The sequence below is a fragment of the Rhinichthys klamathensis genome, unplaced genomic scaffold, assembly GCF_029890125.1.
Source record: "Rhinichthys klamathensis goyatoka isolate OS25496 unplaced genomic scaffold, OSU_Roscu_1.1 h1tg000369l_1, whole genome shotgun sequence".
Classification (NCBI taxonomy): domain Eukaryota; kingdom Metazoa; phylum Chordata; class Actinopteri; order Cypriniformes; family Leuciscidae; genus Rhinichthys; species Rhinichthys klamathensis.
Genome location: NW_026606877.1, coordinates 16,450 through 88,538, shown reverse-complemented (window position 1 = coordinate 88,538; position 72,089 = coordinate 16,450). Strand labels below are relative to the sequence as shown.

General features: G+C 40.4%; 3 protein-coding genes across 3 annotated transcripts; 1 reads left to right on the top strand and 2 right to left on the bottom strand.

Annotated features, from left to right (window-relative positions):
- Positions 1-30,700: 30,700 nt before the first annotated feature.
- Positions 30,701-33,517, bottom strand: mblac2 (metallo-beta-lactamase domain containing 2). Its single transcript, XM_056233393.1, has 2 exons — positions 32,946-33,517; positions 30,701-31,161 (listed from the first exon to the last, which is right to left on the bottom strand). Exons 1-2 carry the CDS (start codon positions 33,385-33,387, stop codon positions 30,776-30,778), a joined length of 828 nt encoding a protein of 275 aa, XP_056089368.1. The 5' UTR covers positions 33,388-33,517; the 3' UTR covers positions 30,701-30,775.
- A 612-nt stretch (positions 33,518-34,129) lies between these two features.
- Positions 34,130-36,401, top strand: polr3g (polymerase (RNA) III (DNA directed) polypeptide G). The gene is made up of 7 exons (XM_056233389.1): positions 34,130-34,255; positions 34,432-34,561; positions 34,895-34,963; positions 35,036-35,095; positions 35,175-35,233; positions 35,358-35,486; positions 36,086-36,401. The coding sequence occupies exons 1-7, from the start codon at positions 34,145-34,147 to the stop codon at positions 36,170-36,172; spliced, it is 645 nt and encodes a 214-aa protein (XP_056089364.1). The 5' UTR covers positions 34,130-34,144; the 3' UTR covers positions 36,173-36,401.
- Positions 36,402-36,622: 221 nt separating this feature from the next.
- On the bottom strand, positions 36,623-45,482 carry lysmd3 (LysM, putative peptidoglycan-binding, domain containing 3). The gene is made up of 3 exons (XM_056233388.1): positions 45,334-45,482; positions 44,218-44,490; positions 36,623-37,664 (listed from the first exon to the last, which is right to left on the bottom strand). The coding sequence occupies exons 2-3, from the start codon at positions 44,482-44,484 to the stop codon at positions 37,011-37,013; spliced, it is 921 nt and encodes a 306-aa protein (XP_056089363.1). The 5' UTR covers positions 44,485-44,490; positions 45,334-45,482; the 3' UTR covers positions 36,623-37,010.
- Between the last annotated feature and the right edge of the window lie 26,607 nt (positions 45,483-72,089).

Genomic DNA, 72,089 nt, shown 5'->3' with positions numbered 1-72,089 from the left:
GCATTTATCCATCTTGACAAGCACATAATGTGGGCATGGCTCGTTCATATGACGAATAAGCGAGAAGACAGAGAAAAGCAGAACTTCTGGAAGTTAAGACAACACTTTCAGCTGTTTTTCTTCTCTCTCTCTCTCTCTCTCTCTCTCTCTCACTGACAATGTACCCACCCCCCAAAGACACTGAAAGATTGTGGTAATCCTTTCAAAATTACATTAGCAACAGCCTTCATCTCTCCCCCTCTCTTTGAGTAGGTGGCATGAATATGAGCCAAATAACTGAAGACAGTGCGGTGCTGAGAACACATCGGTGGAGACACAGCATTCTGGATGTAATTTAAATATGCTTCTACATGAAAGGTACAGATATGGATGGGACTCAAAGGCTGGTTGAGAATGAGGTCCGGCTGTGGCCTCAGTCCATTTCAAAAATTCAAATAAAAATAACTTTATATTAGGTGTCTTTGACTACTATGTAATAACAATTCAATTAATCAATTGATACAATGAATTTATTGTGTACATGTTTTTACATTGTACTTATATTTTAAAAAATACCTGCATGTAATTACAGCTGTAAATAATTTGTGTTATTACATCTATAATTACATTGTGGATCTCTTATCCCGTAACCCTTTAACCTAACCATACCACCAAACCTGTGCTTAACCTTACCTTTATTCCACCTTTACAGCAGCAAAAGTGTTTTGCAACAACATGAACACAATAAGTGCATTGTACATTTTATTTTATGTATGTACATAGTATTTAAAGACACCTAATATAAAATGTGACCAAAAATTTAATTGGGACAGTCTCTGCTTGGTCCATATTGATGCGCTATGCTATACGGATCTTTAAAACATAATTCAAAAGAAAAGTATTGCAATATTACATATTTAAGAATATCTCAACAGACAAGCATGAGTCAAGATTAAAACTAACTAAAACTAAATTCTAAAATTTTAGAATAGATAAATTGTGATAGTGGCATTATTTATTATAATATTATACAGATGTAGGCTATAATGCTGAAGAGAAATGTTCTTTTCAAAGCTAAAAAAAAATAAATAAAATTGTTTATCTTTCTAAAATACATTTTATTCCAAAACAGTTAACAGTTAACTTTGACAATCCCATTTGTTTTAACTCAATTTCCCCAGACACCCTTGAACCCTCTTGTGCCCCCCTGGAGGTCTCCGGACCTAATATTAATTTAGTTAATATTAGTTTAATTAATATGTTAATGTCATATTTAGTGTATTTATATTGCATTGCAGTTCATTTGTTTTAAGGGCATACAGCACAATATGCCAACGCGAAAAGGTCTGTAAAGCATACCATCCATCTCAAACTTGTATACATCATTGTCTCATTTTCCACCAAAAAGGCTCAAAAAAACGATACAAGCAGTTTCTGAGTCCGCACAACAATCTGCTGATGGCAAAATTATTCATCCATCCCTTTTCTCGGTTTTTCCTAACAATTAAAAAGCTATGAGGAGCAAAGCGAAGGGCTCCCTGTGAGGCACAGTGGGAGGTGTGCTTAGTGTTGTGGCACGCGTGTATGGAAAGTTGGATACAGGTCTCAGTCGCCAACTGCGGCAGTTTGGGAGCGTTAACGAGATCTGACTGTCCTCTCAGTGGGCCTGCTCTGTAACAAAGCTTTACACAAAATATTTCTTCTTATTATCAATGTGTAAAGCAGTTGTGCTGCTTAAAGGGATAGTTCACTTTGAAATACATTTTTGGTATGTTTTAGCTTACCTCAAGGGCATCCAAGATGTAGGTGTCTTTGTTTCCGCAGTAGTTTCAATTTTGAGATTTTTAGGTCAAACCGTTCTTGTCTGTCAGTCATATAATGCAGGACTACGGTCACTTCCTCGCACAGAGAAGTCCAAATTAAACATGACTTAATGACTCGTAAATGTAAGTACACATTGATGGCCTAAGACACGAAACGAGCGGTTTGTGTGAGAAAACAAACAGTATTTATATCGTTTTTACCTCTTGTAAACACAACCACGTCCAAGTGATCTGAGGGCGCGGGCGCTTCGGTCTTTTCCGGCAAGTGCCGGAAAGCGCCGGAAGTGATCTCTCGCGCGTGTACGTCACTCATACAATTGTTTTATTTTTTTTATTTTTTTTATTTTTTTATTTTACTACGGTTTAAACATCCCGGATAAGCGCAAATTAGTACCATTTTAATTAGCCGTCTTACCTACAATCTCTGTTCTGTGTAAACAATGAGTGACGTACACACGCGAGAGATCACTTCCGGCGCTTGCCGGAAAAGACCGAAGTGCCCGTGTTTATTTAAAATGTTTATTTTTTTTGTGGAAACTGTGAAGCATTTTAGTTAGAGCTCAACCAGTGTCTTTAAGAGTACACACTGTTGACACAGAAGTTACACATTTTAGTTTAAAAACTATAGGTCGTGTAGATTATGTTACATGATAAACATTAGGTTAGGTAACATTCGTTTGAATTTCGAAATCTTTCACAATTCTCAAAAGTATTCTGTGACCTCAGAGAACATCCTCTTGAATTTCACATCCTCATCTCCTCTCAGAACTTGGAGATGTTGGTGCTAGACAGCTTACCAGGGAAGACACTCACTGGAAAAAATGAAAAATGCAGTGAATCGCTGCTGTTGCCAATTGGACTGTCTAAAAATACTCAGTCTAAGCCATCTGACTCCCACTTGAAGCAAAAGTTCATGTCAAAATAAGCAACACACAAAGTATTACGTGGGATAGATCGCCTCTCCCCAGCAATGAGTCTGAAAATTACAGAGACCGAGAAGCAGGAAAGTGCTTATGTCTGGCCCTCTAAATGGAAGGACTGAGAGAGTGCACTGCTCAGCTGCGCAAAAAACGCTGCCAAGATGTACCGTGGACTTTTAGCAAGCCTTTTTACTTGCGCCGGAGAGAGAAAAAGAAAGAGAGTCAAAGAAAATGTGTGGCACTGTAAGTGTAGCGACTTCATCTTCAAAATGCTCTTTCCTCTCATCTCTATTTATAAACCGCCAGCTATAACATGCTGGACCCAAAACGAAAAAAAAAAAAAAAGAAGTTCATTCATGTGTTCAAGAAAAGACATCTGTGGTATTGAATTCTGCAATTTCACGCCTTTTTGTCCATTGTTATCCAAACTGCTTTTCCAAGAGTCGACAAGTGGCCGACGTAAAATAAATGACGGCAGTCAATCACTTGGTCTGCCAAGTGCTGTTTAAATCATTTCACAGAAACAGAAAATCTGTAAATCTATCACTTAGATGTTGAAATAATAACTTGTAGGATATAGTTAAAACATATCACGAGCCAAGCCTAACAAAACATATTTTCCTCCAAGTTGACAAAGATGATCTGTGCAGTGAGTTAAATGCACACAAGAGAAGTTTTATCCTAAACAATAATTTAGCCTCAAGTTCGTTTGAGAGACCTTTACCCTGCGAGACCCCTTTACTTTACCCTGGCCTGAGAGACCCCAGTGATGAACATAACCACAGCAGTTTCAAAATTAACCTCTTATTATCCCATAAAAATATAGTAAGTTTTAAATTCAAGAAGCATATTACTGAAGCTTTATATGCATTTCACCAAAAAGTAGAAATGCACTTTTCTGAACAGTGACTGGTATCTATTTTAGCTAATTTGACCCTAACAAAAATCCATTGTAGCAAAAGACAATTAAAGAAAATCAGACAAAGATGCAGGACTGTATCTGTACTATATTTGCACCAGTTAGAGAATCATAAAATGGGAGTATAAAATATACTACATACACACAACCTTTCACACGTTTTTTTAAGGAAATTAAATTGATCAAAAGTGACAGCAAACTACATTTATGTTACAAAGGATTTCTATCTCAAATAAATGCTGATCATATGAAATAAAAATGTATCAGTTTCCACAAAGATATTAAGCAGCACAACTGTTTTCAACATTGATAAGAATACATTTTCTCAAAATCAGCATATTAGAATGATTTCTGAAGGATCATGTGACACTGAAGACTGAAGTAATGATCTTGAAAATTCAGCTTTGCCATCACAGGAATAAATGAATAGAAAAAAATTGAAAATGGTTTGTGGCAAACGGGGGCGGGGCAGAGAGCCGTGAGAGAACGGCGCGAGGCCGGTGGCAACTGACAATGAGCGTCACCTGCGCGCCGCACCAGTCTCGTATCTCTCACGGAGGAGCTTTGGAAGCATAAAAGGAAGAGTGACAGTGAAGGATGAGAGAGGACCAGGCCTGGACTATTTATGTCATGTTTTGGTTATGTGTGTGCGGCAGACGTCTGTGAGGGGCTGCCGCTTTTACTTTCGCTTTGTGTTTGTTTATATATTAAAGTGTTAAACGGTCGCCGGTTTCCACCTCCTTCTTACCTGAATTACTAACCTTGTTACATGGTTATTTTAAATTGTAGTAATATTTCAAAATATTACTGTTTTAGTGAATTTTGGATCAAATAAATGCAGCCTTGATGAGCTCGAGACTTCCTCAAAAAACATTAAAAAGTAGACTCCAAACTTTTAAATGGTAGTGTAATATAATTTCAATTTAAATATTATTACACATACAGCACCTATACATATGTTTAATGAAATGTCAATTGGTCCTTAATGGAATTAAAATTAGTAATTAGATTGCATAAAACATGCAATAATATACAATAAGCTTATTGTGTTGTAAATATGCATATTGTTTTGTGGCAACATCCACAAAACTGTATCAGCATTCAACTACTGTGCATTTAAGGCCTGGTTTCACAGACAGGGCTTAGATTAAGCCAGGATTAGGCCTTAGTTCAATTAGGACATTTAAAGGACAGCTTTTATAAACATGCCTTAGAAAAAAAAAACGTTGCTTGTGTCCATCTTGAGACAAAACAAGGGCACTGACATATTTTAAGATATCAAATTGCTTTCAGTTAAAACAGCTCAAACATGCATTTTAGTCTGGGACTAGGCTTAAGCCTTGTCTGTGAATCCGGGAGTAAGTGTTGCTGTTTAAGATTTTATGCTGGATGATCAAGTTGGCTAAACTGCAATGCTACTTTAGGTGGATGGTCAGTCTGAATCGTCATGCCAGATGTAAGGTCTGTGTTAAGTGAGGTGATATACAGGGTTTGATTTCAGTGTGACCAGAAGACAGTGAGAGGGTGTGTGGCCTCGAAATCCACTTCCGAGATAATTAGCTACCTTATCAGCATAGGACACCAGAAGCCCCCCACTGGAGTGACAGGTCAGGGAGTCCAAGCAGCTGGGGATTGGGGGACGATAAGATGAGAAAATGAGCGAGGAAGGGAGAGAGAGAGACATGTAGAGAGAAGCAGGGAAGAAGCCTTGTAAGCCCTGTAAGACTAAGGCAGCTTCTCCGGCCTATCAGGTCCACCAGGACCCCTCAGCCCTCATTAGCATAAATTCAAATGACAAATGTGTCCGGCGCTGGCAGAGACTAATTAATTCACAAAGGGGGGAAATCGTTGGCATTAGACATCAAATCCTCCACTGCCAGAGGACCGAACAAGTGTTAAAGCGCTAGAGCAAGACTTTGCTTCTCCTTTTTTTGTTCCTTTTTTTTCCCCTCCCATAATACATTTCAGCGTGGTTTTCCGAGAAGGAGAGAGAGAGAAAAAAAAAATGACAGAGAAAGAGAGACGGTTAAAGCCAAAGTCTATAAATCTGCGTAGGGATCTCGAGAGTTGACATGGCTGTTGGTATGTACATTGTGTGCTGTCATATAGCTGATCAATGTAGTGTTATGACTGAACTGTGCTCAAAAGGCACATGACATCTGCACACAATCCTCGCTTTCTTACCCCCATCTGTCTGTGCGTTTATCTACAGCACACACAAACCCCGCTGCCCTCAGTGAAAGGATAAGGGCACCCCCTTGTGTTTGCCATGCTGAGAACATACATACAGCACAAAAGTGAGCACATTCATATCTATATTTTCTGTGATAGTTGAAAGACAACAGCTCATAATATTTAAGTATTATGAAACGATGCCTGACATGCTTGGCAAGGTCAAATGTGTCAAAATGCTTAAATAAAGTGATTTCTACAATGGGGGTAGGAAAGATTTGGATTTGGTCTATATTTTTTAGTAATGTCTAAATAACAACAACAAAATAGTTTTTTTTTTTTAAGGAAATTTTGTATAACAGTGAAGGAACACATTTCAAGTTTAAATACCAAGTCCATACTGATAAGGCTGTATCAGTGCCTATATGCAACAAAAAAAGGGGCTGAGAAACAGTGACTACAATTACAATGTAAATTCACAATAAAACTCTGGTACCAGTAGTCTGTTAGTTATTCCAAATTACTTTACAAAAATTGTAGTTACATTACACAATTAAAGTAATATAATCTGACTACTTGTTGATTACTTTTAGATTACTGCTGACATAACTAATTTACCATATTGATTTGAATAGGATAATCTTGTACCATATTGATGTAAAAATACAAAGAGAAAAAAATATATATTCCATTCTTTGTTATCAACAACATGAAGTGCATTAAATATTAGGCCTACATTATGTCAGGGTTTCCCAGCCTGGGGTCTATAAAGGAACTGCAGGAGGTTCATGAGTTTAACGAAAAGCTATTCATTTGACCATAACAATTTAATATTAAAATAAATAACCTTAAAATCAAAACAAATCAAAATAGAACACTTACTAAAAAAAGATGAATTATTTTGTTTACCTGCATGTCATGTGACCATTAACATGGACAACCGTGAACTTAATTTTATTACTATTTATTATTATTGTTGTTGACTTCACTTTATTATTGACCTAACTGATTTACATAAAATATCAAGGGGTACTTCAAGTAAATAGGTCAAAGAGGTTCAGCTGACAAAAAGTTGTGGAATGTCTGATTTGCGTGTAAATATGAAATGACTTGAGAATGAATTTGCATATTTGAATGTGTTCAACAGACAAAAGCCTTCCGAAGACAGAAAGACAAGGTTAAATGACTCACTGAGAAATAATTAAAATAACGAAATATTGTGTATATCAGGAGCTGATTAGATATAGAAAGTTGCAATGTTGGGGAAAAAACACTTGATTTGAGTAAATCCAGTGATCATATGCTGTGCATGGGTCTCAGTTTCCACAGGCTTATGGTGGCTGGTCTGTGTGTGCAATTCCACAAACCTGAAGACCTTCTGAATGTATATAAGCAGTAGGTTTATTTATTTTATTAATTTTTTTTAGAAAAGGAAGTATAAAAGATTAAGTAGTAGGGATAATCATTGAATTATGAATAATTTACTGGCATTGTGAGAATAATGTAATCAATAAAAAGGTAACTAGTCTGATTACGAGTATTTTAAAAAAAATTTTTAAATAAAATGAGTATTTAAATATAATCTAATTAAGTACTCCATTTTTAGAATCTGATTACATAATCCAGAATACATATAATCATTTACCCAGTACTAAGAGTGCATATGGAATTTAAAAAAACAACAAACTGGGTGTTCTGGAAAGTAAATATCCAGAAATATATTAGTGGATGTTGCCTTATAAAATACCTCCACATCTAACACACATTTATTTTAGTATTAAAAGCCTTTATAGGCTTTACTTGGGGATATATACAAAATATATGTATTGCACTATTTTAAAAAAAACAGTCGGTTGACCAAAGTTCTGTACACTTTAAGAACCACAATGAGACTCAGAATCATAAAAATAACATAATGATTAAACAATACAGACATACAAATCCCAACATTTCCCAACAAAAGTGAGCACATTCATATCTATATTTTCTGTGATAGTTGAAAGACAACAGCTCATAATATTTAAGTATTATGAAACGATGCCTGACATGCTTGGCAAGGTCAAATGTGTCAAAATGCTTAAATAAAGTGATTTCTACAATGGGGGTAGGAAAGATTTGGATTTGGTCTATATTTTTTAGTAATGTCTAAATAACAACAACAAAATAGTTTTTTTTTTTTTAAGGAAATGTTGTATAACAGTGAAGGAACACATTTCAAGTTTAAATACCAAGTCCATATTGATAAGGCTGTATCAGTGCCTATATGCAACAAAAAAAGGGGCTGAGAAACAGTGACTACAATTACAATGTAAATTCACAATAAAACTCTGGTACCAGTAGTCTGTTAGTTATTCCAAATTACTTTACAAAAATTGTAGTTACATTACACAATTAAAGTAATATAATCTGACTACTTGTTGATTACTTTTAGATTACTGCTGACATAACTAATTTACCATATTGATTTGAATAGGATAATCTTGTACCATATTGATGTAAAAATACAAAGAGAAAAAAATATATATTCCATTCTTTGTTATCAACAACATGAAGTGCAATAAATATTAGGCCTACATTACGTCAGGGTTTCCCAGCCTGGGGTCCATAAAGGAACTGCAGGAGGTTCATGAGTTTAACGAAAAGCTATTCATTTGACCATAACAATTTAATATTAAAATAAATAACCTTAAAATCAAAACAAATCAAAATAGAACACTTACTAAAAAAAGATGAATTATTTTGTTTACCTGCATGTCATGTGACCATTAACATGGACAACCGTGAACTTAATTTTATTACTATTTATTATTATTGTTGTTGACTTCACTTTATTATTGACCTAACTGATTTACATAAAATATCAAGGGGTACTTCAAGTAAATAGGTCAAAGAGGTTCAGCTGACAAAAAGTTGTGGAATGTCTGCATTGCGTGTAAATATGAAATGACTTGAGAATGAATTTGCATATTTGAATGTGTTCAACAGACAAAAGCCTTCCGAAGACAGAAAGACAAGGTTAAATGACTCACTGAGAAATAATTAAAATAACGAAATATTGTGTATATCAGGAGCTGATTAGATATAGAAAGTTGCAATGTTGGGGAAAAAACACTTGATTTGAGTAAATCCAGTGATCATATGCTGTGCATGGGTCTCAGTTTCCACAGGCTTATGGTGGCTGGTCTGTGTGTGCAATTCCACAAACCTGAAGACCTTCTGAATGTATATAAGCAGTAGGTTTATTTATTTTATTAATTTTTTTTAGAAAAGGAAGTATAAAAGATTAAGTAGTAGGGATAATCATTGAATTATGAATAATTTACTGGCATTGTGAGAATAATGTAATCAATAAAAAGGTAACTAGTCTGATTACGAGTATTTTAAAATAATTTTAAAATAAAATGAGTATTTAAATATAATCTAATTAAGTACTCCATTTTTAGAATCTGATTACATAATCCAGAATACATATAATCATTTACCCAGTACTAAGAGTGCATATGGAATTTAAAAAAAACAACAAACTGGGTGTTCTGGAAAGTAAATATCCAGAAATATATTAGTGGATGTTGCCTTATAAAATACCTCCACATCTAACACACATTTATTTTAGTATTAAAAGCCTTTATAGGCTTTACTTGGGGATATATACAAAATATATGTATTGCACTATTTTAAAAAAAACAGTCGGTTGACCAAAGTTCTGTACACTTTAAGAACCACAATGAGACTCAGAATCATAAAAATAACATAATGATTAAACAATACAGACATACAAATCCCAACATTATACTGGAATTTCATTTCAGCAAAACGATTTTGCCACAATTTATGTTTTGTCTTGGGGCTTAAAGTTTATTCATAAATATAATTTCAAAATCAAAGAATTAGTTTTGTTTTTTTTCTACAAAATACTGTGGAATACATTGTCAAGTATATTCATCTACAAAGGTTTTATTTTATCCTCTTTTTTTTTTTAGTGCTTATAATGAGCTTAACGGACAGCAACATCTGGAACTGATCAAATCCAGGTGTTCATGAGAAGACAGTGAGCTTGTGCTCCCTCACTTTGTGCATTAGAGCGAGAGAGCAAGCAAGTGAGATGTACAGAAACTAAACCAGGTGCACTACTTATTCTAAATCTCTCATAAAATTCCCCATATTTTCCTAAATGCTGCACAAGTGCTCTGAGTACTTTGAAGTCATTCCATGAAAAGAATTATAACGTACCCTTTTCGTGCCATTATAGGTTTACCACAATAACATATCGTAATTCGGTAATAAATACTGCAGTGCGTATGACACGAACACTGAATGACAAACCTGGGTGCTAAAGAATGGCAGTGACTAATACTGTAATGTCCCGAACAACACCTGCAAAATATATTGTCCTGAGCGAGGAAGGACCACTGTGTAGGACAGTTAAGAGAATTTACAAGCCTTTGCCATAAATGACTTCTAAAGGAAGCTTTGAAACGGCACCACAACTATTACGGTCCAAAACCTTTTTATTTTCATATGGAGCCATTACAGTTTCCACATCCAGTATATGTTACACCCGGTATTTAACGGTCATAGAATAAGCTTTTGTCAAGCCCATCTTTTATTTTTATGATATTCCATAGTCTAATGGGCACATATATAGATCTTGCCTTGAATTTTGTCTATATGTTTGCTTCCATGGCAATGATGTGCTTAGTAGTCTGGCCGACGAGCTGTTGTACGGTGTATTTTCAGTTGTTAAGGTCCATGTGCAAAAGACTCTTCACACTGGAACATAAATCACAATAGAACATTTGAATAAATCAATGCAACAAATCCACTTAAAAACTTCTAAAAACTATAAACCTTAAGATTTGTGTTTTGATCTATTCAAGCCAGATTAAACACGGTCTTTGGTAAAAGAATAAAACCGTTGTCTCTGAGGGAGGCTGTTAATTTAAAGGTTGAGAACAGGACGTAGTAGTCAACATACATGCACTCATCCTGGTCTTTTTATAATATTCTCAATGTTACTTCTCTTTGACGTGATATAACTACTTTTTGATATCAAAACAAATCATTTTGCAGAGACTGCAGATCATCTGTAGTTTGACCTGACAGCAAGATATGACAAAAACTAATATGTGTGTTGTTATTGATTCATCATCATCATCATCATCATCATCAGAGGTTTGTTTTGACAGGAGGCATCACAGGAGAAAAGGGGGGATGAAAAGAAGAAAATCACAATCTAACCTAATATTAATTAGACAGCAAAATAAACAGGCTTACTAACTCTTCAAAAGAGAGAAAATGCTTCTCATATAGGTTATGCACAAATTCAGTACCATATAAGGTCGCCACTTGATGCTTACTGTAAAAAAAAAAAGGTCCTGAAGCACAACCTGTAGACAACTGAGCTGTATCTATTGTTATGGCCCAAAATCTGCAGAAACCATGTTTTCCTAATGCAATCAATCATAACGAGTAATACATATTCATTATTGATGATGCAAACAAGAGTGTAAATACGAAATCCAAACATTAAAAAAAGAACTTTAAAAAGTAAATCCTCTTTCAAAACTGTCCTCAATACAGAGAGTAACCCCATGTGCCTCCTCACCCCGATCCCTCGAGGCTTCTATTGTGGCGCGTTCCCCCGCCCTTTGTGTTGAAGATAAGCCCTTGGCTGTCTGAGTGGCAGGGCAGCGAAAGAGAACAGGAAGAAATGGTTTCATGGCTGAACTGACGGCTTGAATTAGCGTGTCTGAAATGTGCATCATCTGCTAACACTTGGACATGGTGTTGCTGTGGCTCTGGGTAAAGCCTTAACCGCCGCCTGCTCTTCCTTTACCCATGATCCTGTAGCTGGAAGCGCCAAGGCCTGTCACTTTGATGGACATCTGCCTGGACCTTCCAGGTCTCCATGAGCCAAAGACATGAGCCATTCTGACAGAATGCAGGGTGTCATGCGCCCATCTGGCAAAAATCTGAAACAAAGCGCCAGTCTTACTGTAACGTCTACCAGTGTAATTAATGGAGGTAGTTGCACTGATATTCTATTTTCTTTATTTCATTTTTTTAAATGATATTTCTAACAAGGGAATAAACTCTTTTTGTGTTCCACTTGTAATATCCATCCATTCCATTCTTCCTTCCCACTTATCCTATTTAGGGTCACCTATTCCCGCATATTGGGCCAGATGCAGGGAAACACCATTGGAATGTCCAAATTTAGACATTAATTAGGGATGCACTTATATTACAACTTAATAGTTTAAATAAATATAGTGTATGGAAAATGAATATTCATTTTGAGAACTGAAAGAACAACAACTTTCCTTGTATGCAGTTCCCTTTCGAAGGGAACTCAACAATACGTCATCGACGTTATGGGGAACGCCTCAGGCGTGACAGGTGTCTGAAATCACTATCAAATCACGTCAATCACATTGACCGGCGACAGCCCGTGAATCATTAGCGTGAATGATTAACGTGCGACCTGGAAGTATATAAGGGCGCCTTGCAAACATGACAAATCATCTCATCGTCTTCAGGGACTGTTTTGTATGAAACGCTACTCAAATTACGAAAAACAAAAAGGTAAGATGAAACGCACAGCAAAAACAGATTGTTTTCGTAAGTGTGCCGACCCGTGTCTGAGGTTTCTGACACCGGCTGACACACACGAGCTGTGCGTTTTTTGTTTGGGAGAAGAGCACGCACGGGAGGTTCTCGAGGGAACCTTCTGTGCGAACTGCGAGCATTTTTCTCTTAAAATGCTCCGCTCTCGTCTGGCCCTCTTCTCGAGTGAAGGGGGCTCAGCATCTGTTCCTCGTGGTGCAGGTCCCGCTCGTGCTGAGGCAGAGCGGCGACTTTCATCATGGGGTTCTCAGATGGAGCTCGTCGATCGCCTTGAGAGGGCTGTAAACCTCTCAGATGATTCGACGGCTGACGAGAGCGAACTGCAGGTCGATGATGGGGAAGATTACTCACCGACTGTACCTGCAGTTGCGGCTCTTCCGGACGCGCAGGAGATGGTTGGGGAGGTTTATGATCAGGAAGATCTTGAACCTCCTCAGCCACCCTGTCCCATGTATGCTGAGCTGGTGGATGTTATGGAGCGCGCTGCTGACAGGCTGCAGTTGCCTTGGCAGCGCGCTAGAGGAGGGGCCGCTCGCGGAAGGCTCGATGATCGGTTTCTCCCCGGCCATACACCACCAGCTCGGGTGAGCCTTCCATTCCTTCCTGATCTACACATGGAGATCGAGAAGGCATGGAAGAACCCATACTCTGCACGTATTCACCAACATCAGCGGGCCAGTTTCGCTGATGTTGAGGGGATCGGAGAGCATGGGTATGTGTCAATGCCGCCCATTGACGAGACGTTCGCGAACTATCTCGTGTCTGGGCGGGCAGCGACACTAAAAGCTCCAACCCTGCCATCCAAACCGCTGAAAACAACGGCTCGTTTGAATGGCAGAGCATACACGGCAGCAGGTCAGGCCGGTGCTGCACTTCATACCATGGCGGTGTTACAGGCGTACCAGGCCGACCTGCTGAGGGATCTCGACCAAGGGGCAGGGTTGTCCCCTGAGGCGGTGGCTGAGCTGCGCCGCACCACAGATCTGGCTCTCCGGGCTACCAAGCAAACCGCTGCCGCGATCGGTCGGTCGATGGCGGCGATGGTGGCCACGGAGAGGCATCTGTGGCTAAATCTAGCTGGCATCGGGGAGAAAGAAAAAACCTTTCTCCTCGATTCACCAGTTTCGCCTTCCGAACTCTTTGGCACCTCTGTAGAAGCGGTGGTGGGGAAGTTCAGGGAGGCGAAGGTGCGCTCAGCAGCATTTAAAACATGTATACCGCTGAGATCCGCGTCCGCACCCAGGCAGGCGGGAGAGCCTGGCCCTTCACAGTCTGAGGACCGTAGGCAGGGCCAGCGAGCCAGTGTCGCCTCTCGTGCGCCCCCTCCCTCAAGGAGCAGGTCGCAGAGGAGGCGTGACTCCCGCCACAGAAGAGATTTGAGGGAGGTTATCCAGAACAAACGCTCACGGCGTCGGTAATGGATAACCTCCCCGGAGGGTCACGACATTCTGCCCTCTCTCTTCTGACCCCCAGGCGTTCATTACATCAGGCCTGGGGATGGGCCTATGATGAGAACTATGTTCTGATGGCCCACCCGGGCCTGGTTGGTGGAAACGCCCCTTTCAGGCATGTAAAGTGGCGGTTCCCAGGTTCGTATAGAACTTCTGGCGAGTCTTCACTTTGCACGCCGCAGGTGAGCTGCTGGTCTTTTCAAGGAGTATATTTTTTGTGATAAAAAATAACATATTTCTCTTTACAGACCTCGTTCCCTGTATAAAGAGTTATGGGGTCATGTCAAGGTAATAAAGGTAAGGTAACTTTATTGGATTATTAGGGCCCTGAAGTTCCCCGTTAGGTGGCCTGAACGATAACTATGTTAGCCTTTGGGCTGTTAGCCACCTCAGGGTAGAGTAGTTGGTCTCTCTCTGATAGTATGTTTTACTTAGAGTGTTGACTGACGCTAGAGCTTCAGATAGATCTTATGTCCGGCCCATGGGACCGTTTTGACTTTTCTGAGTATTTCGCCCCTTGAGCTCTGTTGAGTTTTCATTAGGTTGAGCGTTCTGCAGCCCTTTGTATGGAATAATAGCAGACTATATTCTTTAGTAGGCTGTGGCTCCTCTGAGCCCTCAGATAGATCTATGCTTACAGGTTGGCCCTCACCAGGGCCGCCTCTGTAGCTGGCCTAGGCTGTGCCAGGGATATTAGAGGTGTTTTGCTAAAATTAGCATTTCTTCCTCTGACCCTTCACTTTGTGAATGTAGGTTTTTGGCATCCCTGTATAATCAGCCTCCTCCCATGGGAGTCGTTAGGCCAAGGCCCACCCCGTTCTCTGCATTCTGGGGTGACTAGAGTAATGCAGCGTGGTGCAGAGGATGGTTTATAAGGATATGGTAGGCCTCAGTTAGGCCTTCGTGGTATATAAGTCCTTTTGAGCAGGGTTAGGCCGTCTTTCGCTTCACGAAGAAGACTGAGTCTCCTGCCCGACCCTGCCGTGCAGAACTGGCCTACGGATTTAGGCCGCCAGTGTAGGCTTCACTAATACCTTGCTGAGCTACTGCTCAGGCTGTGGGTTGTAGGTGGTTGGCTTTCATTCAAGCCCCACTCCCCTAGGTTGGGCACAGATGTTTTTCTGTTACCCCTAGAGCCGCTGGCAGGCCCGCACCCTGGTAAACTCAGGGTGAGGTGTGAGTATTCCCCTGTGATTCAGGGTAGGTCTGAGCACTTCACTCCCAGTTCTGTTTTTATCCTACCTCGCACTACTATGGCTCGGGTCGAGTATGAAGTAAGCCTTCACTTCTTCTTTGGTCGAAGTTCGCTCCCCTGAAGCCAGAGCATTGCCCTGTGCTGACGCCCATGCATAGATGGTAGGCCCCTGACTAACTGGGGCCTCCACTGAGGCAGAGTGGCGTATGTTGTACTCCCCTTGTTCTAAGGGTATTAGCTCTCTATGCTGAGTACACTGCCATGGGCAATGTGATTAGGCACCAGGATGCTGTAGGCGCTGTGTAAACAGCTTATCTGCCAACGAAGGCTGCGCCATCAGGTAGTAGGCCTCAGCAGGCCTCCTTGTATGAGCAGCCCCCAAGAGGGCGCTATAGGCTACTTCTCGAGAGGATTGGTTGGCCTTGGTGGTTCGGGCAGTTGACTCACCGGTGGGTAGTAGGCCTTAAACAGGCCTCCCCGGAGGTGAGTCCCAACATTGTGGGACATGCTTTAATGCCGCTACAGGTAGCTAGCCGTACTAGGCCTCCTGTGGGTGGGCCCAATAGTTACATTGGTGTAGTATGGTTCCCAACAGTGTTCCTTTGTTGCAGATTTGACTTGCTATCAGCTAGTAGGCCCAACCGGGCCTCCCTGATAGGCGAGTCCCCAGCTGGCTGGCCTTAGCAGGCCGCCTTGGAACTGTCACCCGGACTCAGCTACCAGTTGCTATCAGGTAGTAGGCCCCTCAGGCCTCCCTGAAGGTGAATTCCCACTTACGATGGTTATCAGGTAGTAGGCCTCACCCGGCCTCCCTGAAGGCGAATCCCCACCTACATTGGCTATCAGGTAGTAGGCCTCACCAGGCCTCCCTGGAGACAAGCCCAAGGACAGACAACTGGACAGCTAGCCTGACTTTCTATCGGGTAGCAGAAGAAGCTCCCAGATATTATGGCTGTCAGGTAGTAGGCCCCACCAGGCCTCCCTGAGGGTGAGTTCCCCACGTACTATCGTTATCGGGTAGTAGGCCTCTCCTGTAGGTGACCACATACTGTTGCTATCAGGTAGTAGGCCTCACCAGGCCTCCTTGTGAGTGGTTCCCTAGCGGTGCTGGGTTCAGGAAGCTAGTGGCCTCTTGCTATCATTTCAGCTGGCCTTATCAGGCAGCTGCTGAAGGCGAGCTTGCGCCCTGGCTCGACTAAAGTGTTCATTCTCTGCTACTGGTTCCCTCTCGGAACCTCTTTCCTGCCTACAGCCTGGTTTTGCCTACCAGGGGGACCATATGCTCCCCTCATTGAGGGTCGCTGTGAGCACGCGGACTCCTGAGTCTGGTCAGACGGTCGTAGGCCTCTCGTGAGGCCTCCCAGTTAGATCAGCCCTTAGGCCTTCACAGGCCTCCTCAGTGTTTGTAACACAAGCACTGGGTAGATCCATGGATCGAGTAGAGAAACTCCCCTCGCTGGTAAGGGTTGGAAAGCACTTGCTGAGTCATACTCTCCGGGATATCCCATATAATTTGATAGTGATTTCAGACACCTGTCACGCCTGAGGCGTTCCCCATAACGTCGATGACGTATTGTCTCGTTCCCTGTTCTCAGGGAACAAAGGTTACATTTGTAACCTGAGACGTTTCCAAGGTTTCAGAGTAAACTATTCTACTGAAACAGCTACTTTACATTTAATAGAGCAAATACAAAGTTGACAAAGGATGATTAGTTGGTGCAATATTTTTAGATTTGTGTAAAGCCTTTGATACATTTAATCACGCAGTTCTCCTTTCTAAACGGTCTAAATTTCAAGCTTTAGCGAACAATGTGTAAAAATTAAAAGGGTTAAGTCCTGTAATTTACATTATACAATGGGTGTACCCCAAGGATCAGTGTTAGGTCCCTTATTATTTAGACTGTATATTAATAAACTCCCGCAACAGTGTGAAGGAATACAAGTACAAATGTATGCTGATGATACTGTTATTTTTACACATTGCGAGAACAGCAGAGTTAGCAGCTGAGAAGTTAAAACTGCTGGCTGGAGCAATCGTGTCTTAGCCTGAACATTGGTAAAACAAAAGGAATTTTCTTCTCAATGTTCAGTCTCCTAATGTTGATATTTTTATTAATGGTGAAAAGATAGAAATAGTTAATGAGTTAAATTATCTTGTCTCTCTATTGATGTAGCTAATACTTTTATGTAAGCTACAATCCTTTCTCATGTCTTACTGTCTGACATGTTGGGGTCAAGCTGGTGAAGCTGTGATTAAACACTTAAAATCCCTATGTAAACAGACTCTAAACATTTTAGATTAAAAAAAAAGATTTCATCATTGTATGATCTTTTTTAAAATGACAATTTTACACTTTTTTCAAATTTGTGTATGGTTTATAAAATTGTAAATGGCTTGGCTCCTACTGTATTGATTATGACCAGATTATCGTCCATAAAGTAATTGTGTTGTTCCTTTTCGTCATTCTGCTTTTGGACTATTGTCTTTCGCAGTGAAATCTACTACTCATTGGAATGCCTTCCCAGAGGATATAAAAGGGTGTAAATCTATTGATCTTTTTAAACTGAAGTTAAAATCTTTTTTTTTTTTTTAAATCAAACCAACTCTGTAAATATTGACATTGTTTGTAAACATTGAAATTTTTTTTTTTTTTGCCGTGATAGTTAGGGGAATGGGGCAGGAACAAATATATCAGTCAATGTATATACACACATCCATAATTGAGTGATACCAATAAATGAGTCGTTAAAAAAAAAAAGACATGGCACAATTAAGAGTGTTTTAGGCATATGCATATACACATAACATCACATTATTATTATTATTTAATTTTTTTCCTGGAAGAAATACACTGATAGCTCAAAAATCTGTGGTGGCATCATGCCTAAGGGGAAACATTTTATAAATCACTTAGACTTATTTTCAAAAACATTTTGAATGGTAGTGTTTTCTCTCTTATGCTCACCAAGGCTGCTTTATGATGAAAAATAAAGTAAACATTATTATGTGAAGTATTATTACAATTTAAAAAAACTTTTTTTTATCATCACTTTGATTGCAAAGCTAAATTACTCCAATCTTCAGTCACATGATCCTTCAGAAATCATTCTAATATGCTGATTTGGTGACCATTTGAACGATTGTTACCATTTATGCTTCATATTGTACTATCAATGTTCTCGAAAGTTCCTCATCTTTTGAGGACAAAGTGTAATGGCAGGGACGCACTCATCAGCCAGTGGACCACACATCTACACACACTGGCCCCTCTTTACTGCTTCTTCCATTTGAGTAATGGAAACTGCAGCCCACTGACAGAGGAAGTGAATCTGGGCCTGTGATCCACAAAAACTACCATCAGCTCCTTCCAAATACATATAAGAGCAGCAGTGAAAACACTCCAGCCTGCAACCCTTTGATAAATGGGAGGAAATCCTGGACATGTCGAGCGTATTAGAGGAGTGCTTGAGGTTTCTGTTAAATTTGGATCGCTCCGAGCAGGAGAAATGCGATGCTATTTATTAGAGATGACCAAAGCCATATGGAAGCGATCATCGGCCTCATGCACAGTGGCAATTTAAAAGAAAAACAGCAGTGCTAATGAGGGTCGTCCTGATTGTTTTATGATCTCAATTCCATTGTGCTTGATCGGTTACTGTATAAATGCAGACTATAATTACAATTGCTTGTAAACAGCACAGTGCGTAAAAGCACCCAAGAGCATGTGTCTCTGTTCGTTGCTACTCGAATTTTAGACAAAACAAATAAAGGGTGTACGCTTATGTGAAAGCGCATTGTTCCTGTGCGGTTGGCCAGCTGCTAATACTTACCACTTACAAGCTTTTTACCATTCAGCGTGAGCATAATGGCAGTCTAATCGCTCAAATATTAGTATTTAGCATGAAGACAAATCATTTCTTCACCTCTGCCTGCTTTGTCTTGTAGGCACTTTTTAAACAAAGTTTCACCAAGTTAGTATTGCAGTGATGATGTAACGACATTATACAACCTGTAATCCAACGGGTCTCGTCTTTAGACCTGTCAAATATTGCCGAAAATACCTGTGGCTGTGCTGTTAGCTGGAGATACGCCGTTATATTTACCATAGCCAATCAGAGCGAAGCAATAAAGCATCGTTATTTATTGGCATTACGTCTCCTGTTCCACGCGTCTTACGGAAAGTGGATTTGAGGGGGTTTGTTTCCTGTTTATCTGCCTGCACCCTGCTGCTATCGGTCAGGTTCAGGAGACGCCTCCATGGTGAACTTGCCATCTTTTTTTTCCTGCCCATTATATCATGGTATTAATCATTAGCTGTTTGCCCCCTATCAGCTGGCTGCACAGGAATGGATGACACGTTGAATTACTCCAAAGACATGGTCCGTGTTATGTAGCCGAGATGCTGTTAAGGAGAGTATATGACACGCTTCAAATGAGGCTAGTCTATCCATTAAGAGCATATTTTTAGGGAAATTCTCAAAAATCTGAAATGTCATTTGAACGCTTGCTCTCACTTCCTGTGCGTTTCCTGTTGGAGTTCACAGATCTGTTTTAATGAGCAGAATGGGAAGAACAAGGAGGGGGGAAAAAAACAGAAGAAAACTTTAAGGCATGTTTGTGACCAAGCCCAGGAAGATCTTGCATTTGGATGCATGGTTTCTCTCCTGGGTTCTCTGTTGGGCTTAATGTGGACAGGTCTTCCCTCTCATGCCCTGTCTCACCCCTGCTTCTCAGAGAGATGCCAGAGTAGCAACTCATTATTTCTACTTGTGAAATTTGTCCGCTCAGGAGAAGGCAGAGCGTCTGGCAGCAGAGGTTGAGCCACAGCCCATGTGATTATGTCTAGAGAACATTTGGACCCTTGAACACCCTGACATCTTATGAACCCACCTAGTGTCTGACATATGGGCTACTTATATCATTTTCCTCTTTCCCAAAGTTCTTATGTTTTATGCAAACTATCAATATTTTTTAAAACAATCACAAAGTTCTGCTCTTAATCCTGGGTGGTTGCAGATGTCCAAAACATTCTCTATAAGAAGCTACTGACATTTCACTGAATTTTACAAAAGTAAAATGTAGGCAGTAAAGAGAGACCAGGCAGGGTCAATTTTAACAGAACATTTCTTTAGTGATATGCATAAATGGTAACTGCTTTTGTTACTGACAGGTTCCTTGATATAGTTTCTCTCATATTGAGGTGCATGGTGGCAATTGTAACACTAATTGAAACTCTAATTACTGATATAGAAGGACTGAACCCTTATAATACATGTGAACACCATATTACTAAAGTGCATAAAGATTGGTCTTGACTTAGCAGCTGATTAATATATTATAGCAAAAAAGGATTTTAGTAAAAATCCATTTCAAATAATAAAAGCAAAAGTGTTAGTGGGACCGGCATGGAATTAAAATGCGCACTATTTTCTAAATACATGTAATTGATATGAACAACCTATGCCGGGTACACTTAAGTAGCTGAAACATTCTACTGAACTGAACACACTTACAGATACAGACTGTTTCCAACAACTGGAGCAGATTTTAAACACCAATAGTTTTACGTATTTTTTTAAATCACAATTGGATCTTCCTGTGAAATGACACTCTCTTGTAACGTACTCCGACTCCGCCAATCATTTAGTCCCCTTAAACCTAACCAACAATCAATTGCAAACTTGCATTCAGATCTGCCTCTATCCCATTACCAACCGATGGATTGAACCAAGTCCCATACCTACATATTTCACTTGGATGTATGTCCCAATATGGCGGGACATTTCAACCATGTACAGGAGAAAACTACTAAAACAATAGCCGCGTTTCCACTGCCGGGCTAGGGCCGGGCCAGGGCTAACAGCGAGCCGAGCCGAGCCAGTGGCCTCGGGCCTTAAGCACCGGGCTTGCGTTTCCACTGCCGGGCCAGTAGCCCCGCAGCGCTGCCCTAAACCCCGCCCCTAACACGCCTTTCTGGATCAAACGTCATACATACAACTCAACCCATTTCAGTGGATATTATGAATTCATTTATTTAAGTTAGGAAGATAGCATGTATATTAACTCACCGGGCCGTGGCTGCAATAGTATTCCCGATTGTCTCGCGAGTTGTCACTAACAGAGGGACGGTGACCCAGCACACCGTCCATCAAGTCGAACCATGGAAAGTTCCTTTTCTGAGCTCCGCTTTGTCCATTTTGTGTTTTAATCGCCTTGAACAATATACTGCGCCCGCAACTTTTTTATTTTTTCCTGAACTTGAAGCGTTGCTCGCTGCATGCTTAGCGTAGAACGTTCAGCATCGATGTATTTTATAACGTCCTCGATTCTTCACACGCCGTCAAATTGACGTTGTACCCTTTTTTCTGCCCAAATGCTCAGAAGAGCTTTGCAGCGATTATTTTGCACGATATAAAAAAGTGAAATGTGCATCTTGCTTCAGATCATAACGTTCCATAACACCAATAAACTCCGCCTTTTACCTTGACCACGCTTCTAGCTCGAGCTGGCCCGCTTTGGCCCAAGGTATTCGACGGGCCAGAAATCCTGGCCGTTGGCCCCGAGTAGGCCCCGAGTAAGCCCCGATCAAGCCCCGGAAGTGACAGTGGAAACGCGACTGGCCCTGGCACGCACTAGCACGGCTCGGCCCTGGCCCGGCAGTGGAAACGCGGCTAATGATACCTTATATCCGTGTTTTAGTACTTCCTAATGTTCTACACAAATTTCCATGTTCCCATATTTGAGATACACTGGGTTATGATTCGAGTATTATGGTCATGGCAGTACATTTTCAGTTGTTTATGAAAGAAAATGTAAACACAGTTCCTGGTCTCCCCTTCCCACAGCCTGAAACTGAGTGTCACGGTTCTAGGCTTTACAAAATAAAAACATCTCGAAAACTCTTTAATGTGATGTCTCATTTTCAGAAAGACACATTTCCTCATCCTGAGGGGGGAGGGGAGGGGGGCATTCGGGTTGCTATAGCTAGACTCTACCAGACTCAAAGCAAATATTTCACTCTTTTTTCTTTTCTTTTCTAAAATCTTCTAAAAAGAAAAAAGGCAAACACGTACTTAATTTAGCAACATCTTACATTCCCCTGTGTTTTTCAAATGTGAAGATTCATCCACAATAAAGCAGAGATTTAATCAGACACCAGAAAAAAAAAAAAAAAAAAGAAGAAAAAAAAAGAGGTTTTGTGCTCCAGAAACAAGATGACGTGATGTCTGATGGCGACAGTAGAAATGGTATCTTGAAAGAAAAATCCCCCCTTATGGAAATCATGTCAGAAAAATCCACAAAATGAAATTGTGGGCAGCTTAAACAAACCATATTTCCTTTTTTCCCTTTGTTCTTCACTCCAAGAGAGAATGACTGTTTAATCCCCGAGTCTCATTGTTCAGCTGTGTCTGGGTGGTTGAGGGAAATTACTTTTTCACTGTGATGTTATAGAGTGTGATTTGCCAGAGAATTTTCCAGAATTTACTGCCTCTGAATTTTAGGTTCATAATTAGGCTCATCTCTTTTGTCGTGCCATTTCACTTTGTTAAGATCGTCTCCATCAACAAATACACTATAAATTGTAAGCCAACACTGATAAATCCGTTCATAAAAATTATTTAGAGGGAACAGTTTTATCCGTTAAGCAGCCAAAACTTGGAAGGGCCTTGAGTCTCAGTTCACTGGGTGGTTAAATGATATTAGTGCATGGTTCAATGGCATTAATGCCCCTTGCCAATAAATCAGATCACTAATGTATTAAATGTGGTCAAAAAAAGCATAGAGACAAAAGACATTAAGACACAATTACCTTTAAATCTGCTTAAATGGATATCTCATCCAAAATTATGTCATCATTTACTCACCCTCAATTCATCTAAACCTGAATGACTTTTATTCTTCCGTGGAACATAAAAGATATTTAGAGAAATCTCTTTTTTTCCCTCTATATAATGGAAGCCAATGGTCACTAGAGCTGCATGATTCTGGATAAATTGAGAATCACATTTTTTTTTTTTTCAAACAGATAACGATTCTCCCATGATTCTGAACAGACACCTAATCAAAATAACATTTACTAGAGGTTCTGACCAAATGTTAATTGCTGCAGTCAATTAATTAATGTTTAATTAATTTGAATGAATTACTTGGTTTTGAATTGAAACTAAAAAACTTTGGTTTCAATTAATGATTCAATGACTCACTCATAAATACTTCACTTGTTTCATAAATCAGTGGTTGAGCAAAACTCTTGAATTAATGATGCAATGACAAATGACACATACATTTTATAACGGTCACTTGTCGCCACCTGTAACCATAGCGTTTTGCTCTACTTTGATTTTAGTATTCTATCATCAGTGTTTATATCAAAACTTTAAACTTTTATCCCAGCATCAGTGTTTATATTTGAACTATATAAACTTTTATACCAGTATTTCTATATTAATTTGAATTATTGTAACACCGAAATAACAATACTGTGTGGTCGAAAAGACTGTTTGTGAAGCCGTTTCATACCCATGTATGATAACTACGAACGCATATTTGAATGTTCATGTGTGATTTTGATAAAGGTTTAATAGACACAGGTGAATCGTTGTCATTTAGGAATGAGATCGCGTGGGTGTTTGAATCAAGATCGTGATCTTTTAACGATTAATTGTGCAGCCAAAACTATGTAGCCACCAACAATTTTGAATTGTGTTCTCCAGAAGAAAGAAAGTTATACAGGTTGAAAAGACATAAGGGTGAGTAAATGGTGGCAGAGTTTTCATTTTTATGTGATTTATCCCTTTAACAACAACAGTTCATTGCAGGAGCCTTTTGGTGAGAGATCTACATTGAGAGGTAGTGGAAGTCTTTTCATGACATGTTCACACTCCTAACTTCTGGAGCGAGGCTAAAGTGAATCCAGGCTAAAACCACAAGACTATGGAAGTTTCTTGTCACAAGCTGTCAGACTACTCAAATCTGCATGACAGAAATCGTCCCGTCACCCAATACCCAACTTTCCAAATTTGCTGCCTAAACCCAAAGCTCTGTTTAACCACATCAACAGTCTATGCTATGACTATTGCAGTTACCAGTGTGTATAGTGTTACTAGTGTCTGTCTACTGTCTAGCATGGTTTGCTCTATAGGTTCTAGACTTGTTGCCTGTTTTTATTGTATATCGCCTTAGGTCTAAAAGGTCTGCTGCTGGAAACTCAGCAGACAGATTTGACATCACTATAGTCATAATCCAAATGCATGCCTTTAACCCTTTGCAGTTCCTTCGACATAGTGCTGCATATAATGTTGAGTAGCAGTCCAGTGCAATATATATATATATAAATTGACTAGTCTGTTTTAAGGAAGTCCTTTATAATTAGGTTGGATAAAGTCCACATAACCCCCATCAGTGTTTCTTAGAAAAGTATGTAAAGTATGGCCCTTCAATAGGGTACCTAACATATTACACATTATATAAATCAAACACACACTTCAGCACACAAAACTGTGCTTCGGTGAATCCGCTTTGACTTGCAGCTTAGATTAGAAATTCTAGGTGTGCAACATCTAGTTCATTTTTTACTACTGTCACCATTTCAAAAAGCAGTCATCTGTTCACAGAGTCCTGACAGACACCCAGAGTGAGTACCACACCATAGAGCATAAAGTACAAAATCCAGAAAAAATGAAGTCCTGAGCTGAATCTGAAATCGCCCCCGAAACCCTCATTCACCATTCCCTACGTTAGTCCACTAATTCTGTTCACTTGAAAGTGTGAATGAAAAAGAGAGAGCGAATTCGGACAGCAGCTAAGCGTATATCGGTTGTACACTTGTTATTGCAGTGCAATGTGGAATTGAATAAGTGCACTCAGTAACGTCCACCACGGTTTCGGACACCAATACAAATGGTTGTCCCCTCAAATAACGCCGTATTTGAGGGTATAGGGGGCTTTTAATCTCTCTACAACATCTAAAAAAAATAAAAAATACACCTGTGGATTAAGCATAAAATTTTCACTATTGTTCAAAGCAGATTATTTGTCTTGCAGACAGTCTTTCAATAAATGAAGAGACAAAACTTCTCGGAGAAGGTTTTACCATGCTAACCGTTGGCAAGCTAAAGCATATTATGTAAATGCTCTCAGATAATTCACCTGACAATTGTCTCACCACCAAAACTGTTAAACTAAATAGCGTCAGATCATGTCTTCCTTATTGTGATACATCCAAGTGAAACAGATTGTCGAACAGCTTGGTTCTATTCATCGGTTGTTGATTGGATGGAGGCAGATCTGAATGCAATCTTGAACACAATTGTAAGAAAGGGGCGGGGTTTAAGCAGACCAATGGTGCGTCTCAATCCTTTCAGTAGTCAGGGCACTGATCAGTGAGTCGGTCATTTTAAGGGCTGTCTCAATCGCAAAATTCTACCAGTGCACTGAAACGTTCGATCCCTAAAAAGTCCCGTTAAAAACAGAGAGCATTGATGCTTACTATGTTCCCTTAATGGAAATTCTGAAGCGCAAAACATAAATCCTGCAAGCCAACTCACTACACATAATGACACGCGATAGAGGTTTTTAAAATACAAACCATTATTCAATTATAATTCTGCATAAACGTACATCGCTAGACAGGTAATAAACATAATCTAGCTAACATTTAGCCTATCATTTATTTACAGCTGAAATGTTGCATGTATATGTAAATAATAAATTATTTATCATAATGTACTTTAAATAACATTTAGAAATAATGTCAGAAAGATATCAGTTCTTTTGATGTTCATAAATACCAGTAGTGAGGTTGTACAATGAGGACGTTGTCATGTTGCCAGAAATAGTCATCACTCATCAGTGTCCCAATGTGTAGTGGTCCTTACTGTCCTTACCAGTGCCCGAATTCATGTACACGATATACTGATTCACGACCCAGGTAGTTAGGGAGCTGATTGAGACACACCTTAAATAATTGGTAAAGTCCGGGATAGGTCACCAGAGAGAAGTCTATTGTTTCCCTGGAATCTTAAAAAAAAAAAAAAAACATTTGCATTGACGAACCGTTCGCAGTAAGATCAACAGCACGCATTTAGAAAATAGATGATTTTTCATTTCATGTCTTTAAATTGACAAATAGGACAGCTCACGGTCTGTTAGACCTCAAAGACATGTGAATGAGAAGGCCATAATAGATCTGAAAGACTAAAACACAATTGTTTCAATGAGTATGTGTATTACTTTGGAGGAAGAGGTCATCACATTGCTGCTGTTGCACCACCAACCATTAACCCACAAAACCTGCAGCAGCCAGGTCATATTAAGGCTCTGTTACCACCCTTTCGCTCTGATAATCTGCTGGTGATTGGCACTTCCCTATTCTCCCCTCACCTCAGCCCTTCCCACACGTGTCATCTTGGCTCGCCGGAGGGCAGATAGGGGCTGTCAATTAGCAGATAATGTAGGGAGCAGCTGAATGTCAAACAACGCTTCCCCAGCGGCGACCACGCATCAAATGTCCGTCTGGCTGCCTGCGGGATACAATGTCTTGTTACTGAAGTGGGGTTAGAGGGAAAAACAGCCAGCGGGAGGAGAGAAAAGTTGACGAAATCTGGCACGTTAGTTACAGGCTCTCTATCACTTTCACTAATGCAAGATGGCATTATAGTTCAATTGTAGGTTCGTAAGTGACGTCTAGAATCACTGTGGCATTTGTTTGGGTTTTCCTTCCCATGTTTACAGTTTCGGTTTGGTATTTTCAACTGTTAACTTTCTGGTCAATACTTTTTCATGAATTTCTAGGTTCAGGGTACATAAACCATTCAAGAAGCCTGATGTGATTTTCAGTTCAAAAACAATAAAAATACATGCAAATCCAGACTAACTTCAAATACTTTTAGCATGAGAAAGGACTCAAACCAAAAGGACAAAATACTTGTAGGTCCGTTTTTTTTTTCTTCCATGTCCATCATGTAGGCTGACCAAAATCTAATCAAGTTTCTTTGTGAATAGAGCCTGGATTCCCCTTTTCTCCTGGAACCTCCTTCATCATTTCATTTGAGCCCTATCACCTTTAAAAATAACAGTAACCACCTCTTGTAGGTCAAGTCAGACAAATAGTCCCCTGGATATAATTAGCCACCTGTCAACAACCATCAATTCATCCTGGCTGAAAGCGGTGTCAAACAGTACTGTGGAATTTCAACCAGATCCATGACTGCCAAACGTATGCATTTCAAAAGACACACTGTCAGGACAAAACTTGGCCCAAAAAATATTTCAAGAGATTTGTAAGGAAATTAATGTCACATCCAATCCATCATTACTAGCCTAAGGGTATAAGGCTTGCGGTTAACTTAGTGATATGTGAGAAAACGTCAAGTTTTTAAAAAGAAGGATGTGCCAACTTATAAATTTAGAGAATTTTAAAATGGAGGGTTTGCTGCCAAATAGCACTGACCTCAGTTTGATGCTCAACTACTTCAGCGCTCTATCTCCAAAGCGACTAGTAATATGCAGGCATAACAGGGTCAATGTCTCCATCTTGTGGTCAGACTACTTTTGCTCAAATGGGAAAATTAACTAATATTACAGTGAAATTCTCTCTTAACACATTGCACAACTACAAATGACTTAAGCATAAATTAAATAATATCAAGCAACACAGAAAGAGAAGAATAACACAGAGACTCAAACTATACATGATTGAAAGTGAGTATATTGTTAAACAGGTGCCTGGCTATTTACAACAGCTGTTGTCATGGCATTGCGAGGTATTCATTTGTTTACTCCCCAAGAGGCACTAAAAATAGTGTTGCATGTATAGCTCTGCTCATTTTGCCTGGATTCAAGGGATTTATGAGCAGAAACATAGTGCACATATACTGTGCAAGCTCACTTCAACTTTAGATTCATAATACATATGTCCATCACATTCACACAAACACATTCTACTCTCCTTCTTATGATACTAAGTGAAAATGACATTTCAGCAGTTATGAAAATTACATTAAAATAGTTAAGCAGCATATTATAGTTTGGCAACATAAATGAGGGACTTGATGTCAGTCATTCTCATAATTTCCCCCAACGTCTCATTTCATACACTCACAAAACGTGATATTTTCACATTTGAATACTAAAAAGGAGGGCCTAACATATGTCAGATTAAACTAAGGCAGTGACTTACTTAGAGGGGAAAAAGGCCTTTTACCACAAACTACTACTGTCTGTTACCCACACTGACTTCTGTGCTTCAATATCAAAATTACTAATACAAATAAATCACAATTATTGTGCAGTTTGCAAATAAGCACACAGCAAAGATAACTTACATGGAGGCAGTGTTATGGAACTAAACCAAACAAAAATCACAGTTCAGACATCTTTCTGTCAAGGCTTTCTGTCATTTTTCCTGACTAATATTCTGCTGAAAGATTATGATTTTGTTTGCAAGCAATGCACTTCGATCAAAAACACAACACAATCCACTCTGAGCCTATAGAATAATAGAATGATGCTGCGTCCATCCATGCAGTGCTACATCAATATCTCATGCAGAGACTTCCATAGAGAACAAGTCAATAGTATGCTACTAATTCACCTTAACTCCCAATTTAGCAAACAGATTGCTGTCTCTTAAGAGATGATTGACCTAAAACCGATCAGATCACTGGTGATTGGAAGTGTAATCATATCAGCTTGGATACAATGTGCCTTTTGATCTTTAAACCTACCATCTGTAGACAAGTCTCACGATTAAACCAAATGTTAATGAAATTATTTATTAAAGGTACAGTGTGTAATTTTGTAATCTGCGTTGTTAAAAGGTTAGTTCACCCCAAAATGAAAATTCTGTCAGTAATTGCTCACCCTCATGTTGTTTCAACCCCATAAGACTTTCGTTCATCTTCGGAACACAAATTAAGATATTTTTGATTAAATCTGAGAGCTGGATCACTCCTCCATAGGCTTCTTAAGGGATTGAAACTGGCCGGCCCAGAAAAGTTAAAGACATCGTTAAAATAGTCCAAGTGACTAGTGGCTCAATCTTAAGTTTATCAAGCGACGAGAATACTTTTTGTGCGCAAAAAACAAACAAAAATAAAGACTTTATTCAACTATTCATTTCCTTTTCTGTAGGCCTCGAGATTTCACGTAGTGAAACTGTGCAACGGTTCTGTGTTGTACGTCACACGTAGGCTCACTATAGGCCGACGCTGGTCATGTGTGTGATGCGTGTGACGTACAACATAGAAGCGTTGCGCAGTACGTGAAATCTCGAGGCCCACAGAGAAGGAAATTAATAGTTGAATAAAGTCGTTATTTTTGTTTGTTTTTTGGACCGGCCAGTTTCAATCCCTTAAGAAGCCTATGGAGGAGTGATCCAGCTCTCAGATTTAATCAAAAATATCTTAATTTGTGTTCCGAAGATGAACGAAAGTCTTACAGGGTTGGAACAACATGAGGGTGAGTAATTACTGACAGAATTTTCATTTTGGGGTGAACTAACCCTTTAAATTAAGGTTGATAGCATTGGTAGTACACCCTGATAGATAGCATTACTGTTTGTCCCAATCAGATCCATCTATGATTTTACTGAACTCTGAACTGAATCCATGAAGTGTGACCTTTTCTGACCAATTTCATTGGTCGTGTGGGGTGGAGCTTGTGTTTAACTTGTTTGGGGTGAGGGGAGGAGGGGAAACACTGCTGTATTCTTAGTTTTCATGTGGCATAACACACTTATAGGAATGCACACCTGGAGGGAAAACAAGGCTTTCCTCCATTGCTCACCAGTCATTTTTACCAGGTTTGCACTAAGTACTAATGTAGTAAGACAGTGATATTAAAAGACAACATTCAGTGTATGCCTTATTGGTGATACATACTATGTACAGGCTAGCAGATGAACTCAGAATATAAATGCAATGCACAGTTTCTCATTAAGCGTTTCCCATAGAAATGTTTTAAGAATACGCTAAATCATAACGCTTACGCTTTGCAATAATATTATGGGCTCATCTGCTCGCCTGTATATAGTATGCACCATTAACAAGGGGAACACTGAATTTGACCTTTTAACACTTTCAAATCACTTTTTAAGTAGGCACCAAGTATTTTTCACATTAAGCGTTTTAGAATGTCCCTCTGGTTTTAGTGATTTTTAGGGACTGAAGCATTACATTGATCATAAGTTCCCAGAACTTGCATTTTGTTCACATGTTGTTGTTGTTTTTTCTCTTTCTTTTTGAGATGGAAAACTAACAGGCCTGAAATGCATTCTATGGATGTTTTGCCTTCCAGGTCTCCACACCAGTCACATGACTGAAAGTGAAAACTATGAATTGGGCTGCTAAAAATGCCATGTATCAACAGTGATCAACACTTTTAGTGTTTTTTAAGTATAGTCTAATAGATGACTTTACATATTAAGCTGGGCTATAGAAGAAACTATTTTAATGTTGAAAATTACACACAGCACCTTTAAAAATATGACAATGACTGCTCTATTTGATGCTTTGATGGATATTTTGCAGCATATTTCCCTCATTATTTTGAACCATGATCAACACAAATACGATTATTAAACTGTACCTATATCATTAGCACACTGTATTACTCAGTGTTTTCACTATGCTCTATATTGAGGTCTTCAATGACATATGTTGTTGCATAGTAGTCTGAATCATAACTATTAGCAGGCACTTCTTGAGTTGGAGGCTCGAAGTGCCAGGCTGGCGATAGACTTCACCACGCAGGTGGAGGCTCTGTGGCAGGCGCCGGCACTAGCCATGTAGTTGGAGGCTAACCGGTGTAGCCGTTTGCTCCCGAAAGTGTTAAAATGGCCAGGCATGACCAGGTCAATCTCATCTTTATCGACCATCTCTACCAGCCTTTCGCAGCTACGGATGTAGTCGCTGATCCTGCTGTAGGGAAGCCAATCAATCATGGAACCATCATAGACCACGTCTCCACTGAACAGCATCTTGTTCTCCTTGTCATGGAGACAAATGCTTCCTCTGGAATGGCCCGGCATGTGGAGAACAGAAAGTTGCCGGTCCCCAAGGTTGATAACGTCGCCTGGGAACACAAGGATAAGGAATAAAGGAAGGAAATGTGGAATGTGGGAACTGGATATTGTCACTGCATTGCAGCACTGACACAGCAGAAGCTGTATCGATTGATGCACAAGTTATGAAAAAGAGAGGGATTTATGTAACATATACGTTATGGATAAGTAAGCTTTAGTTTATTATTACTACAGCTGAGATATCCTGGTCCAGGCAGAAAATACATTTTAGTTAAAAGGATTTAATAATACCCTTACACAAGTTTTAGAGCAAATATCTGTGTCTATTGGATATACTAACACACAGTGACATATCTGAATAAGGTATGCTTCTAAACATCCACAAACATAAAAAAGGGTTAAAGGCACATGGTCTGTTTATCATAAATAATTCAGGATTCACACAACTTTTCTGTACTGACTTTTCATTACTTTTACAGTCAATTACTGGATAATTATACATTTTTAGTAATTATGGACTCACAAAGAGCAATTTCTAACTGATTAAATATTTCCAGCTGACTATATTTGTGACCCTGGATCACAAAACCAGTCACAAGTCGCACGGGTATATTTGTGGCAATAGCCAACAATACATTGTATGGGTCAAAATTATCGATTTTTCTTTATGCCAAAAATCATTAAGTAAAGATCATGTTCCATGAAGATATTTTATAAATTTCCTACCATAAATATATAAAAATATTTATTTTTGTGAGTGAATGCAGCACAATCGCGAACACAAATGGACAACTTTACAGTAGCACCTCATTGCAGTGCACGAGATCCAGGGGGTGGAGTAAAGGGTGGAGATTGGTAGGATTAGGGGTGGGGTAGGGATCAGGGGGTGGAGATTGGTAGGTTTAGGTATGTAAGGTGGGAGGAGTTGGATCTGGATCCAACTCCTCCCCCTGATTTAGTGTTCTGCGGTGAGGACCATCTCCAACTTTAAAGGGGATTTTCTCAATGTTTCGATTTTTTTGCACCCTCAGATTCCAGATTTTCAATAGTTGTATCTCGGCCAAATATTGTCATATCCTAACAAACCATAGATCAATAGAAAGCTTATTTATGCAGCAAAAAAATCACTATTAAATAAATAAATAAGATGCATACGATTCAATGCAATACTGACTACATTTTCCGTGATTTTCAGAGGCCTGGAAATCACACCTTTTAAAGGTTTTTCCAGGACCATGGGAACCCGGACTCTAGGTTAAAGTATATGTCACCTCCACATCTGAAGATATACTTGTGAGGTGAAAGAATAATTTGTTCACTGAAAAACATATCTTCATTTCATATGCAGTGCAACTCACTGCATATACTAGTCCATTCACTGAGAATAATGGGGGAGCTCATATCAATCATGTGTGGTTTACTCAGAACTTTACTCTGATTCTGCTGGGTTTCTGCCAATGGTCCACTATAATGGTGTATCTCCACCATCAGGGAAATTATAAAGCCACATTAGACAGTGAGCTTGGTTTTCACTAACCACTGACATGTCTCTGGTGAACACGATCTGATTTGTTTCGATCTTTCTCTATCTCTTCAAAGATATTAGGCAAGGTTGCCCAGAATGAAGTCATGCAATGCAGTGCATTTTACTACTGTTTTTGGAGTAGATTAGGCATGAACCAAAATTAGCTAAATAATGCAGAGAGAGAGAGAGAGAGAGAGAGAGAGAGAGAGAGAGAGAGAGAGAGAGAGAGAGAGAGAGAGAGAGAGAGAGAGAGAGAGAGACAGACATACAGACATAACGGCAATTTGGCACAACAGTATAATACCCCACCTTCTTGTAATATATGGGTTGGCGTAACAGCCGTCACTCTATACTGTCTTGCTCGCCATCCAGGCGCTGGATCCTCCACGATCTCGCGGTCAGATAACCATGTCACGGTCTCAAAGTTGTCACCGTTAGCCAGGGCATCCACCTCCGCCTTGTGCACGCCCACCTGTTGAAACTGATGCAGCCCGCCCGAATGATCAAAATGCACATGCGTGCCGATGGCTAACAGGGGGTTCTTGCGCTTCGAATCGTCCCCGAGCAGCCCTTTACTGTAGATGTATTCAGGCAGACTCCGTAAACCCAGTCCGGTATCTATGACGACGTCCTGATGGGACCCGCGTATGAGCCAGATATTCGCCCTGTTCCCCGATTCATAAAAACGCTCCTGGATCCAAAACACGCCATTTTCCAGCGACTTATGCGCGTACCAGTCAGTCACAGACATCCCCAATACATTCAAGAGGTTATTATTGCATATGAGGATAAATGTATGATTGTTAACCTATAATTTTGGTTTAAATCTAGCTGCTCCAGCCGCAGAAAAGACGCTGACACCCTGTTCCGCAAGAGCAGCACGTCACCGAGCGTAAAGATATGACGCGCTAGAGAGTCGGAATACTATTGGTCAATGCGGAAATAGGCACCACCCAAATAATGCATATTCATTAATATAAAGCAAGTGCACTTTAATTGCCTTCAGATACTCATTTATATTCGTCTAAATGCTGAACAAGGTAAGCAATTGCCCTCCTGCAATGCGACCGCCCGAACCAGTGGTGCAGTTTTGGAAATAGTGCATTGTTATCATTTACTCACCCACATGCTGTTTCAACATTGCTGTTTTTATTTCTTGCGGGAAGCACCTGTCCAAACCTGTCTATGGTCCAAACAATTAAAGTGGATCCTCATTTATATGCAGTACAAAAAAAAAAAAAAGTCCTGTACGATAATATTCCAATTTTTCTGAAGTCATATGATAGCTTTGTGTAATAAACAGACTGATTTTTAAGTTTTTAAAAGATAATCTTCCTCAGGCGTTTTAACTTTACGTCATTGAAGCCGAACACCATCACGTGACCTATCGTGACCTAACCCCCCCCCTCTTAAAAAACAACAACAATGTCAAAATTATTATTAATTTGTCAATTATTAAATTGTTTCGTTCATCCAAACTTTTTTTTAGGAATATTTGACTGACCAGAATGGCAGGAAAGGGCAGAGGAATAGCAGCATTCAGCTTCAACGTTGAGGCTCTGGGCCTCACCAGAGGGTCCATGCCTGAAACCCAGAAAGGGCCGACTCCACTCTTCCCAGTGAGTTATTCTGAAACTTTTTGTTTTCTTCTTAAATGGATATTGTTTTCCACTGAACTTTAAAATGTGCTTCAGTAAGATTAGAACATTATCCAGAAAGTCCTGCCTTTTGCTTTTTTGTAGTTGTTTTAGAGACATGCATTACACTACCTATTACATTATTGTATCTTTTACAGCAAATTGAATATAAACCAGGGCCTTTGAAAGCTGGGGAAGATGAAGACTATATGAGAGCATTGAAACAAGAGATGAGAGGACGAATGAAAGACCTCCCTTTTAACATAAAACCCCACACAGGAAAGGGAGGTGAGTGGTAGCCTTTATTTAATTTTAGTAACATATAATACCTAATGCTTCCTACTAGGTGTCTTATGATTTCTAAGATAATCATATTGTAAAAGTAGATGAGCACTGGGGGCAATATCAATACAGGCTATCACTGACCTTAAGATATTAAATATATGTAACATGTTTAAGTGAAATACTATAACTGATTAGGGATATTTTAACCTTGAATGTTATTATTTACATTATTTTAACCATGTTAATTCAAGTAAGAAATGTTTAGAGGTTAAATTAATTGTATCTACTGTTTTAAAGTGTTTGCCAGTGTGCTCTGCTCACCAGTATAATTCACAGATGTGGAGAGGTACAAGGAAAAATACACAAAAGAAATAAAAAAAATTGAAGCTGGCGATTGGACACCAGGTATTGCAAGAATTGCGTACGATTACAATTTAAATTGGCTGATTTCAGATAAATTATAGGCTTGATTTGTAGATTGGAACAGTCTTCCGAAAGAGCTGAAGCCACAGAAGAAGATAATTAAGAAGAAAATAGGTAATTTCAAGAAATGCAAATCCCTCTTTAAACAAACTGCAATTTTTGGATGACCTATAAACAACTTGAATATGTACAGATAAGAAATTCACAAAGATCTCAAGCAAGGACAAGAAGGAAATGCTGAGTAAACTGGATGTGAGTTGAAGCTATATTCATCACAATAAACTGCTGCACTATTCACGTTTTCTATCTTGGTTCGCCGCAAACATATACAGTATATTTGGATTAAGCTGTTGTTTCACTTGTGCTTGTTTTTCAGGAACTTGAGAAGAAGGGGGATGTCAAATCAGATGAGGAGAGTGAGGAGAAGGTAAAGAAGAAAGAGGGTGAGGAAGAGGAGGAGGAAGAAGAAATTGAAGGAGAATATGACGACGAAGAGCTTGAAGAGGTAAAAGATCAATATTCTTGGTTAAATAAATCTTCATCGACAGCATCTGTAGCATGTTGTTCATTACCACAGAAAAAAGAATTATTAATTTAAACTTCAGTGTAACTTTAACACTAAAATATTGCTTAAGAATGAGAGTGTGAGATATAATCACTACCAAATGTGTCCATGCAAAGCTATCTGCTTTTTAAATGGAAAATTTCTTTGTGCATGGATTTTTTTCTTTGTCTTGTCCATCAGTTTGTAAAATAAAACAGTTCTAAAAAATAAAAAACTCTGTGCACTTTTTTTAATGTATTTGTTAATATGTGTGTCCTCCTATGCAACCATATAGTTGTTTACTTTTCATTCTGTGGTAATCAGCAACATTCTATAGATGCTGTTGATGGAGCTTATGGCTGCATGCATTTCACCTAAAACATGTCATCAACAGTAAAGTGAGCACCCAAGTGCCTGCTGGATAGATCTAACATGGTTTCAGTTACTGAGAAAACGATTTAGGTGCTACTGTTACTACATAATGTTCATGTTTGAATAATCAATAATGAATGTTCAACTAAATTCCAGAGTAGTAAAAGCATGATCTGACTTTTTCACAGGAAAACGACTACATATCAAACTACTTTGAAGACGGTGATGAATACGGGGGAGGAAGTGATGACAACATGGATGAAGCCACTTACTAGCAATAAAAAAAGATATCACTCATTAAAAAAAGTCTATCATACAAGATAACTAAAGTGTGTCAATACATATAGAAGCACAAATTTGGTTACACTTCATGTCTTCCAAGAGCAGTGTTTTATAGTTATAAAAATTAGATTCACTGAGTTATATAAATTACTAAACTGGTATTAAGCCAAATATTGATCATATAAAAATCCAAAAAATAATTAGGAGATTTAGATACTAAAATAGAATTCCTTTATTTTCAACCTGCATCTTCTACAGGATGAAGGCACATATACTGTTCAAAAGTCAATCACTGAACTCCATGTTTCATAGAAATGTTTACATCTCTGCTACTTGAATGGAATTGAGCACATGCGAGAATATTTTACAAATCATCCCTGTGCTCTTGCTAGAAGTAAACCAGGAAGTCATATGGTTCCATTTTAAGTTTTGTTTTTCTTTACAAGCAAGTTTAAAAATTAAAACCAGCAACTTGATTACCATCAGTTGCAATACTGAATCTGGATTCTACACTTCCTAAAATAAATTAATGTGTTTATTTCCCTGACAACCAGACAGTGGCAGCAAATGTCTTAATGTATCATGTTTGCCGTCAAGGCAAACGAGCTTATAGAGGTACAGAGCTATACACTGGCTCATGAGTGACAGACAAACAACAAAACCAGCATTTAACTGTGCAAAATGCATCAAGGAAATATGCTGATAGGATTGGAATCATTTCTTGATTACTTGATCCTTTCACGTTTCAGTTCAACTTCATTTTTAAAATGTGGTTTCGCTTATACCATCCATAAATGCCTCCAAATTAATTCCCTGGTGATCTGTGCTCCTTTACGTTTCCTTTTTGTGCTTCACAAAATGTTGCTGTTCAATAGCAGGCTGTAGGTGAGAGTCTTGGTGAGAGGCAGCATTGGCCCGTGGTAACCCAAGAAGCTCAGCGACGGCTGGCTGTGTTGGTCCAGGCCTGATAGAGTCTATGGTAGTGTGGTGGCTTACATCTGCTTTCATCAAAACTTCATAGTACAACAGGTAAAAAACAGGTGTAATAATGCCCACGACCAACATGATGGCCACTGCGGTCCACCATCTCATTCCCCAGTCAGCCCCATAGTACGGGTCTTTCTTATGGGCCGGTCTGCGCTCGGGGTCTCCCAACAGCGGCTGCTCCAGTGAGGACACCACCTCGTTCAGGCTGTTCCTGGAAGGGGCAGATGACTTGACGAGAAGTTGAATGTCCTTGTCCTTCTCCTGCAGGAAGCACTCCACGCTGTCCACAGATGAGGAAGAGGATGAAGAGTCCAAGGGAGCTCCAGAAATCTGTATTTCTGTGATTCTGCGAGTGCTGCAGGGTGAGCTGCTTTTGTGGGGAGCGGTGGCGTGAGTTTCTGTGAATGAGCTGAACTTTCTCACAGGGATCCTTATGGACCGCAGCGCAAAAAAGTCCTGCTCAGTTAGAAGATTGTTGGCCCGCTTTATGTCTGCAACCTGAGAACGAACAAGAAAAAAAATCAGTAAAGCGCATTTGGGCAGCTATTAGGAAGCAAAACTGCACTACGTTTTTTTAAACGTCAGAACATCTAAGAAACGTGGAGTAATGTAAAAATCCAGAGCTGGATGTGTCCCAAATAAGATTAGGAAGAACTCGTTATTATGGGGTGTAATGTGAAGCAGAGTTTTGTTTACAGTAGCAAAGCTGCGTCATGACTTGTGTCGTTAATACAGAATTCAACTTGCGTAATTAGGTGTGACATAAACACAGATTTTACACTAGCTACTAATGTGACTCATCCAATCAGAATTTAGAGTAGGAACCATGCATCATGTAATATTGTTTTTGTTTTGAGACGTTACACATAAGTTTAGCATGCTTCTGTACCAATAACAGACTTATTGATTTCAAAATAATCATTTTCACTTTGGTCTATCTGGTTCTTAATAAACATATTTTTTAATTCACTTAATTACCCTAAGATAGACATTACAACATGGTTATTAAAGTCGTGATGAAACGGAAGTAGCTTCATTAGATTTTCTTTTTCCCCGATTGTGACGTACAGCATTTACACGTATAACAGATTATTGGAAAAGGGTTTGGACATCCACTGGTTGTTGGTTAGCTTGTAAAATGTGGATGTCGCAAAAGTGTAGGAAAATTAAAGCGAAACTTGCAGAGGGAGGGTTTAAGCGAACTAAATAATTAGAGAAGTCAGGCATACATATTAAGAGAGAGAAGTGTGTCCAGTTATGACATGTTGATTAAACATTGAGGTAAAAAAAAAACTTAAAAAACGAAACTGATGAATTGTTCACAATAAGAAACGTCTCTGGTTACTTACGTAACCTATGTTCTCTGAATAGGGAACGAGACGCTGCGGAAAGCGCAGTGGGATATCCTCTGGATGTGCCGATTGTCTGAAGCCCTATAGAATCACGCCAATCCATTGGCTGATGGCGCTCGCGCAAAGCTGGCTCCGCCCCGACGCTCTTACGTCGTAGCATGATGTACGCGCGCGCGCCATCTTCTCCTCAGATTTCTCTGCCGAAAAGAAAAACTGTCGGCAGCGCGAGGAGCTTGGCAGCGAACGCAGCGTCTCGTTCCCTATTCAGAGAACATAGGTTACGTAAGTAACCAGAGACGTTCTCTTTCATAGGTTCACTCAACGCTGCGGAAAGCGCAGTGGGAACGAAATACCAAACTCGCCAAGCTAAGCGCTGCCATAACCGGTACCAGACCAAATAAGAACAACCATGATAGGTTCAAGCAGATAGAACCTGGGAACCTGGAGTCATGTCAAGATCCAAATTATAGAACCTCACAAAGGTGTGCGGAGAGGACCAACCTGCCGCCACACAAATGTCTTCCAAGAGGGCCCCTCTAAAGAGAGCTTGAGAGGAAGCCACACTTCTGGTGGAATGCGCTCTGATGCTAAGAGGTGAAGGCAAACCACGCACCTCATAAGCCAGCGAAATAGCGTCCGTTACCCAGTGGGAAATCCTCTGCTTTGATGCTGCAAGCCCGCGGCGGCCAGCACCAAAACATACCAAGAGCTGGTTTGATTTCCTCCAACCGCTTGAGCGATCTACATACAACTTCAAAGAACGGACCGGGCAGAGCAAGTTAAGTTTCCTTTCTTCCTCAGAGGCAAAAGGAGGAGGGTGGAAAGCATTAAGGTTAACAACCTGAGAGCGGAACGCCGTGGAAAGAACCTTGGGTACATACCCCGACCTCGGCCTCAAGGTAACCCTAACCAGGCCAGGAGCGAAGTCCAAGCATGACTCACTAATAGAGAGAGCCTGCAAATCCCCTATCCGCTTCAGTGAAGATAAAGCTAACAAAAGAGCAACCTTAAGAGTCAGAATCCGCTCAGGAGCTGACTCCAAGGGCTCGAAGGGAGCCTCTGTCAAACCCTCCAGGACGACTGACAGGTCCCACGAGGGAACACTAGGGGGGCGAGCCGGTTTCAGGCGCCTAACCCCACGCATGAAGGCCGAAACTAACCTCAGTTTCCCCAAGGGAATCTCATCCGATTCTCTATGAGCAGCAATAGCTGCGACATACACTCTGAGAGTGGTAGCGGCCGCTCCGGAAGCAAACTTTTCCTGCAGGAATTCCAGCACTGAGCCTACTGGGCAGCTAACTGGGTTCCTATCATGTGCTAAGCACCACGCCTCGAACACCCTCCACTTGGAGGAATATAGCCTCCTCGTCGAAGGGGCTCTAGCATTCGCAATAGTCTCCTGAACGTCGGTTGGGAGATCAAAGCTTAAAGCTAACGGCCTCTGATAGGCCAAACGTACAGCTTCCAAATGTCGGGGCGAGGATGCCATATCCTGCCCTGAAGCTGGGAAAGCAGGTCCTCCCTGACCGGTATCTCCCAGGGGGAGGATTCCAACAGAGGGATCAGCTCCGAAAACCATGGCTGGGACGGCCAGAATGGGGCTACCAGAAGGAGGCGGACTCCGCTCTCCCTCACTCTGGACAGAACCGCCTGGATCAGCTTGATGGGCGGGAAGGCATAGAGTTTCTGCATCGGCCAAGGGTGGGCGAACGCATCTATCCCCAATGGAGCTGGAGGGCTCAGAGAGAACCAAAGCGGGCATTGGGACGACTCCTGAGATGCAAAGAGGTCCACTTCCGCTTTTCCGAACACCTCCCAGATCAGGGCCACCGACTGGCGGTTCAACATCCATTCCCCAGACCTGAGCTTCTGCCTCGACAGAGAATCTGCTGCGAGGTTCAGAATCCCTGGGACATGAACTGCTCTCAGAGAGAGGAACTTGTCCTGGGACCACAGGAGAAGGTGACGCGCATGCCTGTCTAGGGTACGCGATCGTGAACCCCCCTGTCTGTTTACATGGGACACTACTGCCATATTGTCCGTTCTGACAATGACATGGTGTCCTTCGAGGAAAGGGAGAAAGTGGCAAAGAGCCAGGAAGACAGCCCTCAGCTCCAAGCTGTTTATGTGCCACGAGAGGGTCTCGCCAGTCCAAACCCCACACGCTGGCCTGCCCTCGAAAACCGCTCCCCAGCCGGTCAGAGAGGCATCCGTCGTAACCATCTGGCGACGGAATACCGCACCCATACCGACTCCTTTCTGAAGGAAGAGGGGGTCCCGCCAGATTGACAGGGCGCGAAAGCAACTGCGCGACACCTTCAATAGGCGAAAGGCTGGCCCCGTGGGCCGAGCCCCTGAGAGCTTCATCCACCACAGAAAAGGTCTCATGTGGAGCAGCCCCAGAGGTAGCACAGGGGAGGCCGCGGCCATAAGGCCCAGAAGTCTGCGGCAGGTGCTCACGGAAACATGCTGGCCTAGTGCGAAACGGGACAGACATGTCACCAGACTGGAAATCCGTGCAGGAGCCAAACGGGCCTGCATAAGAACGGAGTCCATGCATACCCCCAAGAAAACCGTGTTCTGAGCTGGAGTAAGAACGCTCTTCTCCGTATTCAGCCTCAAACCGAGAGACTGAATATGACGGAGGACAATGTCCCTGTGGTGAGTCACCAACTCTCTGGAGTGGGCTAAAAGGAGCCAATCGTCCAGGTAGTTGAGTATATGGATGCCCTGGAGCCGCAGCGGGGCCAGAGCAGCATCCATACACTTTGTGAACGTCCTTGGCGCTAGAGCGAGGCCAAAGGGGAGGACCCTGTACTGGTACGCTTTCCCTCCAAAGGCGAACCTGAGGAACTTCCTGTGTCGCCGTACGACCTGGATGTGGAAATAAGCATCCTTGAGGTCTACCGTCACGAACCAGTCCCCCCGCCGGATATGAGATATGATGGCCTTCAGCGTCAACATTTTGAATTTTCCTTTGTAAAGAGAGAAATTCAACCGGCGAAGATCTAGTATCGGCCGCAGGCCGCCCCCCTTCTTCGGGACCAGGAAGTAACGGCTGTAGAAGCCCTGTTCGACTTCCCCCGAAGGAATCTCTTCTATCGCCCCCTTCAGCAGAAGGGATGAAATCTCCTGCTGTAGTACAGAAGCCTGAGCGGCGCTGTCGACTACAGTAGGAAAGACCCCGTTGAAGCAGGGGGGGTTGCGACAAAACTGAAGCGTGTAGCCGAGCCGAACTGTGCGAAGGATCCAAGGCGATACCCCTGGTAAACGCTCCCATTCTTGAACGAAATGTGATAGAGGCAGAGGAGTGTTGCAGTGCAAGGGACATACCTGAGGTAGGGTGTCGCGCTGGTTTCCATGGGGAGGCGCGGTTGACCGTGGAGGAGAGCGCTTGGCGTCCTGACACGTATTGGGGGGTACCACCACCTGGATAGAAGTAACTGGGTCCGCCTGCTCCAGAGGAAAAAGAACTGTGCCTCTGAGGAAGCGATTGGCGGGTGTAACGTGCACCGGGAGCGAGGGGAGAAAGCAAGATGCGTCTCCTTCCTCCTGCGCCGGACTGGGTGAAGAGAGTGAAACAGGACCTGCACTTCGAAACACGCTGGGTGGCGAAGGTGACAGGGTTGGATGAGGAGAGCCGGCTGGAGGAGGGCAGAAACGCTTGCGCGGTCTGTCCCAACCTCGTAGATCTGATGAGGCTCTCCTCTTCCTGCCCTGCGGGTCAGGAACGGCTCGAGGAGGCTGGAGCGGCCGATTTGTTGGACCGCTTCAGCTGAAGGCGCTTGTGAGGGCGCTGGCGAGGAAATGGACGACCTCGGGCTCCCCAGACAGTAGTTGGTGGGTGGCGAGCCGGGTCACTCCTGCTAGTAGGGAACTCAGCCCTATGAGCAGAGCGTTCTCGGGTTTGAGAAGGGGGAGGGTTGGAGTCACTGGGCCCTCTGACCCTCCTGGGCATAAACTGCCTGAACGCGGCCGACTGAGACTTAGCGGCGCGGAACTTGTCAACCACCGTGTTGACCGCCTCCCCGAAAAGACCTGAGTGGGAGATAGGGGCATCCAGGAGGAAACTCTTATCCTTGTCTCGGATCTCCGTGAGATTCAACCAGAGGTGGCGCTCTGCAGCAACCGAGCCCGCCATAGAGCGACCTACAGCCCGAGCAGTGTGCTTGGTGGCTCTTAGGGCCAGATCTGTGGCTTTGCGAAGCTCTTTGACAGCTTCGGGCGTCAGTCCCTCTCCTTCATCCATGTCCTTCAAGACGTCCGCTTGGTAGGCTTGAAGGATGGCCATGGTATGCAGGGCCATGCCTGCCTGACCAGCCGCCATGTAAGACTTCCCAATAAGGGAGGAAGTAGTCCTACAAGCCTTGGAAGGAAGAAGGGGACGCGCCTTCCAAGACGGTGCAGACGACGGGGCGAGGTGGTTAGCCAGCGTGTCCTCGACCGCTGGAATAGCGGAATAACCCTGCTCCACAAAACCAACAAGGTTGGTGAAGTCAGCGGCTGCCGCATTAGTTAGGCGTGCGGAGAATGGCTGCTTCCAGGATCTGGAGATCTCGTGATGCAGATCGCTGAAAAAGGGCAGCTTTCTTCGTTCTGGCCTAGAATTAGGGCCACGTAGGAACCTCTCGTCGAGTTTGGACGATTGAGACTCGCGGGGCTCATCAGGCCAGTCAATAGAGAGCTTCTCTGTAGCGCGCGACAGCACCTCAATAAGCTCAGTGTAGGCCGGAGTAGGCCGCGCGTCCTGGCCGCTAGGCGGGATAACGTCATCAGCCAGAGCAGGCCCGAAATCCTCGGAGTCGGAGGCTGCAGTGTAAATAACGTCATCCAGACCGAAAGAAACCGATTCGCGGGCTCCCGGGCTGGGACATAAATAATCATGCGCGAATTCAACCGCGCCGCGTGCGTGCTCGGGAGAGGGAGGGAGAGAAAGGGCGAGGCCCGTCTGCTCATACTCAATATCCTCGAGCTCAACATCCGAACCCCAGGCCGCGGATCCACGAGAGGCCTCAGCAGTCTCGGGAGCGCGACGGGGGGAAACGAATGTCTCCTTCTCAAAAACCGCGAGTCTAGAGCGGAGGGTTTTGAGAAGGAGATTGTCACAAAATTTACATTTCGACAATCCTAATACAGCCTCACGCGCATGCGAAAAACCCATACATTTAACACACTTACTGTGAGGGTCGTCGTTCGAGATGAAACGAACGCATGGCGGAGAGCAGCGTCGATAATCCATGACACTTCACTGTAAGGAGAACAGAGTTCCACTTATACCAGTCGCTGAAGTGTCGAGACGAAAGCTGAAGTTGAATTGAAGAATTCGGGCTCAGAAAAACCGCACGAAGGGCGAGATGTGACCGCTTCGTGAAGGCAGAGAAATCTGAGGAGAAGATGGCGCGCGCGCGTACATCATGCTACGACGTAAGAGCGTCGGGGCGGAGCCAGCTTTGCGCGAGCGCCATCAGCCAATGGATTGGCGTGATTCTATAGGGCTTCAGACAATCGGCACATCCAGAGGATATCCCACTGCGCTTTCCGCAGCGTTGAGTGAACCTATGAAAGAGAACAGAAACGTATAATAATACGAAAGTAAAATGGAACGTATTATATTTCTATGATTTTGATCATAATGGTGACCTTACTATAAACATACTGAAAGAAAAAAAAAGTAAGGGCACAAGGAAACCCTGACTTACAGTACAGAAATATTGCAGAGAAATACTGATCAGCGTATCTCCCTCTTTTATGTCCCTTATCAAGTATACAATATCGTCCTTGCGATCTGTAGATGAGCTGTGCCTGCGATGCCTATCCCTGCCTCTGGAACGCAGCTCAAAAGTCTCTCCATCCTCCTCCGAGTATTCAGTCTCTGAGTTGTTCCCAAAAGCGGACATGTAACCACTCGTGGGTGGCTGCACTGTGGTTGCAAACTGAAAGCCATTGTGCTGGTTCCTTCCAGTCATTTTTCACTGTGAAAAGAACAAAAGGATAATGAATGTTATTGTTGAACAGGTGTGTGCATCACAAAATGTACTCTCTGTTTGATGCTTATGAGGTCATTGTATTCCCTTTACTGTGGCAGATAACAATAAAAAAAAGATAATTGATGTGTGGGCAATTTAGATATGGGTGGATATCTAGTAGATTACTGTAAGCACAAAAAATGTGCTGTGCCATGTACAACAGCTAACACTGCTGAAAAGTTAAAAATTCACCCTTGGCCGATGTTGACCAGCTATTTTAGGCTTTTCCTAGTCTTGAAAGTGCATAAATATTAACTGTCTCCTGTGAACTGTATTTCTTACGTGGCCTGGCACGCGCAGGTAACTAGCTAACTAGCAGCTACACATCTTTTAGCATGTAAACGTGACTTCACAAGACAAGACCAATTTTATTCAAGACACAAACAATGACACCTGGCCAAACAGCGTTTATTCACATTAAATAAACGCTAAATGGTTGTTTATCGAATAAAGCCACTTAATAAGGTTTATAGTATACACGTAGATGCTAAGTAGCTCAGTTAGCATAGTTTAGCCAATGCTACGCAAAACACCAACTACAATATCGCCGTCTGGAAAATAATCTATTGGAATACAGAATAATATAGCAGTTCCTGTAAGCATATATCACTACGTTAATAATATGTAATATCTTGAAATCCTCATTAGTAAACAGGGTCGATAATCTCGTGCTATTGATGCTAACCAAACTTTACATCAACAAACGGTGATTTACTATCTAGCCAGATTTCAGATAATAAAACTACAGCGCTAATTAAAGCTTCTGTTTATCATTTTGCTGAGGTTTACCTGAGAAACGAGTATGGTCCACTTGACTTTAGTGATTAGGCCATTCTCCAGTTTCCTCTATGAGCCTCATTACTTCTGCTGCTAGATTACTGGAGACAGAGACGCCACGTCAACACTGAGGCAGCGTGAGCACGCACGCACTGACATCATCGACATCTCTCCATGTCCCGATTACATCATCAACAGTTCAGAAGGTTTGTTGTTATCATCGATCTATTTTCCATGTGTGCAGTCGTGTTTTAAAATGAGGAGGCAAAGTTCTCAATTTTATGTATCAAATGTGAGTTTATGTCCCTGTTACACTTATTATTTCTGTTTAAATAAACATTACATAGAAATAGAGACCTTATTACAATTCTATTTTGTATTTTACACAAACTAGGCCTAATGCTTTTTTTAATATAAAACCAAGTATAAATTTCATCACGTGAGTGTTTTTACATTTGTTCCAAAATAATAACTAAAGGCAGTAACAATTTAAACAATATAGTCAACTTATTTTCATCGCTTGTAGGTTGGTCACAGACACAAAAATGTAGGCTAGGCCTACCTTTAATTTCCCCAAACTGATTTCTCACTAAAAAAGAAAACCCACAGTCATTATGTTTTCAGGCTATTTCAAGTTAAATTTTAATGTGACATAAAGTGGTGATATCTAGGGTTGGCTGAGTTGTTTACTTACTTTTTAATTAGTCTTCCCATTAACGACATCATTGTCTTCATTCAGGCCGATTCGAGAATGCGCACGAAAACAAGAGGTTGGATTTATCCAACGAACCAATCATATCCGGCCATAACCAATAGTGCGATGGAGGCATTGCCTCCTCTCATGTGACTTTCCCCCATTCATTCTTAATTACCCCCCACTAAACCCACCACACGCTTTGGGAGGTCTGTTAAAAGTCAATTCCCACTGTAACCTTTCCCGCTGCCACTGGACAGTGTCACTTTATAAAAACGAGTGACTTTTACACTTTTTAATGTCACATTTTGTAATATTTGTGTTGTTTTATTTTTGTAATATAGATTATTTTCTCATCCAGTATTTTTATGACAGGAAATGCCCCTGATATGTCAGGACATTCCTCCAAGGAGGCAAAGGAGGCAGTGACAGATAATAAGTAATAATACATTTTAAATAATCCATATTAGAAAAATCAAACAATGCAAATATTACAAAATGTGACTCTGGCAAGCACGAGGCCAAAAGCCGGTGTGTGCGAGGCAGTGCGAGTGTTAATGAGCTTCTCAAGTTTCTCACGGAGGAGCTTCGGGAGCATAAAAGGAGAAGCTACGTCAGTGAAGGATGAGAGAGCACCAGGCCTGGACTATTGTATGTTGTGTTTTGTTTGTGTGTGTGCGGCAGTCGTCTGTGAGAGGCTGTCACTTACTTTCGTTTTGTGTTTGTTTATTTTGATGATTAAATTGTTTAAACATTGGCCGGTTTCCGCCCTGAACTAACTAACTTTGCTACATTGACTTTAAAAATCACTCGTTTTTCTAAAGTAACACTTTCCAACAGCAACACTAGCAGGTAAAATTACAGCGCAAGTCCTCGTCTCTCTTGCCTCCGCTTAGCCCATTGAGTTTTAACAGACCCCTTAAAGCGTGCGGTGGTTTTGGTTTGGGGGTAATTGAGAATAAATGTGAACAAATCTCGCAATGCCTCCATCACGCTGTGATTAGATATGATTGGTTATGATTGGATATGATTGGTTCCTACGATAAATCCCACCTCTTGTTTTCGTGCACATTCGCGGATCGGTCTGAATGAACAACACTGTGGCAGAAGACTAATTAAAAAGTAAGTAAAACAACTCAGCCACTTATATATCACTGCTTTATGTTACGTCAAAAATCAAGCATGAAATTCCCTTAAAACTGTGGAGTTTTTTAGTGAGCATTAGCAATCAACTTGGTAAAGTTAAAGATTCATGTCTATGAGCAGCATTTTCAGTAATGTGCAGTTTCAGGTGGAAGTGGGAATACAAGGTGTAGGTTTCCATAAAGTATGTAGAATTAGTACAGAATTAATAAAAAGGTCTAGTTCTGTTTCCACGTCATCTTGTGTGCAATATAGGGGGCAACCTGTCTTCCTTTGTCTGCCTCTGCCTCTCTTGCTATGGTGAAACTGCATTTTACTCTGTGAGTGAACTTATGTTCATTATTCTTCATTTTTTTGTAAGTAAATAACTCACTTTGTTCACACTTTAAATCAGGGTCCATGTTACTATTAACTAACTATTATTTACGACTTTTGCCTCAATTAAGTAATTACTGCTTATTAGTAGTAAGGTAGGCCTAGTTATTAGATTTAGGAATTGGGTATGTATAATATGGTCATGCAGAAAAAGGCATTAATATGTGCTTTATAAGTACTAATAAACAGCAAATATCCTAATATGCATGCTAATAAGCAACTAGTTAATAGTGAGAACTAAAGAGTTAGTCACTTTCCTTTCTAAAACAGCAATAAGTTAGCAGTGTATTTAAATAATCCAGAAAGTTTTATTTAATAGCCTATTGCTTAACAACTGTCAAATTTTAGACCAGACTCACTGAAATATACCAGCCTCATGTAGAAGTTATTTGACTTCCTGTCAAATTTGACTGGTTGCATAACAAATTGATGTCATGACTGAACAATCGGCTTATTATTGCAGTCAATTATATATACTTTATGGACAAAATTATTGGGACATCTGACCAGTACACCAACAGGGACTTTAATGACATTGCATTCTAAATCTATAGACATTAAAGGAGAACTCCGGCACAAAATGAATCTTTGGTCTGATTACACATTGTTACCTAGTCAACTGTTATCTGAGATTTGTTTTCATGATTATAGAATGTAAATAGTTTTATCTCTAAAAACAGTTTAGCCTATAACGCTAGTATAACGCTAGTATATATAGGGCATAGAGTAATGACAAATAAAAATTGCTTGTTAATACCACTAACAAGGCTCAAAATAGCCCCACACTAACACGGTAGCATAATGAGGGTCCCTACCTTCAAACCGAAGCATTGAGAACTTTGTCAGTGTCCAGACAGTTTAATACGAAGATATTTTATACATACAGTAAACTTCGCGTATACAGGCAGAAGCCATCTTTGAAAAACAGTCTCTACCAGTTGATCTACGAACGCCGATCCAAGTGCGCTGGTGAGATGTGAACGAGCTATACGTTGTGATAAGGTGAGCGCGAACAGCAGGCTTGGATCGGCGTTCGTAGATCGACTGGTAGAGACTGTTTTTCAAAGATGGCTTCTGCCTGTATACGCGAAGTTGACTGTATGTATAAAATATCTTCTTATAGGCTAAACTGTTTTTAGAGATAAAACTATTTACATTCGATAATCATGAAAACAAATCTCAGATAACGGTTGACTAGGTAACAAAGTGTAATTAGACCAAAGGTTCATTTTGCGCCGGAGTTCTCCTTTAATATGGACTTGGTCCCCTCTTTGCAGCTATGCTTCCACTCTTCTGGGAAGGCTTTCCACAAGATTTTGGCATGTTTCTGTGGGAATACACCAAACTCATCCAACCATGTTTTTTATGGACCTTGCTTTGGTCACTGGGACAGTAATGCTGGAATAGAAAAGGGCCTTCCCCAAGCTGTTCCCAAAAAGTAGGAAGCATAGTATTTGTCCAAAATGTGGATGCATTAAGATGTCCCTTCACTGGAATTAAGGGGCCTAGCCCAACCCCTGAAAAACAGCTCCATGCCATTATCCCTCCTCCACCAAACTTTACAGTTGGCACAATGCAGTTAGACAGGTAACGTTCTCCTGGCATCTGCCAAACTCAGACTCTCCCAACAGACTGCCAGACAGAGAAGCGTGATTCGTCTCTCCACAGAACACGTTTCCACTGCTAGAGTCGAGTGGCTGCATGACACCACTGAATCCGATGCTTGCATTGTACTTGCTGATGTGAGGCTTGCATGCAGCTACTCAGCCATGGAAACCCATTCCATAAGATCCCGCCGCACAATTTTTATGATGCTATTACTGCCAGTGGAAGTGTTGACCTGCATCAGCTATGGAATCAGCAGAGCATGGTGACACAGCTCTGTGGCTGTTGTTCCTAAACACTTCCACTTTCCAATAATACCACTTATAGTTGACCATGGAATATCTAGCAGGGATGAAATTTCACAAACTGACTTGGCAAAGGTGGCATCCTATTACAGTACTATGCTTGAATTCACTGAGCTCTTCAGAGCAACCCTTTTATTCCCAAATGTATGTCAATGACATGGCTAGATGCTGGATTTCATATTTGTGGCAATGGGTCTTATTGAAAAACCTGAATTTACTAATTAAGAGGTGTGTCTCAATACTTTTGTCCATGTAGTGTACATTAGGATATCGTTAGGATATTTTATTACATTTCTATTTAGTTATTGTTCATTGCATTATTATAGCCTCACGTGCATTAGGCCTACCCTGATGTTGCCTGTGTTTGTGTGTGTATCGAGGCCTAAAATGTCAGTTTGGAAAAGTTTAAAGTTTGGATTTTAAAAAAAAATGTTTTTAAAATATAAGTCTCTTAAGCTCACCGAGGCTGATTTTTCACAAATTATTAATTTGATTAAACAATACAGTAAAATATTGTGAAGTAGCTATTATTACTATTTTACATCACTTTTTCCTTTTCTTTTTTTTGGTATTTAAATTTAAAAAATATAACATAGTATCCATCCCTGTGATGGCAAAATTGATTTCCTTAGCAGCCATTACTCCAGTCTTCAATGGTCCTTCAGAAATCATTCTATGAGGCTAAGAGTTCAGTCTGTCTTAAAATACTCCAGCCTTTAGGAAAATCAAGCCTGATTTATTAAAGTGGCACGCGAAACTCCTGTTTAATCATGGGTGCTTCACATTTTAATCGTTTGGGAATCAGTGCAGCGGTGCGCCACAGGTTGATTTTAGAAACGTCAATTTGCCATCCTCCATTAATAGCCTCTTCGCCTGAGGAAGACAGATCGCTGGGTGGAGCTGTTCCCTCGATCTCTCAAGCAAGGAGGTTAATGAGATTAGCACATCCCTGCTCAGACAAGACAAGACTCTACCCATGTCCACTAGTTCAGACGGGACAAGCGCTTAAACGGACTGCATGGCAGCGCATGTCGAGATTCAAGCGCATCCACACTCACCTCGCATGGACTGGAGAATCAAACCAGCGTCCTGCATGAAAAGCCACTCTTACCCAAACTGATTGAGCTGTTCAAGACCAACTTCTGTGCAGGAACAGTGGAAGCGCCGCGCGATTGTCACGATGTATTTATCATCCCATTGACGGACACAGCGCTGACCGGTTCAATTTACCCCGGACCTTTTGTCATTTGCCTTGGAGTGTTAGAACAAAGTGTTAGGTAAGTAATTTATATCACATTGCATGTCCGTCACTTTGTTTCGTGCAACAATTTAGTGAAATTGCCCGGTAAATGCGACACACGCGCTTTAAAGCTATACGGTTAGTTATACTAGCCTATACATTTAAGATGCGCTAGATAGTATTTGATTTGTAAGTTTGCTATTTTGTCTTCCCTTTTTAAGCTGATCGTTTAATAAGCGAACTCTTCCATATTAGTACGGCAGAAACGTTACATATCAAGAGTTTAAACACTTTAATATGTTAGTTTGCTTGTGTCACATTTTGCTGAACGGACTGCTCTTTTATCACTTTACTCGCTTCCACGGGCAATTTTTGACAGTTTCTGGGTAGTTTTGTTCTTCCTCTCGTAATAATAAACACATCAGACATGATCGTTATAAACAATTTTAACGTTAAATCAATTCATCGTTGTTGGATGAGAGGCCATTCTCCTGCGCTTCCATGGTTACTGTGAGGGTCTTCAGCGCGCTTTGTGTCTCTTTCCTCCCGCTCCCATTGAGATAAAACAACAGTCGGCGGGGCTCCTCCCCACACAGGGGCTTTGAGATGGGACGCGCTCGCGAAGCCCCCTGTCACCCAAAACTCAAATGGTGATCTCACTCATCTTTACGCACATCAGTTTATGTGATCTAAGCTAAGCAAGGGGCCCTTCTCAGTTTAGGGTCCCTGCAGTTTTGCGTGTAACACTATCATGACACCTAGTCATGACACTTGCAGTGTTGGTTGATTATTCTGAAATGTTATCTGGTACTGATTTCCCATGAAATTACTGAAATTGTAATCAGTAACATTATCTTTTAGATGACACTTTTAGGTCATCTAATCTGGTTATGTCTGGATTATTTATTCACATGAGCTTGTACTATTTTGGCAAAACTATTATAATAAATAAATAACAATACAAATACAAATGAAATTGCTTAATTAATATCAATTGATAACAAGAAGCTTTATTCTGATTATGCATATATAACTCAAATTAACATTACTTGTAGTCACTGATACATGCAATCTGGAAAATTATACTTGTAATTAGATTATATTACATTTCAAAATACTCATACAGTCACTTTTTTATTGATTTACATGATTACTTATTATTCACACAATGGCAGGAAATCATTCATTATTTAGGCTATTGATTCTCCTCAATTATTCTTTTTTCACAGTTGAAATGTCCCTTTCTAAAATATAAAAAAAGAAGCATAATTGCTTATTCAGAAAATTGAGAGACCAACATTGCTTATCATTAACTTCTGATTAACACATGAATCATTATTTTTATTAGTAAGTCATTTAAACCATGTATTGGTATGTCTATTGTGTCTTTCAAACACATGTTTTGTATATTTCTTCTTATTATAAACTATTTATTTAAAATTTTATATGATTTATTTAATTATTAGCTTTTCATTAAACTCACAAACCCCGGTTTAGGAAACCCTGACAATGTTTAATGCACGTCATGTTGTTGATAACAATGAATGGACTATATTTTCTTTTTCTTTGTATTTTTATATCAGTATGGTACAGTATTATTCAATGTGATAAACGATCAAAAGTAATCTAAAAGTAATCAAAAAGTAGTCCAATTATATTACCTAAAATGTGTAATAGATTACATTTCTAACTACAATTTTGTCATGTAATTTGGAATCAGTAACAGACTACAATTTGTAAGTAATCTACCCAGCACTGCTTGTAAATTACAAAATGGCATAGTTTCTTACCAGTCATGCAACATTAGGCCTATACGTATCGTAAACTGGACACATTCGACATGGTTTCATCCAGTCCTTCTACTGTTTTAGTGAATCAACTGGCATCTTTGGTAGTCTGTTTTATACTGTTTCGTGTTTAATTCATTAGGGGCACCCTTTATCTACTGAATAGATGCTCTGTGACTCAATGGATTGAATGATCTTCTTGCACCCCCCTTATACAGCTTCAGTTGAGCATCATTCAGCGCATGTGATTCACGGCTGGGTGTTACATTTGCAGTGGTCGCCCCTGTTTTTGTACCTCCCCTTAAATAGGGCCTTACATGTTGAGAAAACAGAGAGGATGGAACATAAACACTAAATCCATCGAGATGTGCGAAGCACTGCTCACAGACGGAGCGAACTGTGATTGATGTCACAAGGAAACAGACCACACAGGGTCCAGCGTGAAGAGACAGGTGGAATTAAGACAAAAGAAAAACACACACGCAAGCCTATCTAAACATGCTTCATGGGGAATTGCTTGAATTGTTAGAATTCTATGTTGCGGCAGAGAAACATGTTTTAGTTTTAGTGGGGTTTTTTCTTCTTCTTAAATAGACTTGTCTTAATTCGTTTCCCAATGGCTCTTTCCTACTGCACTCTCCCTTTGTACTTCACTGAGTCTGTTTACTGACAACTGAGGACGCCTCTTCCATATGATGCGACGTTTTATCTTGCATAAAGAACAATTGTGTTGAGTATATTTTTTAAGACCATGTTTTATTGCAAACACGTTGGCACTGCTTACATTTTTTATAGGTTTTAGTACAATTAGTTAATTAATTACAATTAGTACTAATGTAAATAATATATATATAATTTGGCAGTTGGTATGTTCAAAGTTCCCAATAACATGGATTGATTCAGGTATTACCAGGATCCTCTGTCTCCATAAATTTATATATTATATTATATCATATTATATTATATTATATACTCCTAATATTACAGTTAAAAAATAAATCAAGACAAATTAGGTGTCAAATGCACAGAGAACAAAGAAAATACACTGAAAAAAATAACCCCAAACCTGAAATAAAATAAGTAATAATATAACCATAGCCAAAGTATTGCTAGAGCCTAGTGCAATTTACTTAAAAAAAAAAACGTTTTCTAGATATGTATATATATGGACAGTTGTTTAACATATTCTACTAATCAGGCTGTTATGCTATATGTTTATAAATGCATTGCTTGTTTTCAGCTGTTAAATTGTTGATTCAGAGATCAGACTTGCTGTAAAACATGTTTTGTGAGAGAAAACATGAACATGCTGGAATACGTGTTGGATATTTAACAGTCTTGACAAAGTATGTGCTAAAAATTATGTTAGATGTATCTGAAGCAGTCAATATACAAAATAGTTTTCTTAGAACTTGAGACCTGAGTAAAACTGTAATAGGACACTGAATGCTGATTTAAGAGTTAATTGTAACTGTAATTTCACTCTTATTGAGGTAAAACGTTCTCATAAGGTTTTTTTGTTGTTGATATTTTTTTTAAGTGAAAGCCTTGGAAACTCGTTAAAGTATTTCTCTAATGTGATAACAGTGGTAGGTTGAAGGTTGAAAGCAACAACGGATTTTGTTTATTAGGTTTTTGTATATCAATTTAAATGGATAAATCAATATGCTCTTAAAACTGACTAGTTTAAACCACCTGTCCTGTTCATTTAATGTCAGTTTAAAAGTCTATTTGGAAGCCAACCCTGGCTGAAATAGTAGCATTCTTTCAACTTTACATCACTTTTAATCAGTTTTATAATTTCACACCTTCTTAGCAAAATTAGCAGGGTTCCCACCAGCCTGGGGCCTCTGCTAAAACAAAATCTCCACGCATGTCACCGAGCATGTGGAGAAACTCAATTCACGTCTGTAAATGCCAAACAAAGACCCCAGACCCAAAGCAGTAAAAAAACTCAGTGGGAGTGTGTCACTGGTTTTCGACGAGTGGGTTGGTAGTTCATGCGCAGACAGGGCTAAATTCAGATTGAATTTTGATAAATGTGGACCGCTTGACTCGTAACAATCCGTCACTGTCATTCCTTTAAAAGTTTAATATAAAGAATCGTACATAGCCTAATGATGTTCTCAGTCAGAAACCATTCATCTCCATTCATTTTTGTCTAAGCATTTTGTTCAGCATTTCAGCAAACCAAGCATTTTGTTCAGTATTATGCATAATTTGGTCAACAATAGCTCTTTGTTTGTTTATTTTCTTCATTAAAAAGTAGCCTATATGGTTATGTTATGATTGAATTTGATATCAGGTTATGTTTATTTGAATTCTGTTGATTATTTCAATTAAATTGTCTAATTTTGATATTATTATACTTTTATTATTATACACATTTCTTGTGACATTTTACAACAAGGTTTAAATTATGTTTTTTAACAAAATATTAAGCTGAAATAGTTTATATCACTTATAATATAAGTGCTAATTTGCATAATTTGACCATCAGAAGCTCTTAGTTGTCGTTTGTAAAAATGTTGCTGTGTTTGACATTTCTTAGCATTAGCTAGCAAAATGTCATATCACTTGAGTTTTTGATACATTCATTTTGTCCAATTCTTTCTTTTTTTATTTGTGATCATAACTTGAATTGCTTTAGTGCTAAGTTTTCCGTTTGTAAGGTGAAACATAGATTGTGTCCTTTTGCAGTCATGAATTATTGAGTTATGTTACATTACATGATTCAGGTCATGTTATATAAAGAGCAGACATTGACCTTTTTCAGTATGTTAATTTGTGTGCATCTTCAGCAGTGAGCTGACATATTGCACACAATATTTTAGTATCTGTTTATTCTGGAGCTAAAAATGGAAGTATGGCAGGACATTCTGAAGCAACAGTCAAATCCAGCAGCAATCTTGTGGTCTCTTTATTTGTCATGGTCTGCCACAATTGTGCCATGGAGTTTGTTTTTCACTTGTTTTTGACCTTTTTGGAATATAATGTGTAATTTTACTGGTCTACATATGGCTTATTCTCTCTCTTTTTCCCCTTTGTGTGATATATTTTTAAATTTCATTTCATTTTAATATTTTACTGTGGTATAGGTAAACTTGTTCTGGAATGTTCTTTCTCCAAAATATATTTTCCATGTTGCATCACAAATATAATTCCTATTTGTAATCAACAGCGTGAAAAAACCCCCCATAATACGCTCTGTAACTCTTGCATACATTCTCTCTAGTGCATGTGGTTCTATAGAACAAGTTTAAGCATCAAAAGGGAAGCTTTATCCTTTTTTTCTGTGGGCTATTGAACTTGAACTGTGACCTTCACTGTCGGTCCTTAAAACCGTTTCATGGTGTGGAGTCACGCTGTGCCCTCTAACGCATGAACACTGTGTTCTCCCCGCAGGGCTTGATCGCTCGCTCCTTTTTCAATGTGATTTATTCAACACGGATACATGTGGCATTGATCCATACCGCAAGCTATTCTGTAGAACTTTTCCAAGTTTTCGGGCTTGATGAATGATCTCTAGATGATTTCGGTCCAATTGTCCACATAGCAGATAGTGTTACATTTGTTACATAAATGGCTAAAATAAACAGAAATGATCTGACACATCCAAGGTTTAATTTTGATTGATTTGTGGTGGTCATATGAGACCCTTCGGAGGGTTGAGACCGTTCCAAAAAGTCTGATGGTGTAATCAGTCACAATTGGGCTTTAAAAAGTTGCCACTGCCTTCACTCTTTGACTTTTGAAATGAAAAATATGTACTTCTCTCTACATAAACGTGTCATGATGTGTTTAATAAGGTTTATGAAAAAAAGTGTATGTCTAATGGTTGGTCTAAAGATAAATTATCAGAATTGGCATAAATGCAATTAACAATTAATAATTGTTAAAAAGTTATTGTGTATGTAAATCTCTAGGGAATTGTTATGTTAAAGGAATAGTTCACTTAAAAAAAATTTAATTATGTCATAATTTACTCTCCCTCAAGTTGTTTCAAACCTGTATGGATGAATTTCTTTCTTCTTCTGAACACAAAGGAAGATATTTTAAAGAATGTCGGTAACCAGTTGATGGACCGCATTGACTTCCATAGTAGAAAAAAAATTACTATGGAATCAATGGGGTCCATCAACTGTTTGGTTACCGACATTCTTTAAAATTTCTTTTTTTGTGTTCAGCAGAAGAAAGAAATTCATACAGGTTTGAAACAACTTGTGGGTGAGTAAATTATGACAACATTTTAATTTTTAAGTGAGCTATTCCTCACTATAGGCTGACGCTGGTCATGAGTGTGATGCTGGCCAATAGTGAGCCTACGTTCTGACGGCCGGCCGGCTGGTTTCAATTACAATAGAAGCCTATGGAGGAGTGAGACAGCTCTCAGATTTAATCAAAAATATCTAAATTTGTGTTCCGAAGATGAACGAAAGTCTTACGGGGTTGGAACAACATGAGGGTGAGTAATTCAATTTTTGGCTGAACTAATCCTTTAACACTAGAACTCCCAAGGCAGTCATTTTGACTGTTTTAAAATTTTGCAATGTAATAACTTTGTTGAAATAAAACCCATGTAACTATAGGACCCTGACTTTTCCTAAATGTGTCTATATTTTATTCTATCATTGTTATTTTATTAAAATTACAAGACACAAAAGAGTTTTGAGTATTTCTACCTTGAATGGCCATAACAGTCATACTGACCGTATGCATTACAGACCGTGTGTCGGTTGCTCCTTTTTCCCGCTCTTGAAGATGCATCACCGTTGACTAGCAACAATTTCTCTTGTTGTTTGTTTAGTCTATTGCAAAGCTGAAATCTAGCTTTAGCTTCGAGCTAAAACCAAATTGAAATATTGAAAAGAGAATATCAGAACAATGTCAGCAAGAAGAATGACTGCCAGAGGCTTTAGCCATGCTTCAGAGCCTTGATGAGGCTGAGTGGTTGTTGGTTAACTAATAGATTTTTACATAAATCATAATTAAAATGTAGTGTTCTGATGTTTATTATTACCTATCCTAACATTTCAGATCCATTTATTCTTAGATTTGATATAGCTTATTGAAATTATATGCAAATAATGTATGAGCAGTCAGAATGACTGCTATGGCCATTATAGTAGTTATAGAATTCCAGGAGTCCTAGTGTTAAGTTGTGGCAATGAGAATATCTTGAGAATTCTTAGCAAAATTTTTTTTTTTTTTTTCTGACTAAACTACTTTAGTAACTACTACTTATTGAGACGTTCATTTATTAATACTACATCCGGGACGCACTGACCTGTGGCCGGGTCAATAAGGACCCTCCTCCAGGCTGTTTATCTCCTTAGTGTTTATCCTAATACCCAGGGGGCAGCAAATCTATAGAGCCCTGTCTCTCTTCCTTGAGCTTTCCCTCTTAAGTTGCTATTGCCTGGTGAAAGAGCTTGCCTGACACAATGCAGGCTGGTCAGAGATCATTTTTAGTTGCGACGCCTACTCATCCATACCCAGACGATTTCACTGAATCCATCATGCATAAATGTAGGGCATTTGTACATAAAGCGGTTTGTTGATTCTCAAGAGTGAAAGCAGTTTGAATGCTGGACGTCTGTTATCGTCACTGGGCCCTGAGGCGAGATGTCCTGCTGACCTTCACTCCCCCGTCTGTGTCTTCCCCCATGCCCCCCTCCAGTCCCCTCACTCCAGACTCTCGCCTGCTTTCTCTCTCACATTGCTTGCAAGTATTTACCCCATTGTGGTTCGTCATGGTGAAGGAATTTCTGAAGTGGGGGAATTGAGCAAACTGGGATTGTGTCTGTTTCCCACCTCCCACCTGTTGATCAGAATCTATACTATGTTCAGAGGATTTTTAGACTAGTGTCTTACTTCCTCTTTAGAGTATAAATAGATTAAAAAACATTTATTTACAAAATATTGATTGATAGATTTATTTAATTGACAGGAAGTTTTTTTGTTTGTTTATTTCAGTTTATTTAGTATTTATTTTAGTAGTATTGTTAGCCATCAAAATGTTAAACAAATTTATCTGCACAGTCTAGTATTATTGCTATATAATGGCATTTTCAGGTTTACCGTAGGCAGGTTATAAAGTTTTCAAGTTTTATAATGTACCATGTATCTAAAACTAAAATTAAAGTGTGGCATATATATATATAATATATATATATATATATATATATATATATATTTACCGGTAGTTAGGTTTTCCCAGTCATCTTAGTTGTGTGTGGGTTTTTATTTTTTATTTTTTTTATTTTGTTGGTTCCACTTTATTTGTATTTCCACAGTACGTGTACTTATGTGTACTTACAGTGTACTTACATAAGAGACCGGGTAATATAAAATAACTACATGGATTAAGGTTATTAGTTATTACCCAGTTATTGTCATTTCTATAATAAGTACATAGAAGCGGGAACAGGACTGTAAAATAAAATACTACCATTTCGGTTTACGAAAATATTCTGATAGTTTTTGTTTTAGCTTTTGTTAACAGTAACAGAAGGAAAGCAGATCTTGCAGTACTACCATACAAAATGGCAAAAGTAGTAATTGTTTTCAAAAAGGTTTCCCAAGCTGTGTTGGATTGGTTGGGATGCTCAACCAAAGTTTTTTGAGAGGGAAACTGACATAAAAATGCCTTATATAAAGTTGACATTGAATTTAAAATAGTAGAACAGGTGAAACATGTGAAAAGACACTATACAAAAATGTGGGAACCCAAACTTTACTGCCGACTCTGTGGGTCTGCAGCCACTGATTCAGAGTCAGTAAGGGAGCTACTCTTGATCGGGGATTTGCTCTGTCCTCAATCCAGCCATCTCTCCTGTGGCTGCCAAACTCAGCAGATTGAAGAGGCCGGGACAGAAATTTCCCACATCTCTCGCTCGTTAAATGAGGTATGGGAGGGAAAACCGAGGGAGAAAGAGAACTATCTGTCTGAATGGGGGCTTGATTCGGTCTACTGGAAGGCTGAAGTACCCGCGTTTTAAAAAAGAGTGGGAAAAGAAGAAAAACTAGAGAAAACAATGTTGAAAAAAAAAAAAAAGAGTACAACACTGAGCCTCCTAAAATCTTCAGTGTGTGTGTGCGCGCGTCTGTCTGTGAATCGTGAGTGCCCTGCCTTTCTCAAGCGCACACACCCCCGATTCAGTGTGTGAGGCTGAAAAGAAAGGCAATTAGCATTTCAGCCAAGGTCCGACTGGCTACATGCGATGAAGCAATAAGCTTTATAATTTGCTTTTCTTCTCTTCGCTGCCATTGAGAGGCTTTTCCTTGTTTAATCCCTTGAAAGTGCATTTCTCTTCACTCTCATCCATTGTTTGCCGCAGTAGCCCATCGGTCATGGAGTTCTGCGGCCTCGGGAACGTTCACCATGTGAAATTCAATGGGATCTTTTCTCTGGTCCTCTACCCATATATTGAGAGTGGGAAAAAAAGTCATTGTGTTTTTTGGAATAAGGACGCAGGATGCAGTTGGCTCAAGTTGAAAGGGTCAGACGACGGCCTGAGGACAATACCTTTGAGAGATTTTCGTTTTTTTCTCTTTGCTCTCTGGCCAGCATGGACTTGATTGGCATGTAGTCCATCGACTAGAAGCTAATGTTGGGTTTAAAAGTAACATATGACAATACGAAAACAGAGCTTTTGTTATTTCTTGTTATTCCAAGTGGATATTTTCTTAATCTCTGCTTTCATTCTTCAGAAGGAATGGCATCTCCTCGTACTCAGCGCCCACTCACATGCACACTTTCGTGCACTAATTCTAGGTTCCCTGTATCTTTCAAAATAAACAGAAACATTATGGGCAACGTTCACCAAATGAGTGTCTCGCCAATGAAAAACTGTGGTCTTAAGATACTCTCTTCAGATGTAATGATGTATGTTTTACCAGACTCAGTTATTAAATGTTTTTAGTTTCCCAACCTCGAGATGTTCAGGATATCGTCTCGTCTAAAAATACTCGAGGGGCTACAACACAAGTGGCAATTATTGGCTTTTGAGCTCTCCATATATGGGAGCCCTGAAAGTTCCCAGAACTTTCTGAATGAGGTCGGTTTCTGAGGTAACAGAGCATGTTGTCTCATTTCTGCTGCTTCGTGCAATGCTGTTACTACATATCAGTGTAATATCACCACACTCATGTGGTTAACTTCAGTTTATTATTCACATATGAGCCTATGCACCAAAGTGGATGGGCTATATTAAGAGTCTGGTTGTTATTGTCCTTTTTTAAGATGATCGAGCACGTAATTCGGTCCGTGTCAGATGGGTGAGGCTCTGTTTCCTTCATCAGTTTTAAAGTATAATGAAGCAGTGACTGAGCTTTTGCTGTTACCGCTAAGAAAGTCAGTCTGCCAAGTTGCTGAGTCATAATTGATCAGCTTTGACCAGCATAACCCCAAATGACCTTGAGCCAGTCTTAAGATAGACATAGCTTAAACTGACACTGTACATTGCAATAACATAAACTACGCTGATATTCATAATGGCTCTATTCTAAAACATAGTGAGACACCTTAACCCTCATGTGGTGTTCAAAACCCTATAACACCTGTGGTCTTCCCGGGTCAAAATGACCGGCCTATAAAAAATAGCTTATAAATCACTTATTATACCATATTTTCACCCAATCTTGGATTCAATCTTTTTGTCAACTTGTTCTCTTTCAATTAGGACTGGTTTTATATTTCTGTTTGCATCTGATTAATCGTGGGCCTCATTTATCTAAGAGTAGGCATCTCATTTTATTTGTAAAAAAAGCATTATTTTTGAATATTTTTGAATAATTTTGGAAATATTAAATAAAATGTTCTAAAAAGTTGGCAGTGTTGATCACACTAGTCTACTTTAATGTTTCATCAGGAAGTTTGTTTTGAAAAAACAGTAACTCGTGAATGCCCTTGGCGCCGACCCTGGAGAGAAGTGTTACTAAGTGCTGATGTGGATTTCTGTCTAGATATGTAATAAATATTTAGCAAAGGAAAACCTCAAGATGTTTATTATAAATAAAGTAAGACAGAAACTTTTTCCTCAGCTGTAGGCAAAGGCAAGAGCGTTTCAAATCAGTGCTTCTCCCGCGATACTAGCGCTAAATTAATCCCCTATTTTAGCGCAATCTACTGTTTTAAAAGATGAAGTTACTCATCTGCATTTGTGAGAAAATCTGCCTGAACACATTTGTGAGAAAATCGAGCCGAGAGATCTCACAATCATAACAGACAGATATGCATTTGTATGCACTAGATTTGGTATTTGTTCAAAGGTTACATGCAATTTGTAGGATGGTTTGTATTTATTTGTGAAATATTATCAAGTTATCAAGGATCATTTATTTATATTTGTAAAACACAAAATTGGTTACTCCACTCCATTTTCGCTCAAATTGACCTTTGTTTTTGCAAATTGCTTTCTGTTTGTTTGCAAGTCGAGTTTTCCTTTGCAAAGCAGATCGAGTTTGTTTGCGAGTCGATTTTTCTTTTGCAAAGCAGATCGAGTTTGTTTGCGAGCCGATTTTTCCTTTGCAAAGCAGATCGAGTTTGTTTAATTTTGGCACATAATTCACTCCATAGATATGTAACATACGTTTTGGAATGTTCCCAGTGTTTATGATATTTTTAAAAAGATTAAAAAGGTGTGTATGTGTGGGTTTCTCGTTTTGACTTTCTTAATGTATACTGTAGTGCACTAGGCTGGCAAAGCATCAAATGAAAGCCTTTACAAGACGAGAGCCACATGGGTTGACTGTGTTGATGCATTGGTCGTGACTTTAGCTTTTGTTGGCTAACTTGACTAACATGAGCTATATGAGATATCTAATGGGTTACTTCTACTACCATGTCATGTGCTGTGATAAATGTGACTGCACATTACCAAAGCTCACCACAGTCTCATCAGACAGGTTGTTATAGAGGAAAACAGACCATTAGATTAAGTCAAGCCTGCAATTTGGATTCAGTGCATGCTGTTATTATTTTGAGCTCCAAGCAAAAGTGGCTAAAGTATAGGAAAGTTTTTAGTATTTCTCCTTGAAAATAGTCATTTGGAATGTTACGAGAAAGTTTGAAAACATTGCATGTAGTACACCATATTGACTTGGTTGCACTAGTCACTCTGATACATGGAGTCAAGGTGTGTGACCTCACTGAAGGTTCAATGTATTGCATAACACACACGCACACACACCGCTCCCCTTGTTGCTTAGTACTGGCTGTGAAGTCTTGCTGATTGAATAATTGATGTTAAGATTATGGATCCTGCTGCCGGGCAGGGGTAACACTAGAGGCGGCTGCTGGGCCAGCAGCGTAGACCCGTAACCGTACACTTTATCACATCCTCAGCCAGGTGATCCAGTGTAATTGCTGAAGTCTCGGTTACGTTAAGAGCCATGGCTGCCATGTGAACCCATTGCGTGAGGTGATGGGGTCAAACTCTCCTTGGGGTTCATTGATCTAAATATTAAATGGATAATTCTCCTAAAAATTAAAACCTGTGCCAAACATGAATGACTTTGTTTCTTCAGTGGAACACAAAATAATATATTTCAGCTGTGTGTGTGTGTGTGTGTGTGTGTGTGTGTGTGTGTGTGTGTGTGTGTGCGCTTCACAGAAGAAAGAATATGGTACAGTTTTGGAACGACATGAGGATGAGTAAATAATGACAGAATTTTCATTTTGGGGGGAATTTTTAAAGAGACCAAGTATAATAAATAAATGAATCCCCCAGAGTGGGCCAATATCCCACTTGCTAATCTGCTAATCTGACTGAATTAAGTAGCTTACTCAGCATCAACGATGAATTACAGATGCCATTGTAATCAAGTTTCCTGGCATGGGCAGGCATGCATTTTTATTGTAATGAGTAATTCCAGAATGCTATCAGTGAAAACCACTGAGAAGATATAAACCACCTCAAGCACTTTTTTTTGAAAGTAGAAGATGTGAAGTATGCTTAAGGATTTGGTTGACTGAACAGAGATAACCATGTCGAATGAAAGAGAGACCACCTGAGGCGCTGTATTGACTTAACAGCACACTTCCAGAGAGCAAAAAAGGCATCTGTATCTCCCACTGCAGGGGAGCAGCTTTCTGCTGAATATTCACACAAAATTCTTGCCCTCTTCCATATTTTTTGCTTTTTTTGGCATTTGGACCATCTCTGATATGCACTGAATGGCAAAGGGCTTCTGCTGCGGGCCTCCTGTACGCCTGAGGAAAAAGAGAGTAGCTTGACTGCGAAAGCCATCTTCATTTTGTCTTTGAAAATGAGACATCTCTACAATAGACGGTCCTGGGGTCAGCCTAAGAGCCAAACCACCAGTGTCTTGGCGGCTCGGTGGCCTCCTGGTCATTGATAAATCGTTTGATGTTCTCCAGGCCAACATGTCCTGTGGTGATCTGGCAAAGGGTGTGTAGCATCTCTCTGTGTCTGTCTTTATCAATGTCAGGAGATGTGGCCAAAGAGGCCGTGGTAACCTCTGGGTTGACTGATGGCCTGGACATCTCCTTGAATTGCTTGAACCTCCAGAAGAACAAATGCTCAAAGATGCTTTATCAGTAAGTCAAGCCATGTTAAACAAGTCAAGTACCTTTATTTATCAGTTCCCAAAAATGCAGCATGATATCATGGACTTAAACCCTTGTGTGGTGTTCATATTTTTGCATTAGCAGGTAGTTGCAGGCGTTTCATAAATGAAATGTGGACATGACTGCAGCCGGTGATGAGGCTGAAACCAGCAAGTCCAGTGCAAGGCGTTGACTATTTAATTTTACTTTAAATGATTTTATTTATCTGTTATATTGAAGAGACCTTTTTGAAGGATATTGGTTTACTTATGCCCTTTTTGAGCACTTGAGCTTATCTGAGACTTGAGTGTTTGTAGACGTTTAAGAGGCTGTTGTGTCCATCTTGATTTATTGCAATATTGTGGTGTTCAGTTTTATTTCGATTTTAGAAAATAAGCATGTGATTGCGTTCCTCTCAAATCAAATGTTTCTTGTTTGTCACTGGCATGTCTCTTAGGTGTTGAGGACTAGTCCATCTTTGACCCTATACATTTAGTACGAGTAAAATACTTAAGTACTGGTCAAATCAGATACTCTACGACTTTTACTCAAGTCATATTGGAATTTGTGACTTGTAAAAGAGTTGTGAAATGGATTCATTTTTCGCTGTACTTTCACTCAAATATGGTTTTCAGGTACTCTTTACCCCTTTGCATCACTGGATAGAAGCAGAGCAGAGTGTTATTATTTACAGCTCATAATATGGATTTTGCATGTATTTGTGCTATCCTAAACATTATTATTAGCAGAAATTTGGTATTAGGTAGCATATTATAATGTAAACTAACAACAACAACAAAAAGAGAGAGGTGCTGGTGCAGTTGTGTGTATGTTGTGTATTGAGTCTGAACAAGTCAGGAAGTTCCCAGCTCTGGGGGAGAAGCAGGGCTGAATACAAGGCTTTCCCCTCTACTGTCCCGGCTTTGTACCCTCACCCCAGGCCTCAGCCCGCCAGCAGCCGCTAATCCAGTTTTGATAGCATTCACGGCCCCCCTTCCGTGCTGTCCTGCCTGCCCGCCTGCCCGGCTCTTGTCATCAAAACACAACACACACACACACACACACACACACACACACACACACACACACATACCTACTTAACCACAATGTGAGGACGTATGACTGGGAACCCTACCTTTAGGGACACCCCTTTCTGAAGGGTCTAGAGACAAAAGAAAGACATGACTGCACTTCTGGAGAAGCTGTCATCACACTTATCACTTGATTTTATTAATAAAAGTCTTCCTTAAAGACCTGACATTTTGCCTTCACTTTAGGGACAGTATTTTTTATGTCCATTTTGGGGACATTAAACACAAACTCTGATCAAGTCATACTTTGAGGACCATGGTGATACACAGACTCTGGTTAAGTCATACTTTGAGGACCATGGTGATACACAGATTCTGGTAAAGGTATAATATCAGGACTTTGTTGAGATGGTATATATTTAGTGAGTAAACAGTTTTTTATTTTTATTTTTATTTCGTCAAGATCACAGAAAATGGGTAGCCAACATTTTTGTCTGATTTGTAGCTTGAGATGAAGTGTCCTTCACTGCTCAGTTGGGGAATGACAATTAACATTCAGAAATATTATTCATTTGACTGTATTTGATTGATTGACTATCAGAGAGAACCAAAGATGGAACTGAAGACAATAGTGTCATTATTCAGCTCAATTCTATTTCAACTGTAAAACAGCTCTACAGAAGTCATTTAATAATTGCTGAAATTTTACAAGTTATGTGCCTGAAGTAGAGGTCAGCACAGGCTTTAAACTTAAGCCCAAACCCGGCCCGTACCCGAAATCATTTAACCTGACCCGAACATTACGGTTATATTTTAAGCCTGAGCCCGACCCAAACCCGAGGTCCGTTTCTCAGTAAATTGCTTTTTTTTTGTGCAATATGCTGTATTTTATGATTGCTTGCCACGATAATTAAAAAAATAAGCTACATGTACAAACACCGTTTCACCAAGGCACATCGGCCCCTCATCAGTCAGCACACAAGAAAAAAAAGAGAAAAAGCACAGAACTTACTAATTACGAAACTTTGATGAGGTTGAAAAGGTGAAACAGTCATAAATTCCCCTGGAACCCAAACATTAAACTTCATAAAGTTTGCGCAGTTGCACAACTATTTACACAAATATAGCCTATCCTTCTCAGTCCGAGTTATGAATGAAGGGAACAGCATCGCGAGCTGATGTTTCAGCGCATCCTCTGACTGCGTGTTGTGACTGAAATTGTGTGTGCGGGAGCACATGCACAAAAAAGTTTTGTAAAATGATATATGATAAAATAAAAATGATTCATATATCATTTTACAAAATTGTTTTGTTTGTTATTTCGATCACATCACAATCAGAGGAGGACGGCTGAAACTGCACACATCTACTTTCTCTCTCGCGTGATCGTATAATTACGATCACAACACAGCAAGCAGCCGAGCACACGGCACGCAAACTAATATATATATATATAGCCTAAATAGTTTTTCTAAGACCACGGCCTGCATCCCTCTAGTTAATTTAGCATCGACTGCAAAATAATCATTATCACAAAAACATCTTGAGTCTTTGGCTACTCACTGGTAGCCTGGTTCTACCAGACTCTCGTACATTTCATTTGTACAGAGAGTCTGGCCTCGCTCCATTGAGAAACGTTTACTTCCTTGTAGGCGGGTTCTCTGTTAAAGTTCAAAACTATTGGATCTGCCCAGCGTCACTCAGGATCTGCCATAGCCAATCGCTAACGTGTGGTCGTGACGTATGTCATGCGCCGTAACCGGCTGGAAACAACAAGTCCGAATTCCATATTCATAAATCTAAATATCTAAATGCTAAACCTCTCTTTCTTATATTTGTGAAAGAATTTTAAAAATACCTCTTTTCAATTAAGTTGTCTGAGAACAAAAAAAGCCTTAAAAACATTAACTGTTTGTAATTATTTTCCTTTTTCAGTGTCATGTAATTCTCTTAACTTGTTCATGTTTATTTTATATTATCCTCCTACTGTTTTATTTTTGTTTTGTTTTTATTATTATTTTTTGTTTGTTTTTGTATTATGTTTTCTGTTATTACTTGTGTATTGTTTTAAGCAATAAAAAAACAAGTCCGAATGATCAGAGGATTATGTTTAGAATAAGATGTCTGTCAACGAGAGCTGCATGTTTTGTTCATCGAATTTAAGAGTTCAAGGAACAATTCTAAATTCTAAATGTTTATTTGACACTAAGGACAGTGATGTATTCAGTCAACTGTCGAAGCTGGGTGTAATCATTAACAATACGCCGCTGCGGTCGTTTCGGATCTGCCGCAAATGCTGTACAGTGATCATCGTGCACGCCGAGCTGCCCAGCACGAACTCCTAACCTTTCTGCCTCCCTCACTTGGTCCTCCATTAGTGCAACAAGAGGAGACGACAACAACTATCGGCTTTGCATCCTATCGTTCGCCTTAGCTAACTCATTCACCACTAGCGGAGTGAGCTGGAAAATTAAACTTTTCCCGAACCCCTTGGGGAGGAGGGCCACAACATCATGGCCACCAACAACACTTAGCAAACATTGATCTTGCTCCGGCTTTAACTTCTGGATATTCGGCAGTTTTGCAACAACGGACCGAATAGATTTTCTCACGTCTTTCTCCGCTGCCATTACTGAACTCCAACTCAAACTGACGCGCTACATCAACGTCATCGTTCTCAGCCACTCCCTCTGTTCGCTGATTGGACCGGTAAAAAAATTATTTCTGGAAACCAAAGTCTACAGCACAATCCCAGACGTAGTACTGAAGGAAAATAAAATTGAGCGGAAGTGCGTAGGAGGGCGGAGCCAGGCTAACTCACTGGGGCTTTAACACATTAGTCATGTTCTTCTGTAAAGTGTAGTAATTGTCCAAAAAACAAACAAAAAAAACACACACTTCAATTAAATGACTCTTTGGGGACTTGATAGACACACACACACTCCGATTAAATGACTCTTTGGGGACTTGAGAGACACACACTCCGATTAAATGACTCTTTGGGGACTTGAGAGACACACACACTCCGATTAAATGACTCTTTGGGGACTTGAGAGACACACACACTCCGATTAAATGATTCTTTGGGGACTTGAGAGACACACACACACTCCGATTAAATGACTCTTTGGGGACTTGAGAGACACACACACTCCGATTAAATGACTCTTTGGGGACTTGAGAGACACACACACACTCCGATTAAATGACTCTTTGGGGACTTGAGAGACACACACACTCCGATTAAATGACTCTTTGGGGACTTGAGAGACACACACACACACTCCGATTAAATGACTCTTTGGGGACTTGAGAGACACACACACACACTCTGATTAAATGATTCTTTGGGGACTTGAGAGACACACACACTCCGATTAAATGACTCTTTGGGGACTTGAGAGACACACACACACACACACACACTCCGATTAAATGACTCTTTGGGGACTTGAGAGACACACACACTCCGATTAAATGACTCTTTGGGGACTTGAGAGACACACACACTCCGATTAAATGACTCTTTCGGGACTTGAGAGACACACACTCCAAGTAAATGACTCTTTGGGGACTTGAGAGACACACACACTCCGATTAAATGACTCTTTGGGGACTCGAGTGACACACACTCCAATTAAATGACTCTTTAATATTAACAGTCTTGAACACATTGTGTTGAAAGTACACATTGCAGTTAATGACAGAAATTCAAAAACATAAAAAAAAAAAAAAAGAACAATGAAAAATCAATTAACTTGGAGGTGGGAATGATTCTCAGTGCACAACCATCCTCGATATTTCCTCCATCCACCCATCAAAATCTCTACCTCCTCCTTTACCTTCACTCCTCCCTCTTTACCTTCACTCCTCCCTCTTTTCAACCTCTTTACCTTCACTCCTCCCTCTTTTCCATCCTCTTTACCTTCACTCCTCCCCATTTTCTCCCTCTTTACCTTCACTCCTCCCTCTTTTCCATCCTCTTTACCTTCACTCCTCCCCCATTTTCTCCCTCTTTACCTTCACTCCTCCCTCTTTTCCATCCTCTTTACCTTCACTCCTCCCTCTTTTCTCCCTCTTTACCTTCACTCCTCCCTCTTTTCCATCCTCTTTACCTTCACTCCTCCCCCATTTTCTCCCTCTTTACCTTCACTCCTCCCTCTTTTCCATCCTCTTTACCTTCACTCCTCCCTCTTTTCTCCCTCTTTACCTTCACTCCTCCCTCTTTTCCATCCTCTTTACCTTCACTCCTCCCCCATTTTCTCCCTCTTTACCTTCAATCCTCCCTCTTTTCCATCCTCTTTACCTTTACTCCTCCCTCTTTTCAACCTGTTTACCTTCACTCCTCCCTCTTTTCAACCTGTTTACCTTCACTCCTCCCTCTTTTCCATCCTCTTTACCTTCACTCCTCCCCATTTTCTCCCTCTTTACCTTCACTCCTCCCTCTTTCATCCTTTACATTAGCTGTGTTGGACATGGGCTGTGGCTGGATGTAACCGATCGGTGAGAGTTGCCGTGTGGAGGCGGGAGGAGCTGAAAACTGAGACGTGAGTTTGACTCTTTCTGCTTCCCGTAGTGACGCTTGCGCTGTGTTTGCATACTTTACCACAGCTGAAGTGGAATAAATGCATTATTTGCCAAATACACCGATATTTCAGAGACATTTTGATTCAATACATGTACTGCTTAATACAGCGTCTGTTTGTACAAGAATATAGTTCAACATAAGCCTAAATCCCAATGAAGTGGGGTCTACATTGTATCAGTTTTATTTTGATAACCATGACAATATAACATCGCGACTACATGAAAAGAGCTTTCACTGTTATAAAAAACAGATTTGTGCGGTGGATTCGGCAAATCGTGGATCAGTTGTGTCGTCATCAGAGCTCGTGAGTCGCTCTGGAGAAACTGCTCTGGCTGAGTCCTGCTCTCGAATCGCTCTCGCCGTACTCTGAGACCATACGTCACAGTCACGGGGCGTCGCTGTCTGAAGCCGTACACAAGCTCTAACCGTCATGCACTGCTCAAGTCAGCCGTCTGTGCAGCGCTGTCCAACAAGTTCAACAAGCATAAAGCTCTCCTCCCTCTTTACATCATCTTTATATTCTCCTCCCTCTTTACATCCCCTTTACATTCTCCTCCCTCTTTACATCTTTTACATTCTCTCCTCCCTCTTTACATCCCCTTTACATTCTCTCCTCCCTCTTCACATCCCCTTTACATTCTCTCCTCCCTCTTTACATCCCCTTTACATTCTCTCCTCCCTCTTCACATCCCCTTTACATTCTCTCCTCCCTCTTTACATTCTTTCCCCCCTCTTTACATTCTCTCCTCCCTCTTTACATCCTCTTTACATTCTCTCCTCCCTCTTTAAATTCTCTCCTCCCTCTTTACATCCTCTTTATATTATCTCCTCCCTCTTTACATTCTCTCCTCCCTCTTTACATTCTCTTCTCCCTCTTTACATTCTCTCCTCCCTCTTTACATTCTCTCCTCCCTCTTTACATTCTCTCCTCCCTCTTTACATTCTCTCCTCCCTCTTTACATTCTCTCCTCCCTCTTTACATTCATTCTCTCCTCCCTCTTTACATCCTCTTTACATTCTCTCCTCCCTCTTTACATTCTCTCCTCCCTCTTTACATCCTCTTTATATTCTCTCCTCCCTCTTTACATTCTCTTCTCCCTCTTTACATTCTCTCCTCCCTCTTTACATTCTCTCCTCCCTCTTTACATTCTCTCCTCCCTCTTTACATTCTCTCCTCCCTCTTTACATCCCCTTTACATTCTCATCCCTCTTTACATCCTCTTCTCCCTCTTTACATTCTCTCCTCCCTCTTTACATCCCCTTTACATTCTCTCCTCCCTCTTTACATCCTCTCCTCCCTCTTTACATTCTCTTTATATTCTCTCCTCCCTCTTTACATTCTCTCCTCCCTCTTTACATTCTCTTTATATTATCTCCTCCCTCTTTACATTCTCTCCTCCCTCTTTACATTCTCTTCTCCCTCTTTACATTCTCTCCTCCCTCTTTACATTCTCTCCTCCCTCTTTACATTCTCTCCTCCCTCTTTACATTCTCTCCTCCCTCTTTACATTCTCTCCTCCCTCTTTACATCCCCTTTACATTCTCATCCCCCTTTACATTCTCTCCTCCCTCTTTACATTCTCTCCTCCCTCTTTACATTCATTCTCTCCTCCCTCTTTACATCCTCTTTACATTATCTCCTCCCTCTTTACATTCTCTCCTCCCTCTTTACATTCTCTTCTCCCTCTTTACATTCTCTCCCCCCTCTTTACATTCTCTCCTCCCTCTTTACATTCTCTCCTCCCTCTTTACATTCTCTCCTCCCTCTTTACATTCTCTCCTCCCTCTTTACATCCCCTTTACATTCTCTCCTCCCTCTTTACATTCTCTTCTCCCTCTTTACATTCTCTCCTCCCTCTTTACATTCTCTCCTCCCTCTTTACATCCTCTTTACATTCTCTCCTCCCTCTTTACATCCTCTTTACATTCTCTCCTCCCTCTTTACGTTCCCTCCTCCCTCTTTACATTCTCTCCTCCCTCTTTACATCCTCTTTATATTATCTCCTCCCTCTTTACATTCTCTCCTCCCGCTTTACATTCTCTTCTCCCTCTTTACATTCTCTCCTCCCTCTTTACATTCTCTCCTCCCTCTTTACATTCTCTCCTCCCTCTTTACATCCCCTTTACATTCTCATCCCTCTTTACATCCTCTTCTCCCTCTTTACATTCTCTCCTCCCTCTTTACATCCCCTTTACATTCTCTCCTCCCTCTTTACATTCTCTTCTCCCTCTTTACATTCTCTCCTCCCTCTTCACATCCTCTCCTCCCTCTTTACATCCTCTTTACATTCTCTCCTCCCTCTTTACATCCTCTTTACATTCTCTCCTCCCTCTTTACATTCTCTCCTCCCTCTTTACATCCTTTACATTCTCTCCTCCCTCTTTACAATCTCTCCTCCCTCTTTACATTCTCTCCTCCCTCTTTACA

Bases quoted from the DNA above. Each gene is read 5' to 3' on its own strand.
- polr3g (XM_056233389.1), top strand. From the start codon at position 34,145: ATGGCAGGAAAGGGCAGAGGAATAGCAGCATTCAGCTTCAACGTTGAG. The intron at 34,256-34,431 runs GTGAGTTATTCT...TATCTTTTACAG, and splicing joins GGCCGACTCCACTCTTCCCA to CAAATTGAATATAAACCAGG. The intron at 34,562-34,894 runs GTGAGTGGTAGC...TATAATTCACAG, and splicing joins ACCCCACACAGGAAAGGGAG to ATGTGGAGAGGTACAAGGAA.
- lysmd3 (XM_056233388.1), bottom strand. From the start codon at position 44,484: ATGACTGGAAGGAACCAGCACAATGGCTTTCAGTTTGCAACCACAGTG. The intron at 37,665-44,217 runs GTAAGTCAGGGT...GTTCGTTCTCAG, and splicing joins CTCTGCAATATTTCTGTACT to GTTGCAGACATAAAGCGGGC.
- mblac2 (XM_056233393.1), bottom strand. From the start codon at position 33,387: ATGTCTGTGACTGACTGGTACGCGCATAAGTCGCTGGAAAATGGCGTG. The intron at 31,162-32,945 runs GTGGGGTATTAT...TTGTGTTCCCAG, and splicing joins AACCCATATATTACAAGAAG to GCGACGTTATCAACCTTGGG.